Source organism: Schistocerca piceifrons, chromosome 11 (genome assembly GCF_021461385.2).
Source record: "Schistocerca piceifrons isolate TAMUIC-IGC-003096 chromosome 11, iqSchPice1.1, whole genome shotgun sequence".
Taxonomy (NCBI): domain Eukaryota; kingdom Metazoa; phylum Arthropoda; class Insecta; order Orthoptera; family Acrididae; genus Schistocerca; species Schistocerca piceifrons.
This window is the reverse complement of record NC_060148.1, coordinates 63469554-63540549: the sequence shown is the minus strand read 5'-3', so window position 1 is coordinate 63540549 and position 70996 is coordinate 63469554. Positions and strand designations below refer to the sequence as shown.

The window sequence follows — 70996 nt, the reverse complement described above, 5'->3', positions numbered from 1 at the left end:
ACACAAGAGCGGTGTGGTTCCGTGGTTAGCGTGAGCAGCTGCGGAACTAGAGGTCCTTGGTTCAAGTCTTCCCTCGAGTGAAAATTTTAATTTTTTATTTTCAGATAATTATTATCTGTTCGTCTTTTGGGAGTGATTATCACATACACAAGAAAACCTAAATCGGGCAAGGTAGAAGAATCTTTTTACCCACTCGCCAAGTGTACAAGTTAGGTGGGTCGACAACATATTCCTGTCATGTGACACACATACCGTCACCAGTGTCGTATAGAATATATCAGACGTGTTTTCCTGTGGAGGAATCGGTTGACCTATGACCTTGCGATCAAATGTTTTCGGTTCCCATTGGAGAGGCACGTCCTTTCGTCTAATAATCGCAAAGTTTTGCGGTGCGGTGGCAAAACACAGACACTAAACTTATTACAGTGAACAGAGACGTCAATGAACGAACGGACAGATCATAACTTTGCGAAAATAAAAAAGGTAAACTTTTCACTCGAAGGAAGACTTGAGCCAAGGATCTCTCGTTCCGCAGCTGCTCACGCTAACCACGGGATCACGGCGCTCCTGAGCTCACACTATCCGTGATGTTGCCTATCTCGCGTATGGACTACTCAGTTTGTATATTTTACTTATTTTTTTCATAGTTCCACACAACTTCTTCCTGTTTTCTCGATTGATCTGTGTTCAGTTTCTCAAGGCCTATCCACTGTGCCAACTTATAACTAAGTCTGAGGGGGCTGCGATGGGGAGGTTCCCTTGTGAGAGGTGGTTTTTACTGCTCGTACTGTCATGTAAGAGTATAAATCTTCCTCAGCCTGACACTGAAGGACGGCTATGCTTATCAAGAAACAGCACTTAATTTTCGACATTTTAGGTCCATCGTCTTCAGCCTTTTGCGAGTGAGAAGATGTAACAAAGTGCAATTTGGATAGGATGTATGTCAGTCACACATATCTCCTCATTGAGCTCAAAACCATCTCCAGATGTGTGTGATTCGCATAGTTGGTTAGATGTTCCATATATAATTTCATTGATTCTTTTATCGAAATGATATGGAACGAGTCGGTTTGCGGGATATGTGTACATGATTATTATTGATATGAAGCAACGTATAATTTCTGAGTCTTACTCATGCAACTTCACTTAGAAACTATGTGCCTCTCTTACCTTGTTTTGCCGGCCGGTGTGGCCGAGCGGTTCTAGTCCTGCCTCGGGCATGGATGTGTGTGATGTCCTTAGGTTAGTTAGGTTTAAGTAGTTCTAAGTTCTAGGGGACTGATGACTCAGATGTTAAGTCCCATAGTGCTCAGAGCCATTTAGAGCCAATTTGTGCTGTACATTTTTGTAACACGCTGTACATTTTATGTGGTCATTACACTTACAGTCTCTCTGGGTAGTTACTCCCAGATTATTTACTGTAGACAATGTTTCCAGGAGTTTGTTATAAAGAACGTGGGTGTAGAGCAGTGGATTTCTTTTGCTATGTGTGCGCAATATGCTACATTTATTTACGTTCAGGGTGGACTGGCAGAGCCTACAACATTCATCAGTCTCCTGCAGGGACATTCTACAAACCTATTTGTCTTCTGGCGTTATTCCTTTCTTATACACAACCGGTCCATCTGCGAACGGTCGTAATGAGCTTCCGGCGCTTTCTGCTGCATAGGTTTATAACAAGCAGTAAAGGTCATTTCTTTCCTGTAATGTTGTTTGCTATGGGCATCACTATTTTTCTAAAATTGTGATGGATTCTTTATCACGTATTTCATTAGTGAAATTATGTGTTGTGATGGTGCAGTTAAAATGATTATCTGCTTGACGAGGCACCCACAGGACGACCCCAGAGGAACACTGAACACAAATCTCACTGCTCGCCATTCCACAACCACGTGATGTGATTACCCAGAAAATTATCCTATGAGACATTGTACACCGTAAAACTGCAAAATATCTCAGAAGACTGAGTCCTTTGTTCCCAAGACAAGTAATTTTAACGTAGAACAAAAGTAGCTGAACTGGACTGTCTGAACAGTTCACTGACACGCATCTTCCAGTGCAACTTTCCATCAGCATGTGCACCAAAATATTTGTAATATTCAACCCTGTTTACTGACTCCCTGTCTTGTGCTACATCGGTTGCTGATATCGATCTATTTGTGCCACACAACTGAATAGGTTTTTTCTTAAAATTTGGAAAGTGTTTATTTTCATAGAGCCACCTAATATTTATTTGGAAAACGTTATTAACAATCTCTTATGTTCCTTTGTCTCTATAGTATTTATTGTACCTCCACTATCGTCTTCAAAAAGTACTAATACTGCTTGGTGAATGTTAACGGGACATATATAGGAAATAAGAGTGTACACAAAACTGAACGTGTAGTCACTCCTGTTGTGATTGCCTGCAGTCACAAAATTTTCTCTACTCCCAACATCATTTGAATTATTGAGCGCAAATTTTTTGTTCTGTTTGGTAAGTAAGATTCTAACTAATTGTGAGTAAATCCCTCAAATCCATAAAATGTAACTTCTTCGCAGAGAGTTACATGATCTACGCAATTTAATGCCCTGGAAAGGTCACAAATAAAAACCAGCTGGCGATATTTTATTACTCAAGGCTTGTAATACTTCATGAGTGAATGTATAAATAGCATGCTCAGTTGAGCAGCCCTTCCAGAATCCAAACTGTGATTTCCTAAGCAAGTTGTTTCCACTGGAGTCTGAGGCTACTGTTGAGGACATTACATTCTTGATTATTTTGGAGAAGGATATCAGTAAGCAAATTGAAATATAACAGTCTGTCTTGTCGCCTTTTTTATGAAGAGGTTTATCAGTTGCATATTTTGACCTGTCTGGTGAATATGACTGTGCCAGTGGCATACTGCATGTGTCTCTAAGGAGATGACATATTACACTGGAAATTCGTGAATTATCTGTCACAACTTGGCATTTAGTTTTACTGTGGTAATGTCTCGTACACTGACCGGTTGCCCTTTCTCCCATTACACAATACCCCATATAATTTTAGTCTTATCACCCTCAGCATTAATGTGTATTAGAATAGGCATACGAGGTGTGGCTAGAAAAAAACCGGACTAGTACTGGTGAAACAATAAAACGAATGCAATAAGGCTGAAAGTCGCGTGGCCTGTCACGTGACTCTCGCTCCGCCTACTGCTCGAGTTTCATCTGCCTCCTGCACTCAGTCTGCCCGTGGCGTCTGTTTTAAGTAGTTGACCTTTTGTCTGTGCGTCGGAAAATGTTGAGTGTACAGAAAGAACAGCGTGTTAACATCAAATTTTGTTTCAAACTAGGAAAATCTGCAAGTGAAACGTTTGTAATGTTAAAACAAGTGTACGGCGATAATTGTTTATCGCGAACACAAGTGTTTGAGTGGTTTAAACGATTTAAAGATGGCCGCGAAGACACCAGTGATGACACTCGCACTGGCAGACCATTGTCAGCAAAAACTGATGCAAACATTGAAAAAATCGGTAAACTTGTTCGACAAGATCGCCGTTTAACAATCAGAGCAGTGTCTGAGTTAACAGGAGTTGACAAGGAAAGTGTTAGGCAGATTCTTCATGAAAGTTTCAACATGAACAAAGTGTGTTCAAAAATGGTTCCAAAGTGTCTCACAATTGAACAGAAGGAACGCCGAAGGATGATTTGTTCTGACATCCTGGAAAACATTGAAAGTGATCCCACCTTCTTACAAAATGTTATTACTTGCGATGAATCGTGGTTTTTTTACTTACGATCCCGAAACTAAACGCCAATCGATGCATTGGAAAACTCCTGGTTCTCCACGACAAAAAAAAGCACGAATGTCAAAATCGAAATTAAAGGCAATGATGATAGTTTTTTTTTTTGGCATCAAAGGGATTGTGCACATTGATTGGGTACCAGAGGGACAAACAGTGAATCAGCATTACTACATTAACGTCCTGGCTACCCTAGGTGAGCGAGTACGGAGAAAACGGAACGATTTGTGGAGAAAAAAGTCATGGATCCTTCACCAAGACAATGCCCCAGCTCACAGTGCGTTGTCAGTGAAGACGTTTTTGCAAAACACAACATTCCCATCTTAGATCATCCACCCTACTCACCTGATTTGGCCCCCTGTGACTTTTTTCTTTTCCCTAAAGTCAAGTCAGCTTTGAAAGGAACTAGATTTCAGACTGTTGAAGCAGTAAAAGAAAAAGCGACGGAAGTAATGTATGGACTTACCGAAAATGATCTGCAGCATTGCTATGAACAGTGGAAAATTCGTATGGAGCGGTGTAGAGACCGAGGAGGAGAGTACATTGAAGGAGATAACATGAAATTGTAAATAATTGTAAATAAATCTTTTTTCCAGCATCAGTCCGGTTTTTTTCTAGCCGCACCTCGTATGTCTGGACATCTTCTACATCTACATGCACATACTGCAAATCACTGTGCAGTACATGGGAGAGGGTACGGTCCATTGTAAAAGTTATTAAGTCTTCTTTCCGTTCCATTCACGAATGGGGCGCAGGAAGTTTCAAACAAAGGCAGTTATTTTAATAGTATCTACATTAGTTTCGTCATCCATCTCAAATAACGTAGCCTCCAATCCCGTCTCTGATGCATCAGTCGCAATGAAAAAATCCTCTTCCATTCGCGGATGATGCAGCAGCGGAGCATTAACTAGAGCGCTACGTATTTCATCAAAAGCTTGACTACAAGCATCAGTCCAATGCCATGGTATATTTTTCCTCAACAATTGTAACAAGCACTCTTTATTTAACAACTGATGCGAGATAAACTTCCTGAAAAAGGACGCTAATCCTAAGAATGATTTTAGTTGCTTCCTATTGTTAGGATACGGACAATTTTTAATTGCGTCTAACTTCAAAGGGTTTGGTACTATTCCCTCTGGTGTAACTATATGACCAAGAAATTTAATTTGATTTCTACCGAATTTTGATTTAGCCAAATTAATTGTCACTCCATATTCCAAGAATTTTGCAAATACACGATTTAATAATTCAAGGTGTTCTTCCAAGGTTTCTGTGGCAATTAATAAATCGTCTACATACACCGTAACTCGTTCCTACAGATCTGGACCGAGCACCTTGTCTAGAGCTGATATAAATACACCACCGCTGGTGTTTAACCCAAACGGCATTACCTTAAATTGATAGCTTCTACCTAAATAGATAAAAGCTGTATATTTTCTTGATTCTTTAGAGATCTTTGTTTGCCAATATGAACTTTTGAGGTCAAGAGAGGTCAAAAACTTCACTCCATGGAATTTTTGTATGAGTTCTTCAAGGTTTTCGGGACAAGTCCTTACTGGTTTAATTATTTTATTAATATCTCTCGCATCTAAAACTAAACGTATTTCTCCATTTGGTTTAGTTACAAGTAAAACAGGGCTGGAGTACTCGGAATTTGAAGTTTCTATAATACCCCAGTCTAACATCATCTTGATTTCCTTCGTCACTGCTTCTCTTTTTGACCAAGGGACCGAGTATGTCGTCTTACAAAACGTATTATGAGGATAGATCTCAATGTGATATTCGAAGTTCTTAATTATGCCTGGCTTCTTATTAAATACAGGCAAATATGATGTTAACACTTCACTTAACGCTATCTGCTGTTGAATTGACTAGTATTCCGATTCCCTAACCTTTTCGTCAATGCTTAACATCTCAGTGTCAACATCGGTTAATTTGTCTCGGTCGTCACCTACGTAATGCACAGTATTCCTTGGAACATAATTTACAACCAAATTTTGACAATATTTTCCTAAAATTATTCTCATCTTTCTTAACATTATTCTTAATGGCTTGTCGTTAACAGTTAAGGTACAAACACCTTCCTTAATGTCTAGGATTGCACCATATTCACATAAAAAATCCATTCCCCAGATGCACGGTGTAGTCATTTTAGACACTATCAAGAAATTACATTCCAAAGTTGCTTCTTGTAGTTCTACTGCTACCCGTACTTGTTTAATTATCTTTTGCGCTTTAGCGCTAAAAGCCCCCGAAACGGTACATCCCGACACTGGTAAAGTGAGTAGCTTCTGTTGCCTACCAACCCTACTTAAACAATTACCCGTCATTACGCTGACCGTTGCACCTATGTCAATCAGAATACTTATAGGAATACTATTAATCTTAGCATCTACTATCGCCTGTAACGTAAAATCCTCTTTGGTGACTTCAGCCCTTGGTTCCTTCATTAATCCGTCTCTGATGTCAGAGCCGTTATTCTAATTAATGACATTGATTAACCCGTTAAGTTTGCCTCCCTCCTCATAACCAGCCATCCGACGAAGACCTAAAATGACTACCTTTCGTTTGACCGCCCGTCAGCTAGGTTCCTCGGTGGTTCGTGTAGCTCAACTAAATGCACTTCATTCCCATTTTGTTGGTACACGTTATCTCCTCTTACATTCCTATTATCAGGTAATGGTATAGGTCGATTAGCATTACGTGGACTACTGGCAGTATTGGGATTATTCCAATCTACATTAGTCATTTGACTCGTTCCCCATCTAGATTTACTCGAAGGCGCCATCGGAGCACAGTTGTTTTGTTGACCATCGCCACAACATTGGTGGTTTGGCGATTGCCGTCCTCCATACTTTCTTTTCCTATTCATGGTTACTAAATTTACTCGTTGAAAACTATTTTGTCCCTGCCCTTGGTTATTGTTTGGTGTAAAAGCACCTTTAGTACGATTATAATTTCCATTCCAATCTTGATTTTCTTTTTGCCTACGATCGTTTCGTGCATTACCGTTTTTGAAGTTGTGGTCACTGTTATTAAAACTCTTATTATTATTAGACTTATTTTGGTTCCAGTGGTTGTTATTACCATTATTTCCACTATTATAATTACTATGGTTGTTGTGCGATTGTCTGGCGTCTTCCATTAACATATCTGTCGAGTCAATTACTGCTGAGAACTGTTCTACGTCATAATCCGGTGCATGAATAAGTTTTTCCCTTATATTGAAAGACAGCCTGCCCTTCTATATACGGATTACCTCTCTACCTGAAATAGGTTCTGTCCAGTACCTAGTTTTATTTACGTAGCGTTCAAAATATTGCCTTAATATTTCTTTTCTAGGGTTAAAAAATTCGGGTTGGTAAACTTCTTTCCGTAAACGTTCTTGACGACTCAAGGACCAATACTTCGCCAAGAAAACCCTTTCAAATTCTTAACACGTATTACACGTTTCGCTAATTTTCGCGGCCCATAATGCAGCTTCTCCTGTTATCTTAGACATGATAAATTGGATCTTATCATAATAAATGTAAAGCACCAGTTTGCTTTTGTTCTACAATATTATTTTTATTGCTAACCGGTTTTCGGCTTACGAGGCCATCTTCAGACATTTACTGAGTATTACTTGTATTACTGTCCATGTTTAACTCCCCTTGTAGTTGTCTCATCAAATACTGTTCATATTTTACTTTGCTCATTTATTTAATGTAAACTGGTATACAGCCACTGCTTTGATTATAATGTTAATGTAAAAATGCAGTACCATCACACTCTCAAACTGTAGGTTCCCTCAAACACCTCAATTTTCCTGCATTTAGTAATTTCTGTTTATCGTATTGATATGGCTTAAGTCCCTCGTGTATTCTGTATTTACATTGACAACTGTCTCTTCTTTTTTAATTGGTTGTGTATCACTCTCCATGTTTCATACTTCTTGATGCAGTCTTGTCTAGTACTAATTTTATCTTATTTCAATAGTTATGTTTATCAATAGAAACTGTTATGTAGGCATGCTATTCTTATTTTGTGCTAAGGGTTTTCCTGTCAACTCCATTGTTATTTATGTACTGTTCAGTTTTTACTATTTCATTGCAAAGATGTTACTCACCGTATGTTTCTACTTTACTCTAGATGTGTTACTTCTCTTCCAATGTTGTCTGCTAACATTTAACTTCTTTGGTGATAATACTCAGTAAATGCCTGAAGATGGCCTTGTAAGCCGAAAACCGGTCAGCAATAAAAATAATATTGAAGAACAAAAGCAAACTGGTGCTTTTCATTTATTATTATAATGTTGTTCTACCAAGAACCGACGGAAGATTCTGTTAATATGGATCTTATCACATTCTGACCAACTGCGCGGAAATATTCTCTTAAATGAATTTATGAACACTTTGGGATTAATGTTGTTTTTCTCACTAGAGAATGTAGGAAATTGCCTACTCTTAAATATGCTGTGTTCCACCTTTAAAGAAGAAACACAACTACGTGGGACATGCGGGTCATCCTCTACTTCCCAATGTGAGCTAATTCCCACGGATCACTAGTAAAGGTGTTAGACTGCATATACGGACGCTTTGTCTCGCAGTTGGATTTCCTTGGACTACCTATATGTTCATTTTCTGGTTTTGCGTCATTCTTAAATTGTCACTCTGATACTTGAGCGAGCTGTATATAACAATCACGAACAACTTGAGTTTTAATTTGATTGCATTCTTCCATAAACTTACATGTTAATTCTTCAAATAGTTTACCTTGACTGTTTAAATAATTATCGATCCTTTTAACAGTCTGTTGTTTAATTTCATTCAGATGGTCCGTGATATTACTATAATTATCTGTTAATGAATTAACCCTTATGGATACCACATCGCATTGTTCCGATAAATTACTCAGATTTTCTCGCAATTTATCGATACAATCGATAATTTTGACATCCTGTTTTTCTTGTTTGGTTAACCTGGATTCAACATCTTCAGATTTGTTATCTACTTTAACTTTTGATCCTCAAATCTAGCTTCAACATCCTCTACCCGACTCTCTACTTCAGAAATTTTACTATTTACGGTTGCCTGTAATATTGCCTGTTGTTCGGCTATTTCGGAAAATTTACTATTAAACGATGCTTGCTGTTCTGAGAATTTAATAGCTTGCTGTTCGAGTACTTCAGAAAATTTATTATTGCCTGCTGTTCTGAAATTTGCTCACTCATCATATTTAATTTTGATAACATAGTACTAAGTACGTCTACACCTCCAGAGATGTTCGGTGCGGCATTAATTCTACATTCTCGATCGGTAACTTCGCTAACATCAGAATTATTGTCTGGTATTTCTACGACTTTATCCCTTGTTCTACTCCCCGATACACTTGGTATCGCTTCCTTCTCTTGTTCAGTAAACGTGTCACCCCTACACTGACAATATTCCTGTTACTTTCATCCTGTTCTGGCAAACCACTAATCTCCTCTTCTAATCCAGGAATTCTCTTTTCTACATCACTACGCGGTTTTAAACTTCTTTTAGGCATCATGATAACTACTGAACACAACCACAATGAAATCTCAATTAGCACTACAGCAGAAAATCTATTCTAACATACTCAAATGATCACTTATTTTGTGGACTGCTTACTTATACTGTCGTGGTGGATTGTCGTGGCGTGGGGTGTGGTCACTGTTGACTGTTGTTGGACGCGCGGCGTCGTTCTGCTTGTAGCTCACTTGACGTCGTGGAGCGTTGTCTGCCTTGTAGAGGAGTCAGCCCCCCATATCGTCTCTGCAGCTGTCGTTGAGAAGAAACGTCGGACGGTGTGATGTCCGGCGTCGTCAAGTCCAGTTAAGTCCTGTAAACAAACACTGTGTAGTTGTTGCTCATAACTAGCACTTCGTCCTTGCAATGTTCCGTCTAGCTTCGTCTTCTCGTCGAGGCGTCGACTGGTGACGTTAGGCGCTGTGATGTCTCCCAGATGAGACGACAGCTGGCGTCTTCGAGCCCCGCGTTGTAGGCGCCAAAATGGTGTGTGTGGAGCGTGCCCCCCGGACTCAAACCGTGGTTTGATGTAGTCGACGCCGTGGAGCTGCTACTGCCACAGCTCGCGCGCCAGACTAGAGACACGATGCGATATAACGCCAGTCCCCGTAGATTAACGGGAGAAAAAAAAAAAAAAAAGAAAAAACCTGAAAAACTTCCGAAAAGGCGTTCCCTGCGTAGTCGTCGTATCTCAATTACAAGTCCGCAGCGTTTCCACTTATAGGAACTCGGATAATCGATGCTTTTTATTATTAATATTGTATTGTTAATTGCCCGGATTTGCAGTAGTTATTAATTCTTCTCTCGTTCGCATAGCACACACCACTGATTGCGAGGAAATATTTTAGTTAACAGTTCTTTCTTACGCTGTTGTCCCGGGTTCGATTCCCGGGGAGGGAGGGGGGGTCAGGGATTTTCTCTGCCTCGTGATGACTGGGTGTTGTGTGATGTCCTTAGGTTGGTCAGATTTCAGTAGTTCTAAGTTCTAGGGGACTGATGACCATAGATGTTGAGTCCCATAGTGCTCAGAGCCATTTTTTTTTACGCTGTTGTCTCGTTGCTATGGAATTGTTGTGCTGGTATGCAGCGAGATCCAGAGATACCCTTTGATTCAGTCTTTGTAAGATTGCGTCGTAATACGAAAATATTTTAAAGTTCACTCCTCAACTAATGACGTGAATATTTGCACTTCAATGAAATAGTTTTTCATGAGTAGTCGTTGATTTAGTCATTTATCAAGCTATTTAATGATGTAGTCCACACCGGGTATTTAACTGGTACCGAACAGTTTATTGTTATTTTGTCACTAAATACGTATAACTCCGGCACCACATGCACACGGAATAGTTTAGTTAAGTCAGTCCGATTTAGTTATAGTGTCTTGGCAATTACCACAACCCAACACTTTAGCGTAAATGTTTTATCTTCATGATGTCGTGTACTTGGGTCTTACTCAAGACTAATTGCGTGTTTTCTTTCATAGAATGTTCACTTCTCCTTAAGGTCCAACTGATTTCAAGTCAAGTCCAGTGTTCACTAATTCCAGAATGAGATTTTCACTCTGCAGCGGAGTGTGCGCTGATATGAAACTTCCTGGCAGATTAAAACTGTGTGCCAGGCCGAGATTCGAACTCGGGACCTTTGCCTTTCGCGGGCAAGTGCTCTACCAACTGAGCTACCCAAGCACGACTTACGCTCTGTCCTCACAGCTTAATTCTGCCAGTACCTCGTCTCCTACCTTCCAAACTTTACAGAAGCTCTCCTACGAGTCCCGAGTCCCGAGTTCGAGTCTCGGCCTGGCATACAGTTTTAATCTGCCAGGAAGTTTCGTTCACTAATTCCGTTATTAGATTTCAATTAACCCGCAGTGCACGTTTAATGAGTCTATCTGTTCCTGCCTCAGTTCATAAAATCAGTTTCTTAAGCCGTGAATCCCGTCACTCAACAAACACTTCTAAACTCGAAAACAATCTCGTCACGATTCGCAATCTCAATAATTCAGATCAGAACTGCCCTCGTACGTCTGCACTGGATGAGTTCTAGCAAGCGACTTCTTCTGTGGAAGAGCATTGTAGGCGCACTTAATTTCTTCGTTGCGCTTACAACTCTCTTCCACATAAAAGTTATCTCTGATGACATTACTTTGGACTTAACTTTTGAGATGTTAATTTCACATTTGTCACATGGATATTTCTCCATTGATGAAATACGATGTTTCTTCTTTCTCTTTCGCTAGCAAATATGCTCAGTGGTGTACAGTGTAGTTGTTGACAAAACTCTTTCGTGTTAGCTCATCGGCAAAGATGTTGTAACTGCCAAGATAACTTTCCCTACTTCATGTTCTTTCTTAATTGACTTTAAGGTGGTCATTGGGGCATTTGATTGTTTGAAAGCCTCTCTGCGTGCTGTAATTAGTATAATCTTGTCCTCACGGTCTCTATGTGAGCCATACATAGGGACTGGAAATAAATCCCTAGAGTCATCACTTACAGCCGGTTCTTGAAATTTTGTTAGCAGCTCTTCTCGGTACAGTTTACATCTAGCTTTGTGTACGAGTTCAGTTTTCCTCAGCATCTCTGCGATACTCTCCCATGCTTCAAACAAACTTGCGACCATTCGTGCTGCCCTTAGTTGTATGCTTTCGATATCCTCTGTTATTACAATGTTGTGTACATCCCACACATGTGAGCAGTATTCTAGAATGCGACACACGAGTGATCAGTAACCAATCTCCTTTGTAGGCTGACTGTGTTTCCCCAGTATTCTACCAATGAACAGAAGTCTACCACCTGTGCCGGCCGGTGTGATCGTGCGGTTGTAAGCGCTTCAGTCTGGAACTGCGAGACCACTACGGTCGCAGGTTCGAATCCTGCCTCGGGCATGGATGTGTGTGATGTTCTTAGGTTAGTTAAGTTTAAGTAGTTCTAATAGTGCTCAGAGCCATTTGAACCATTTGAAGTCTACCACCTGCTTTACCCACTGCTGAGCGTATGTGATGATTCCACATCATATATCTACAAAGTGTTAGATCCACGTTTCTGCATGATTTGACCGATACCATCTGTGACTCATTTATCTTACATTCATAGGATACTATGTCTTTTAAGTTTTGTGAAGTGCACAATTTTACATTTCTGAATATAAAACGCAAGTGGCCAGTGTTTGCACCACTTTGGCTTCTTATCAAAATCTGACGGGAAAATTCACGCACCTTCTTTCAGACAGTATTTCATTTCATAGAACTGCGTCTTCTGCAAAAATTCTAAGGATACTCTTAATACTGTTCACAAGGTCATTAAGGCACAGCATGAACAACAACCATCCCAACAATCTTCCTTGGTGCACACCCGAAATTACTTCTAGATCTGATGACAACTCATCATCAAACATAACATGCTCCGTCGTCCATACCAAAAAAATCCTCGGTCCGGTCCCAAATTTCCTTTGATGCCCCACGTGATCGTACTATTGACAATAAGCGTAGGACCGGTTCTCAGTCAAATGCTTTTCAAAAATCAAGGAATACTGCATCTACCTTACTGACAGTACAGTAGGTGATGTGATAAAAATGCGAGTCAGATTTCTCATGATCGATGTTTTCGAAAACCATCCTGATTGGCAGGGAGGACGTCATTTTGCTCGAGATGTCTGAGGTCAGAATATGTTCTAAGATTCTACAACAAATCGATGTCAAGGATACTGGACATTAGTTTTATGGATCAATTCTACTACCCTTCCAGTAAAAGGGTGTGACGGGTGCTTACTTCCAAATACTGGGAACGGTTTTCTGATCGAGGGATCAACGATGGGTTATGGAGACAACTCAACCGCAAATTCAGTATAGGATCTGATAGGGACTCCATTGCGTCCAGGAGCTTTGTTCATCTTTAACGATTTCACCTGTTTCTCAGCACCACTATCCCTAATATTTATTTCACTCATCTTTTCAGTGGTACAAGGATTAAATTTTGGGCAGTTGTCCTGGGTCTATAATTGTTTTCCTTAAAACAGTACAGTATTTTTTGTAGAATGCAAGTAACGTCAGTTTTTTTATAAATTTCCCATTTATTCCTAAATGAGATGTTAATCTATTTGGTTATCCATGGCTCAGTTATTTTTATGATCGATTTGGTTCTTTTTTTATTGGATATCCTGGATAATTTTTTAGGAAAGATACTCTCAAATACTGACACAAGTTTAGTATGGAGTACACTGAATTTTACATTAACATCTCTTTCTGTATATAGCTCATCCCATTCCATCTCTTTTAACTTACTGTGAAGATACTCAAACCTTTTCTTCATTTATAAGCCTCACTACTCTGCAGCACGTGCCTCAGATCTGCAAGCTGCCATATGGTTTATTTCCATTAACTGTTTAACACGATCGGATAACCCATTAACAATTTGGTATGGGTTACTTGTTTCATACTGTTCAGGGTCTATGAAAACGTTATCTGTTAGGGTCCTGATACGTTACCGAAGGTGAATTGGGAAATTCAGTACTGAAGCCAGATCGAAACAGCCAAATAATAATTCCAGTTCATTTTCTTCTCAGAATCGTTTAAAAATTCTAGTTTGAAATCTCCACAGACTTCTAAATGTTTCTTCTCAAAATTGTATCTAGATTTCTGATGAATAGTTCAGAGTTTTCCAGAGAGGTTTGTGGACTGTTAGAGTTTCAAGAGAAGTATAATGCAGTAGCAACTTAAACGCACACGCTTCTAGATTCTGACCCACACAAAAAGTACTTCTATCAACATCTTTCACTTTGTGTTCAACTTTTACGTATGTTGCAACTCTTCCTTTCTCCTTGTTAATTGTAGTCAAAAATGATGTTAGTCTACAATACCAAATTTTGAGCTTCTGTATCCATGTAGTTGCAAGGCGTTCAAAGAGGTACAGGAAATTTATTACTTCAGAGCTATCCACATGTTGTAGGCCTACAGGAAGAAGCATCTACCTTCTTTTTAAGTCCTTAATGTTCTGACGAAACAATTAGTTTTATCTTTCTGGGAACTTTTCTGTTGTAATTCTTTCAAGATTGTCAGCATCTAAGCTGTCAACAACCTAAAAGAATTTGTTCGTCTGGCGCCAGTAACTATAGGGATTCAACCTCGTATACATGTAGCCCCGTCACACTTCCCGCAATATACTCAACTGTCATGACCCCTCCAAGTAACGTACTGGCTATCATTTGCTTATCGTGATTTCATCCTTGCAGCCTCAGGTACATCACAAATATGAGACTTTGATGCAGCAAAAGCAAGCCACTCAGCTCTTTCTCAGGTACATCACAAATATGAAACTTTGATGCAGCAAAAGCAAGCCACTCAGCTCTTTGTTTACACAGCCGACAGCTGTTTCAAATCAGGACTGGTCATGCCGCTTCAAAACCTCTACAAACCCCACATAACTGTGTGCTCTTGCTTCTCCTATCTCTTCCCTCTCACTTCCAGTGAAATATCCTAAGTTCCTTGCCAGGCTGTTTACTGTTCTTCCTAATGTAAGCACCTGAAGTCATTCATCAAAATCTCTGCAAAAAAATCTTGTGTGTTTCTTGCACCTGTCTAAGCTTGATACTAAGTTTCACGTTGCCTGTGACATGGTATTCTACATATAGTTTTCCCTGTAGCATTAATCGAAACCCTTCCCGTGAATGCGACATAGCAGCAGGAATCAATTACATTCTGTCTTTTCTCGACGTAGCCTTAAAATAGTTCCTAGGTGTCTGCTGTGCAGTACTATGCCCATAAACTTCTTGAGGCTCTTCCTATTTCAGATGACAAGTCAGGCTGATTGGTAAACGAAATTTGGGATGTGATTTATGAGGTTTTCTCCTTTTGCATGTCACTTGTAACTCAAAATACGCCGTTTGTAATTCTGCCAGAGGATCGCAAATCTTCCTTCCCTGTTCTACGATTCTCTTTTCGCGACTGCACAATCTACAAGTTCACAGGAGGGCCTCATCTGCTACTGTACTGGCCTCGCCGCTACAATCGCCCCAATGAAACACCAACCCATACTTCTGAGATGTTTCTCCCATACTCACTAGCCTATGGCACTGTAATGTCTCTTGCAGCGGTCTCTCCGCGATATTTTCAGAAAATTTTATAAATTATATAACTCAGTACATATCTCGAAATATCTCTTTTTATCTTACCGATTATCAATGCAAAGTAGTTTCAAGCCCAATTATTCCTTGGAGCGTCCATTTACTCCATGGAATAGCTTCTCTGCTATCTATGTTTCTCTTATGAAAAGAATGGAGGAATTCTTGCCGATTAGTCGTGAAAGTAGGAGGATGTATATCTCTGTATTGTTGAGCTAGTCGCCATCTTGATGAGATTCTGTATGAGAAGGAATTTAATACATGAACTAAACTGAAGTAAGTGTGTTCGCGTATTATTTAACTGATTATTTTGACAGTGTCTGCTTACTACGCTGTGTTGCACGGGATCAGTGGGGAACGTCTGATTTACACTGGACGAACCTGCCGTTTTGTATGCTCAAGATGTCCAGTTTATTACTTTCAATAAATGGGCTAACACGGTCTTACCAGCAGATCTCCGGTGTTCCCCATGTGGTCACCGAAAGTTAATAATTATTACAAATGTTTCCAGGAGATCGAGTGACAATTTTCGTCGCACCGAGACTTTGAAATTGCTTCACTGCCTTATGGAATTTAAGTTAAGCTCAATTTAATCAGGATAGAACAGTATTGAACTGTGTGACTGTGATAAGCCTGCTTTGTGATTGAAAATTCCCTTAACATACGCATGTTTTTACTATCCTGATCAGTGAAGCTAAATCAGGCCGGTGTGAGAGAGGTTTTTTAAATTTTAGATCCCACAAAAAAAAATATTAAAGCACGTACACCTTTATCCTACATGATGCTACTTCTTGCAGTAAATCGAAAAAAAGCTAACACGTAGTTAAACTACAATAAAGTAAGAGACGTGCAGCTAAATTCTAGACGACAGACGTTGGTAAACACGAGAATGTAAGCACCACACAGATATGCACGGAACGTAATTTTTGGATCGAAACGATTTAGGTCCAATGACTTCCGTATCGCAGATAGGGGTGGAATCTACTCATCGAAAATAATATTGTTGCACAATTGCATTTACCCAAAACGAAACTACCCCGGAATATTATTCCGTTTTTGACTTGGATATACTGCCAGCATGCCCCTCCACTCACGAGGGTTTTTACCCTCCACTAGGAAACAAACATGGTATCTGTGAAGAAGTCCATTCGAGAGAAGGCAAGGCGTCTCTACGACAAAGTGGTTGTCCTGCGTGACGCAGTCACTGGCTTGTACCACATCAGTACAACAACACCGCGGTACTGGCACTGCCACCCTGTCCCTCTTACCACCCACGAGGTGTCAGATTCGCACCACGGCTAAAGATAGCCCAATTATGGCCACTCATAAAATGTCTGTCTTGATATGATCACACGATATTTGACTACCATAACACGACCGTCAATATCAGTACCTATGTAGTTGCGTTACCTCTTGCCCGCTACCTTGAACTTCCACTGTCAGAGGGTGGTATGGGACTTCAAGTCCAGCTGGCACACATTCAAGATCCACTCCAATGATCTCATTGGAATGATGAAATGAAATGAAATGATCGTGTGGCATTGTTGGCCGGGAGGCCCCATCTGCGGAAGTTCGGCCACCGAGTGCAAGACTTATTTCAGTCGATGCCACAGTGGTCGACTTCCGTGCCGGATGATGAGGACAACACAATGCCCAGTCCACGAGTGGAGAAAATCTCAAATCCGGCCGGGAATCGATCCCGGGGCCTGCGGCGTGGGAGGCAAGCTCGCTGAAACCTAGCTAAGCAGGCGGTCACTGCAATGATGTCATTGTAGGATACAAAAATTTTACCCTTACACCAAGACAGTAAGACCGCCATCCACCGGTGACACAGGACCTTATAAGCCCGCTACAGATTTTACCGATTCTTTCCCTATTTTTATCGTACGATTATCATTGAAGAATATGTGTATGCCTACAATAACTTATATTTGTGTGACGTTGCTGTCGCTGGTTTCGTATTTAGCGTTTGACGATGCGACTTTGGCTCCAGTAAGGTGCACAATTTTCGCATGTATGCCAGAAATACTTTCCGTCATGCCCTATTTTATAGTTTTACGCTGTAGACAATCCATATTTTGCTGCAGATCTGAAGACGGTCACAGTTGACTGAAACCAGTAGTCCGTGGACTTGCAAGTTTGTGACCACAGACGTGAAATAAGAGAAATTTATTCTACATTTTTGGGTCACTGTTCCTTTCACGACCATGTCGCAGCTTATGTAATAGACCATACTTATAGTAACCTAAGACATTTTTAGGGTGATGCGCTTATGTAAGGAGAAGTGCTATCTGAAAAAGGTGCTCATATACCTAGGCAGTCCTCGACGCGATTTTCAAGTGGTGGAAAGACTGGTAACTTGCTTTAAACGTTCAGAAATGTGAAATCAGTCCACATCTTGACCCCAGTAAACTCGTACAAAGACCAGAGTGAAACGATTTGGGGAGGTATGAGATGGAACGACCGCACAGCCTCAATCGTAACTGAAGTAGGAGGCCCAGTAAAGTTCGTCGCTGGCATACTGAGGAAATGCAGCTAGTCTATATATGATCTTGCTTACAAAAGGCTCGTGCGAGCCAACCTGGAATATCATTCGGTTCTATGAGAATCACACAAAACGGGACAACCAGGGAATTTTGAAATTATACAAAGAGAGTAGGCAAATGTTCACAGGCTTGTTTCAGTTTCGCGAGAGCGTCAAGTGAATGCAGTAAATTCAAAGGTCATTCATCCCATAAGAGCAGACAAGGTAGCAAGAACCAGCACTCCGTTAAGAATCCGCAACTGTACTACAGTCCCTTAGGGATCTTGAAGACGAGATTGAACTAATTAGCACAGGGTAAGTTGAGAAATCACTCCTCCAGTGCACACTGGGGGTATGAAAGTGCAAGCAGCCCTGCCACGTAGCACAGTGGATTGGTTGGTTGGTTGGTTTGGGGAAGGAGACCACACAGCGTGGTCATCGGTCTCATCGGATTAGGGAAGGATGGGGAAGGAAGTCGGCCGTGCCCTTTCAGAGGAACCATCCCGGCATTTGCCTGGAGTGATTTAGGGAAATCACGGAAAACCTAAATCAGGATGGGCGGACGCGGGATTGAACCGTCGTCCTCCCGAATGCGAGTCCAGTGTCTAACCACTCCGCCACCTCGCTCGGTAGCACAGTGGAGAGTACCCTTTGCCAGACATTTCAAAGTGTCTCTAAATTAGGGACGTGCGAATAAACTTGTTGCCATTGAAACTGTGACGCCAGAATGGATAGCAAATGACGGCGTTTCACTTATTGAGCATGTGCAGTACAGTAGGAAAATAAATGATTACATTCACATGTGATTAGGGAGGGGGGAGTATACAAGGTGCAAAATTTAGTATGCAGTGCTGGTACCCATGACGTGGAGAGTGACTGCAACGCGGTTCGGCATGGAATCGAACTGAATTGGGATGAGAGATACGGGCCTGTCATCCCGTGTTGCCCCATCTCTGTGCCAGAGCTCCGAGGCTGGTGAGTGGCAGAATGTTGGTCGCTCGGAAACCCCGTGACCGGACGTTTTCAGTGGGTGAGAGATGGGAAGAATTTGTTGATCAGGGCAACCGTTAAACAGTCTCTGTATAAGGTTGGTTGGGACAGTACAGGCAGGATGCCTACATATGTATAATGTCACGGAGATCTTGAAAACAGAATACAGCTAACAGTATATACGAAGACAGTAACTTGTTCTCGAAAGAACAGTTACTGTTGATGACCGTGCAGCTTTTCCCTGGAATAAATGATGACTAACTGAAAACCTCAGCTGCCGACAGGTGTTGTTGATATACCTCGATGTGGACAGCTGAAAATGTGTGCCCCGACCGGGACCCGAACCCGGGATCTCCTGCTAACATGGCAGACGCTCCATCCATCTGAGCCACCGAGGACACACGTGAATAGCGCGACCGCTGGGACTTATCCCTTGCACGCTTCCCGTGAGACTCACATTCCCAACTGTCCACAATTCTACGTATGTATTGTACCTTATAGACATTTGCCCAACCACTCATTACTCGCGCACGCTTTGGCGATTCCCGTAGGAGTTTGGGCAACCTGTGCGCATTCGCACAGACGAAGGTCAATGGCCGGGCTCAGATGGATGGAGCGTCTGCCATGTAAGCAGGGGATCCCGGGTTCGGGTCCCGGTCGGGGCACACATTTTCAGCTGCCCACATCGAGGTATATCAACAACACCTGTCGGCAGCTGAGGTTTTCAGTTAGTCATCATTTATTACAGCTAACAGTCTTAAAGAGTCAGAAATCTACTGGCTGCTCTTGAACTTACCGACCATGTACTGTGTACAAAATGGCACCCCACACAATTAGACTATGTTCTGGCCATTTGTGAGATTGATTAATGCTACCTGGCCAACTTTGCCATCCTTGGAGCCTCCATGCACGGATATGCCCTTCGTGGTGCTGTGGTTCAGAATGGGGACTCGTCTGAAAAGAGGACGCGGTGCCACTCCTGTGTCCAGTGTTTCTGTTAGCTGCACCCCTGCAGTGCGCCTCTCTCTGCTCCCGCCTCAAGGGAAGCCGCTGCAGAGGTCTCTGTGCTGACAGTCAGCTGAAGTGCTGATCATCTGCCTGTGGGAGTGTGGAGTGCAGTTTTTGACATACTGATATTTGTTGTTTGCCACGTTTATGGTGTTCCAAATTCAATGGCAGGTAGTGTTGGTAGCAGCTGTCATTATAACCTGTCTGAGTAGTCAGCTTCCAAATCTCAACTATGTTTCACAGACAGTTATCCTCTGTACGAAACGTGCGAGACTTTGGAGCCAGCGTCCACTGCGGTGCCGGCTGTGGCACGGCTGGTACCGCGCAGCTGGAGCCGTGGACAGCCGCCACCTGCAGAGGGTGACCCACCACCTGCTGACAGGGAGGGGAAGGGGGAGGGGTGCGACGGCGCCCTGGCGGCGGTTCGCCGCCTCAGGAACACCACGGCCAGCGAACTCACCAGGTTTCTCGAGAGCCGCATCGCTGCCGACTGCATTCGCGCCTGCTCTCTTCAGGGGTACGTACGCCACTGAAGGCCCCAAACACTGATCCTACACTCAGTCTTCTCCTCGTCTTCTTAAACTTTTTCTGTATGCTGTCATCTACTTTTTCTTATTTCCGAGACTAATATACATTACTAAGAACACTTGACCAAACATTGGTCTCTTTCTGGTGGACGTGACGCTAATACCTTTGTACTGGTAGATGGGACAGCTTGGCTGTGGAAGTGGAAGGGTAGCCCACAACACAGACAGACAACAGTATTCACAATTACAAGCACTCAAGCTTTAATGATCTTCCAGCAATAAAGACTCTTAATGGGAGCCGGAGGTGCCTATGCTGCCCATGTTAAAATCACTAAGTTTGAGGAACATTTATGAATAAACTACCAAATATAAAAATCTGAATTTTTTTTACATATAGAGTGGTTTAGTATTGCAGTTATGACAGAGGGATTTTTGAGTATCTTTTCTAGTTTCCTTCCAATTATTATTTTTTTATTAATGACCCAAATTTTTTTACGAATAATTGCTTTATAATTAAACTGAAATGAAACTACTGTACATATTGCCAAATGGCTGTGTTACAATGTAAGCTGGACCACTAGGAGTGCTGTATAAAAATTTCATCTCTCTAGCTTGAGTGGATTTTGAGAAAATGTTCCTCATATTCGAAAAATTCTAATTTACGGGAAATGGCTATCAAAGTTTCTCAATACATTCCTGCACTATAGGATGGATTATCAGGGTCTTCTTCTTCATCCTCCAAAAGCTTCCTCTTCTGTCTTCTTTTCTGGCCTGTTGTTCCATCATACTTAATATGCCTTTCTCTTCTTTCTGCTCCTCTTATCCTTTCTCTGTCAATCGTACAGTGTTCACCCCAGCTGTAAATCCTAATGCCTTCAGAAGTTCACACTTCACACTGTTCCCTTGGTTGTAGGTTGATATTGCATCATAAATGCCAAAGTGCAGTGTTTTTATGCTTACAAACACCCTTTTAGGAATCACTTTCCAAATCAAATTGTTTACGCTCTCATTAGGATTCTGCGTCTTTCCGTGTAGACATTTGTGTAACAATTCTGGCTGTGCTAAGTCATGAAAAATTGGTTTTATTCTTCCCTCCTGATTCTTGTACATACTGCATATTACCCGCTTTACACAAGAAATATAATACTACCAACAACAGGCGCAGCACTGAACTAATTCGAAACGGTAAACAGCAAAGAGACGATGTTCCGCGCTCTTATTCATTGTAGTATCGCAACTTGGTATTAGTGTTAATTTTCTTTTCCCTACGTTCTTCCTCTTCTTATATACACGGTTACTAAAACGTGGCACCGTAACCAGAACAGAAGTGTACGACAATATGAAATGGAGCAAGATGTTCGAAATTCTGAGGAAAATAGGAGTAAGCTGTAAGGAAATACGGGTAATATTTGTCACAGAAAACAATGTAGCCAACCCTTGCACACTCGCTGTATGCGTAACATAAGGCGCTGTATGCGTAACAGGCCGAGAAAATCCCAAGCAGTTCGCCAGGAAGTCACGAGAGGGTGTTAGATGCATTCAGCGGCCGCCCATTTCCTCTGCAGGCGTGGGGGAAAATGGTAATAACTCCACTTCTAGGGCGAGTAGAACAATAATTCAAAGTTTACATTAAAGAGGAATGTTCCAATTAATTTTCGGTAGCAAAAAAAAAAAATCGTAATTTTTTTGGATTTGACCACCTCCGGGTCCCCTTAACAAATCTCAATTAAGCAAGGACATAAACTGGGTTACAAATATACGTTCACCTTCAACCAGTGAATCCGGCCGTACGTGGGGTCTGGAGCCCTCCACCATCCTCCACACCTATAAATCCCTCATCTGCCCTATCCTTTGTTATGCCCATCCGGCTTGGATCTCTGCCCCCCTGCCTTTTATAAATCCCTCCAAATCCTTGAACGTCATGCTCTCCGCCTCGCCTATCGCATCCGTCTCCCCTCCTCCACGCGGATCCTGTACGATCTCATCCCCTTCCCCCACCTCCTCCTTTTCCTTGAAAGGATACAGATCCTGTACACCTCCCGTAAACTCGATGCTCCTCACGCACTCGTCTCCCTGATCCTCTCCCACCCCCGCCCGCTGCCGCGCCTGTATTCTCACGTCCCACCCGGTCTCCATCTCTCAACCCTCCTTACCCTCTCCCAAGGTGGCTTCCACCAGCTCCCCCTCCCTGATGATGTCCTCCTCCCCTCCATCTACCCCTCCTATCAACTTTGACCCTGCCCCCCCACTTCCGGTGTCCTTTCCTTTAGGCACCCTCCCTCCCTTCTCTTCCCTTCCCTTCTCTTTCCTTTTCCCCTGTCCCGTCCCTCCACCCCTCTTGCCCCGGGCTTCCCCTCCCCCTTCCTCCCTCCCCCTACCTCCCCTGCCCGTGTCATCTCTGCTCCCCCCTCTCGCTCTCCCACTCCCCTTCCTCCTCCTCCTCTCTTGGCAGGTCCCCGGACTCGCACACGCCCAGTGAACATTCGCGCGCCGGAGGGCATCGCCTTTAGTGTCTCGTGTGTGTGCCTTCGTTTGTGTTTAGTGTTTGTTCGCCGGAACGCCGCCACTGTTCACGTGTACCATCGCCATCATCCCTGGTTTGTGCGCCGTGTCAACTAGTGTCAGTAGTGATGTTTTCTCGCCAGGCGTGAACGGCTCCGTGTTTTTTGGTGTCTACATTGTTTTGCCCGCCATTTTTGATTGTATTCTCTGTGTCCCCTCTATTTATTACTTATTGTAAATCTCAAGGCTGAAGAGCGGCGTACCCAGCTGCTGACAGCCCGCCTTGTGTAAGGTGATAAAAATTACAATAAAGAAAAAAAAAATCAACCAGTGAGTAACCCCAATAAAGAATTACCAATCAATAAAACGTAGAGAAAGGACTGCTTTACAAGAATGCTTAAATTAAGAAAAATCATGAAAGCTAAGTTACAAATTTTATGTTAAGCTTCAACAGGTGAATAAGCCCAATAAAGAATTCTCATTTAAATAAAAAACAGATAGGAAAATGCCTTACCAAAATGCTTGAATTGTGTAAAATCATGAAAAGCTGAGTTACAACTTTTCTCACAAACTACTTACAGCAAATAAACAAGTTTGATCTGCTTAACCAGAAGGTAACTGCCAAGTGCAAGCGACCGAAGCCACTCGGAGCGGACGACCGCCCCACCGCTGGTCATCAACCGACATCGTCACGGCCCAGTGGCCACCGTGCCAAAACAGACTGACGTTTCGGTAAGCGACCGACAGCAATACAGGAGTAACAGTGACTGACGGTCGGCGTACGCCTTACGAAACACGGCACCCCCTGAAGCGGGAGCAGGCACAGCTGACTAGCGGCCGTACAACCGCGAACAAACAAATCTCACGCCGCCCGTACAAACGCGGGAAATGATAGCGAGCGACAAGACGCCACGCGAAAAGCAGCAACCGTGCCTACCCCTCGACCACAGAATGTGCCCTGTCTCCTTGTCTATGGTGAAACAATTTATAGCACACAAGAAACGATTTAATAATGGCATTCGTTCAACGCAAGATCAGTTAACAGTCAGGTTCAAAATGGTGCAAATGGCTCTGAGCACTATGGGACTTAACTTCTGTGGTCATCAGTCCCCTAGAACTTAGAACCACTTAAACCTAACTAACCTAAGGACATCACACACATCCATGCCCGAGGCAGGATTCGAACCTGCGACCGTAGCAGTCCCGCGGTTCCGGACTGCGCGCCTAGAACCACGAGACCACCGCGGCCGGCTAACAGTTAGATCCAGTAAAGATTTACCAATGGATTTACCTTCAAACCAACTTCCGGGCCACAGGCGGAAATTAGTAAACTTGGCATAAGTTTTCACCAGACCGATAAACAAGAAATCAAATTAAACAGTTGCCAAAAATACAGTCACGATACGCAAGCCCTTCAAGACCTTGCTATCTTACAGTTATTAACGGAGAAACATACACAAATGAATGACGAGAAATTCACCATTTAGAGCAAAAACAGACCACAAAGGTTAAATTAATTAATTTCCAGGCGAGCCAGTCACTGAAAGCTCAGTTCCACAAGATTAGGACTAACGTCACTCGGCAGCAATATATTTGTGTGCTTGATAACTAGGTTGCCCCAACAGGATTCCAAAACCCAAAACAGGTCACACGTTAGCTGTCTTGTTCTCGGATACTAAAGCACCACCGGGCTAAGACAATCGCGACGAAAAAAGAAAAATCTCTGAAATTACAGCTGTCTGCAGGAAAACAAATGAGTCATGGTGGACGAACGTAAAGCACAAGCAACTGTTCCAGCCGGAGCGTAACCTTTTCAATGCACATTTTAGGTGGCTACACTGAGCCACAGCGCCAGAGAGTTTTGTTTCGCCGCCTCCACTGGTAGTGATTATTGAGAAGTAGCGGAGGGCAGTGCTTGTTGAGAACTCGTAGTAGTCAGTGCTTGCTGAGATGTCGTAGTGAAGAGTTCTTGTCGAGAGGTCGTAGTAGGGAGTTCTTGTTGAGATGTGGTAGTAGCGAGTCGGTGTGGAGATATTGTAACGATTAGAGTGCTTTTCATCAATATAATTGAAGGTAACAAACTCCTTTTCTTTTTTTTCTCATTATTTCAATGTCCTGAATAATGCGTCATTACAGGTTCAGTCAACAAAACATCTGGCTTGTGTTCTTGTATTAGAGTGTAATTCTGGTTTTCTTGCGCAATTATAGTATTTCTATTTTTTAATTACTTCAGTATAAATGATATTTAAAATTTCTTGTCTTATTGAAGAAAAACCGTGCCAGATGCGTACGTTGAATCACACTTCCACACACAGAACAGTTATACTTGTGCTTTGTTGGGTTCGTAGGTTTTATAGTTGCTGGGGACTTAATTAATTGATTGTATTAACGGAAATTTTCATTTCATTCTTTGTTGTTGTTCTATGCAGTCAGATTGCGTACTAAAACTAGTCAGGGCCAACCGTTTACGAGACTACGTAATCGGACAGACAGCTACTAAATCAAAAAATTAAAAAGTATTTGCATAATATATAATTAAGCCCCCATGCAAGATACGGACAGAACAACACACGTGGGCATAGAGGGAGCAGCAGATGCGTACCAAGCAAACTATACTGCGCCAAAATACGACCCACGTCACGTCCAAAAACCGGAGCACTGCTCCCGGAGCTGGTGTCTGCTCGCTGGACTGCCGCACCTCTCTGTCCCCCGGAAAGCGGTGCTGACTGCCGCCTCGCTCGACGCTCCCTTCTCGGCCGTGCACGACAACTCTTCTCTCGTGGCCTCAGAGTGCGGCCGCCATGTCCGTTCTCCCCTGCTGTCCGCCCCAGACTCCCTTTACTCGCACTCTCTCCCCCGTCAGGACCCAATCCTACAAGAGGCGCTCGCGATCGCACACAGTGCCAACCTCAACCAGAGGAGTAATCGACAGCGTCTTGCGCCCGAGAGCCGCGACACGGTTCAACCTTGTTAGACGGCTTCTAGGATCCTTAATGACCTGTATTAGACAAAGGAGAGAGTTTATAAGTTTTTCCAGGTATGACGAATACAGCTGAAGACATTGATGATTTGATCCCAGAGAGCTACCAATCTGTGTTTATGGCTACTGCTATCCTACAGCTGCTTTTCCAAATGGCACCACACACTAATTACAACATTAGATGATGTAAAGAGCCTGCTGGTAGGCGGTGGGGTGTGTGAGTGTTTTTCAATTCCTCAACATGTGGGTGACGTCCTAAGGAAAAGGGTGTTGTCATCTTGTAAGATGTGAGCAATGACGGCATACTCATCATGAATACGTCGGAGGTAGTGCAGCACTTGGTCGCTGAAGATGTGGAGATAATCATCCTGGTTCAGGTTGACACTCCAGGTGGGATGCCTCACGTGGCTATCAGTGCAGCCGACACCCCACATCATTTGAGCAGGTGAAAAATCACGTCTCGTCGAATCACGTTCCATGCCTCCACTCAGCTGCTGTCCAATTCCTGTCTATGGTCACTCGCCCAACTCGAACAACTTCAGTTGGAAAGACCACATAGGTAATATTGTAGGGAAGGCGAGCCAAAGGTTGCGTTTCATTGGCAGGACACTTAGAAGATGCAACAAGTCCACTAAAGAGACAGCTTACACTGCACTCGTTCGTCCTCTGTTAGAATATTGCTGCGCGGTGTGGGATGCTTACCAGGTGGGATTGACGGAGGACATCTAAAGGGTGCCAAAAAAGGGCACCTCGTTTTGTATTATTACGTAATAGGGGAGAGAGTGTGGCAGATATGATACGCGAGTTGGGATGGAAGTCATTAAAGCAAAGGCGTTTTTCGTCGCGGCGAGAGCTATTTACGAAATTTCAGTAACCAACTTTCTCTTCCGAATGCGAAAATATTTTATTGAGCCCAACCTACATAGGTAGGAATGATCATCAAAATAAAATAAGAGAAATCAGAGCTCGAACAGAAAGGTGTAGGTGTTCGTTTTTCCCGCGCGCTGTTCGGGAGTGGAATGGTAGAGAGATGGTACGATTGTGGTTCGATGAACCCCCTGCCAAGCACTTAAATGTGAATTGCAGAGTAGTCATGTAGATGTAGATGTAGATTTAGATGTCGTGTCTCATTGTGTACCGCTGTTAGCAACTACCTTCAGCGAGGCATCCTACTCGAAATGCCCAGACTCCACAATTCCCTTCGTGATGAATGCTCTGTAACATGTCGAGATGAGCTTTCATTCACTGACAGCACCAATTTGTGTCAGCTTTGAAACACACAGTCATTGACTTAAGGCGACATTCTTTCCGGTCCCTGTCAGCAAGAATATTTTTATTGCCCCTGTTATTATGCTGTGTTACGTCATTACCTGCGGGCACTTCAGCAGTTCCCATTGATACATCAATAAATCCATTAACTCCATTTGCAGTATGGTCACGGTCACATCCAAACACAACAGATGATTTCTGCCATTATTTAACCTCTCTACCTCAACGCGTCTCACTGTGCTGATTACGTAGAAGCGACTGGCACACACACACACACACACACACACACACACACACACACACACACACCACGACCACCACCTGACTGCCACGACTGACGTCAGTTCTGGCTTACACTCCCAGCTTCTACTCTGACATTGTCTCTCTCTTCTGGCACCTGATCCTGGATATGCGAAGACGTCAGCTTCGGCGTTTTGATAGGAATGTTCCCAGCAACTCCTTGGACGTAGACGTGAAGCTCTCAGGTATCACATGTACTGCTCACCATTCCGTTCACTTGAGTGAACTATGTTCGTATTATACAAGTGGACATAAAGCACTTCCCCAAGATAGGGGACACTGACTACAGAAAAAAATTGCTTCAGTTTGCAAAACTGTCCACAGCTCCTTCTTTTGTCTTGCCTACTGTGACCGGCTGCTACTTTTGTTATCAAAGATGTTCATATTGGCAACCGACAATCTCATAAGGGATCTGAGCTTCTGTGACGTTGGTACGTGAACGCCCAGCTCATTAAACGAAAGCATGCCCGATATCTGGGAATTGATACCACACGTGGCATAGGTAACTCACTTTCTGTTAAAATACTATATTTTTACAGAAATGAACTGCTTTGAAATGTTGCATAATGGCACGTTAAACCGTGTTGAGTGAAGCTCTGGCGCTTTATGTTTTAATTGTAAATGTAGTTTGATTCAGTCTCTAGGTGGTCCCTTTCGTGACAGATAATAATCCACACTGGGTCACAAAAGTACAATCTGTTGTCACATGTAAATCAACTACCACTGTATGAGTTGTTCGCCAGCAAGGACGTTATTTGTTCATAAGAAACTCTATGTATCCTGTTTCATTCTACATCTTAGCTCATAAACTGTAAAGCAAACGCCATGATTTACTACGTTATTCAGTTCATAACTGGAATCTCTAACTATAGTCATTAACATGAGAAACGACTACAAAGCTGTCTGCTACATTTGTTAGGATGTCCTTAACTTATATCATCAGAAAAAGAAAAGTCTGTAACATCTCAAGTTCCATAGATCATACTGACTATAAACATTTTGATACATAACATCTCATTTTAATATGTATACAACACCTTTGTTTTTAATTAAAAGAAACTATTCATAAGGGTAAATGGTTTTCGTTTGCAGGGCTTTTCTGTATAAATGTTTAACATTTTTGCTGTTCAAGGTTTTATCTATGGGAAAGAAGGAATTAAGGAGAAACACCTTGAGTATTCATTTAAAAACACTCCGATTGCCTTACATTTTACTTCAAGGGGTTGGTTGTGAAAAACTTATACAGATGCATGTTGTACCCCTCTCTGTGTCAAGGTTTGATTCATTGAAGTGTAAAACACTTTTCCTTCTCGTGTATTACTGGTGAAGATCTCTGTTACCCTCAAATTCAGGTGGATTGTTTATAACAAATTTCATAAGTGAATAAGTCTACTATGGGGATCTGGTTAACATTCCCAGCTGCTGAATGAGATGAGTGCATGATGTACATGTGTGAAGCCCTCACATAAATCTAAGTACTTTGTTTTGTGCAATGAGTATTTTTGTCTAAGTGAGGAGTTACCCAACAATATCATCTTGTAAGCCACCTGTGAATGCAAAGATACAAAATATGTTAACTTACTAACTTCATGTCCAAACATTTCGCAGTTATGCTCATGGCAAATCAGCTAATTGTTTTAGCTTCTCTACTACATGGTTTTTTAAGTTTAAATTTTTATCAGTATGCATACTCAAGAACTCAACACTTTCTACATTTACTATTACCTCTTGCTGGTATACGAGGTAAACAGGTGGTGGGATATTTTTACAGTTTAGAGCTGAATGAGTTGTGTTTTTTTCTTTTAAATTTTAAAGTCAGCCTATTTGTCCAAAACAAGTCAATAACTTTCACAAAAACTTAAATTAATAATTTTTCTGTTGATGCTTCGTTGCTTGACTTCGCAATAGTACTTGTATCATCTGCAAACAGAGCTAACTCTGTCTCCTGATGCAAATAAAATGGTATATCGTTAACATAAAGCAAGAACAGTGGGGAGTACGTTTATCAATTAACTATACCCATAAAAACTTGATAATTACTGCACAAACAGCCCTGTCTGTGAAAATGGAACAATACCTATCCAAGGAATAAAACTGGACAATAAACTGCCTCAGGAGATTAAAGATTGTTTAAAAAGCGGTGAATAACTGTGTGTTAACCAATATGCTTTATCGCTTAAGTATCTCAGGGTGGAAGTTTAGTAAGCTATGCAAAGCAACTAAATAATAGATTAAGCTTATCTTTGACGGACGTTTAAGAACCAATGACTGTTTATTCAGTACATATTCAGAAAACTGCAACCAGTCACGTTTTTGAAGTATTTGTCCAGCAGCTTCCACTGTGGTTGCCGATCGCCTACAGATCTCACACTTCTCACTGGACACGACTCCACATACCGACTGTCGTGATACATCGCCAGCATCCTGCATTCACTGTACAACTGGTGATTGTTACAAAGATTTTCATGCACAGATGTAATATCACTCACTCATAGGTATTACTTGTTTTTGTTTATATATAATACAGTCGATGTGTGAGCAAACATGAGATCAGATCTGGCATCAATATGAACACGCAAAAATAAAAGTGAACTGCTGACTCAGCTCTACTCCTAAATTAATATCGTCTGGAATTACTGCAAAACCATTCCCAATTTATTGTAGCTAACATGATAATACGAGTATTATTTTAACGATAGAAGGTTTGGATGTTTAGTTACGTAGATTGAATGTATTTTGCATCTAAAAGGGGGAGGGGTATGGGGAGGGTGATTGATTGATTACATGTTTCGACCTAGTTTGGCTTCGAAATTCTGAAGGACAAATTTATTTGTTGACTCATTCTGATAATTGAATAGGTGGTCTGATACTGTATGGGTCTGATAAAGAGTTCAGTTTCATGTATCATGTCACTGTTAGCAAACCTGGAGCTTCTGCTATATACTGCTGGCACAGTCAGTTTGTTGGGCAAGGTGTGGCGAAGCTGGATTTGTTCAGGTGTGCAGACGGAGTGCATCCAGATGCTCATTCAATCTTGTTGTAAGGATTCTACCAGTTTGTGCAGTGCAGAAACGTGGCCGTGAGTTTCAAATGAGTTGGTACAGACCTGACTTTTGATATTGGTGCATAGTGGTTTTGGTGCTGTGGATGATTTTATTTTGATTTGATGAAGAAGCTTGTTTTTGTGTTGTATGTCTTTTTATTTACAAGTAAATAATAACCCACCTTCACACTATGTTACGTTTTTATGAGAAACGTTATACGAAAGCTGTGCAATGGGTAATACTAACATCTTTCTGAGGTAAGCATCTCGCTCATTATGAAGGGATGCTGTCTCAGGTTTGCAGGGAAGATGATGTTCATTATGTCAGTATATGGTGAGTAGGTAGAGCGTGCAGTTACTGCTGCTAAGAAATCAATCAACGAACAGTGCAGCACAAGTTCTTTACGTAATGAAATAACTTTTACTCCACCAGTGCCATTCTCTTATTTTTCCGCGGAACATGTAGAATGTAGGATGAGAAAACGAAGAGTTTTGGAATTGTGGTATTTGTATTCAAAACGCTGTAACGAACATAATTCATTAATAGCACATCGCTGTCTGGCATTTGCAGTTCAGCTGTTATCTCAGTACTGAAGATGGCCGGCAGTGACATCATGGTTGTCACAACGTTTTTGATACAAACGTAACAATTTCAAAAATATACTCATCCTCATGTGACATTTTACTCTTTGTTCGGCAGAAAAACAGGGGTAATGATGGCGAAACATCGCCGAATGTATTATAACCCTGACCTAATCTCTGTCCACAGTCGAGTTTATGCCACTGCTGAACATTCAGGAGCTGAATGAATCATTCTGTTCCAACTGGGCAGTGGCTATAAATGCTCCTCCCTTTTTTCCCTACAGATGCCAAGATCAGAACCCGTACTGTTAACTAATTAGGAACCGTTTAGTTCATAATGAATCTGACTTGAAAGTACAATCTACTGAAGAATTTTCTTTTATGGATGTCTGGTCGTTGACAGAAGCTATTCGGTGCCTAACGCTTCGTCTTATAATCTGGAAATGACGTCAGAGACTGTAAGCTCAGATAACGGCCACGTAAAAAGACGTGAGAAGAAAACTCACCGAGATATAAATTCTGATAATATAAGCACTCCGTCTTCAGGCCACGAGTGGCCTACCGGGACCATCCGACCGCCGTGTCATCATCAGTGGAGGATGCGGATAGGAGGGGCGTGGGGTCAGCACACCGCTCTCCCGGTCATAAGATGGTATTCTTGACCGAAGCCGCTACTCTTCGGTAGAGTAGCTCCTCAATTGGCATCACGAGGCTGAGTGCACCCCGAAAAATGGCAACAGCGCGTGGCGGCCTGGACGGTCACCCATCCAAGTGCCGGCCACACCCGACAACGCTTAACTTCGGTGGTCTCACGGGAACCAGTAAATTCTGATAATATATATTATAAAATTAAGTGTACAACATGCGCGGCGGCAAAACTCAGAAATGAGTCCCAGTACGATGAAATGGGTTATAAGGTGCCATAGCCCTCTATCCCCCATCCATGAAGAAGGTTCCTGTTTTTACCTGAAGAGTGTGCTTTTGAAGATATAAAGGCTGGGGAGTTTCACACAGTTGAAATTTTTAGAACATTCCGGAACATTCGAGAGTATTAGAGAACATTCCAGAACATTATATAGTATTCGAGTGCGTTCCAAAACATTCCAGAATGTTCCAAAATGATGTGGGATGTTCTGGAATATTTGGGAATAGTCTGGAGCCTTCGAGAATATTCCAGAATGAGTCATACGATAATGATGATCCTCCCGAGCTGGAGCATGTCCTTTGCTATGTCATAGTTTCGGGCGAATGTGTGGACAGGCACTCGTGTATTCCAACAGACACTGCTTGGTTCACCAAAATTACTCAGCAAACTCGCATACAGGAATAGCACAGTCAAATACGCTGAGTCATCTCTAACGACCTGTACACCTCTATCAAAGGAAAATGTGACAACTGGGGACTGGGCTAGTTATGCTTTCACTATTCTGTTCTAGAAAATAACATCAAGTTTTAGAGTAACATTAGTTACATCAGGTGACTCCATTTTGTTCTGAAAGGTTGAACCACACGGCATGGAATGTGGGGAATTGGGGAACTGGGGACTGGGGACTGGGCTAGTTATGCTTTCACTATTCTGTTCTAGAAAATAACATCAAGTTTTAGAGGAACATTTGTTACATCAGGTGACTCCATTTTGTTCTGAAAGGTTGAACCACACGGCATGGATGTGGGGAATTGGGGAACTGGGGACTGGGGACCGGGCTAGTTATGCTTTCACTATTCTGTTCTAGAAAATAACATCAAGTTTTAGAGTAACATTTGTTACATCAGGTGACTCCATTTTGTTCTGAAAGGTTGAACCACACGGCATGGATGTGGGGAATTGGGGAACTGGGGACTGGGGACCGGGCTAGTTATGCTTTCACTATTCTGTTCTAGAAAATAACATCAAGTTTTAGAGTAACATTTGCTACATCAGGTGACTCCATTTTGTTTTGAAAGGTTGAACCACATGACATGGAATGTGACGAATTGGGGAACTGGGGACTGGGGACCGGGCTAGTTATGCTTTCACTATTCTGTTCTAGAAAATAACATCAAGTTTTAGAGTAACATTTGTTACATCAGGTGACTCCATTTTGTTTTGAAAGGTTGAACCACATGGCATACAATGTGGGGAACTGGGGACTGGGCTAGTTATGCTTTCACTATTCTGTTCTAGAAAATAACATCAAGTTTTAGAGTAACATTTGTTACATCAGGTGTCTCCATTTTGTTTTGAAAGGTTGAACCACATGGCATGGATGTGGGGAATTGCAGATCTGGGGACTGGGGACCGGGCTAGTTATGCTTTCACTAGTCTGTTCTAGAAAATAACATCAAGTTTTAGAGTAACATTTGTTACATCAGGTGACTCCATTTTGTTTTGAAACGTTGAATCACATGGCATGGAATGTGGGGAATTGGGGAACGGGGAACTGGGGATTGGGCTAGTTATGCTTTCACTATTCTGTTCTAGAAAATAACATCAAGTTTTAGAGTAACATTTGCTACATCAGGTGACTCCATTTTGTTTTGAAAGGTTGAACCACATGGCATGGATGTGGGGAATTGGGGAACTGGGGACTGGGGACCAGGCTAGTTATGCTTTCACTATTCTGTTCTAGAAAATAACATCAAGTTTTAGAGTAACATTTGCTACATCAGGTGACTCCATTTTGTTTTGAAAGGTTGAACCACATAGCATGGAATGTGGGGAATTGGGGAACGGGAAACTGGGGATTGGGCTAGTTATGCCTTCACTATTCTGTTCTAGAAAATAACATCAAGTTTTAGAGTAACATTTGCTACATCAGGTGACTCCATTTTGTTTTGAAAGGTTGAACCATACGGCATGGAATGTGAGGAACTGGGAACTGGGGACTGGGCTAGTTATGCTTTCACTATTCTGTTCTAGAAAATAACATCAATTTTTAGAGTAACATTTGTTACATCAGGTGAATCCATTTTGTTTTGAAAGGTTGAACCACACGGCATGGAATGTGGGGAATTGGGGAACTGGGGACTGGGGACCAGGCTAGTTATGCTTTCACTATTCTGTTCTAGAAAATAACATCAATTTTTAGAGTAACATTTGTTACATCAGGTGACTCCATTTTGTTTTGAGAGGTCGAACCACATGGCATGGAATGTGAGGAATTGGGGAACTGGGGACTGGGGACTGGTCTAGTTATGCTTTCACTATTCTGTTCTAGAAAATAACATCAAGTTTTAGAGTAACATTTGCTACATCAGGTGAGTCCATTTTGTTTTGAAAGGTTGAACCACATGGAATCGAATGTGGGGAATTGGGGAACTGGGGATTGGGGACTGGGCTAGTTATGCTTTCACTATTCTGTTCTAGAGAATAACATCTAGTTTTAGAGTAACATTTGTTACATCAGGTGAATCCATTTTGTTTTGAAAGGTTGAACCATATGGCATGGAATGTGGGGATTGGGGAACGGGGAACTGGGGATTGGGCTAGTTATGTTTTCACTATTCTGTTCTAGAAAATAACATCAAGTTTTAGAGTAACATTTGCTACATCAGGTGACTCCATTTTGTTTTGAAAGGTTGAATCACATGGCATGGAATGTGGGGAATTGGGGAACGGGGAACTGGGGATTGGGCTAGTTATGCTTTCACTATTCTGTTCTAGAAAATAACATCAAGTTTTAGAGTAACATTTGCTACATCAGGTGACTCCATTTTGTTTTGAAAGGTTGAACCACATGGCATGGAATGTGGGGAATTGGGGAACTGGGGACTGGGCTAGTTATGCTTTCACTATTCTGTTCTAGAAAATAACATTAAGTTTTAGAGTAACATTTGTTACATCAGGTGCCTCCATTTTGTTTTGAAAGGTTGAACCACATGGCATGGACGTGGGGAATTGGGGAACTGGGGACTGGGGACTGGGCTAGTTATGCTTTCACTATTCTGTTCTAGAAAATAACATCAAGTTTTAGAGTAACATTTGCTACATCAGGTGACTCCATTTTGTTTTGAAAGGTTGAATCACATGGCATGGAATGTGGGGAATTGGGGAACGGGGAACTGGGGATTGGGCTAGTTATGCTTTCACTATTCTGTTCTAGAAAATAACATCAAGTTTTAGAGTAACATTTGCTACATCAGGTGACTCCATTTTGTTTTGAAAGGTTGAACCACATGGTATGGAATGTGGGGAATTGGGGAACTGGGGACTGGGCTAGTTATGCTTTCACTATTCTGTTCTAGAAAATAACATTAAGTTTTAGAGTAACATTTGTTACATCAGGTGCCTCCATTTTGTTTTGAAAGGTTGAACCACATGGCATGGACGTGGGGAATTGGGGAACTGGGGACTGGGGACTGGGCTAGTTATGCTTTCACTATTCTGTTCTAGAAAATAACATCAAGTTTTAGAGTAACATTTGTTACATCAGGTGACTCCATTTTGTTCTGAAAGGTTGAACCACACGGCATGGATGTGGGGAATTGGGGAACTTAGGACTGGGGACCGGGCTAGTTATGCTTTCACTATTCTGTTCTAGAAAATAACATCAAGTTTTAGAGTAACATTTGTTACATCAGGTGTCTCCATTTTGTTTTGAAAGGTTGAACCACATGGCATGGATGTGGGGAATTGGTGAACTGGAGACTGGGGACGGGGCTAGTTATGCTTTCACTATTCTGTTCTAGAAAATAACATCAAGTTTTAGAGTAACATTTGTTACATCAGGTGACCCCGTTTTGTTCTGAAAGGTCGAACCACACAGCATGGATGAGGGAAATTGGGGAACTTGGGACTGGGGACTGGGCTAGTTATGCTTTCACTATTCTGTTCTAGAAAATAACATCAAGTTTTAGAGTAACATTTGCTACATCAGGTGACTCCATTTTGTTTTGAAAGGTTGAACCACATGGCATGGAATGTGGGGAATTGGGGAACGGGGAACTGGGGATTGGGCTAGTTATGCTTTCACTATTCTGTTCTAGAAAATAACATCAAGTTTTAGACTAACATTTGCTACATCAGGTGACTCCATTTTGTTTTGAATGGTTGAACCACACGGCATAGAATGTGGGGAACTGGGGACTGGGGACTGGGCTAGTTATGCTTTCACTATTCTGTTCTAGAAAATAACATCAATATTTAGAGTAACATTTGTTACATCAGGTGACTCCATTTTGTTTTGAAAGGTTGAACCACACGGCATGGAATGTGGGGAATTGGGGAACTGGGGACTGGGGACCGGGCTAGTTATGCTTTCACTATTCTGTTCTAGAAAATAACATCAACTTTTAGAGTAACATTTGCTACATCAGGTGACTCCATTTTGTTTTGAAAAGTTGAATCACATGGCATGGAATGTGGGGAATTGGGGAACGGGGAACTGGGGATTGGGCTAGTTATGCTTTCACTATTCTGTTCTAGAAAATAACATCAAGTTTTAGAGTAACATTTGCTACATCAGGTGACTCCATTTTGTTTTGAAAGGTTGAACCACATGGCATGGAATGTGGGGAATTGGGGAACGGGGAACTGGGGATTGGGCTAGTTGTGCTTTCACTATTCTGTTCTAGAAAATAACATCAAGTTTTAGACTAACATTTGCTACATCAGGTGACTCCATTTTGTATTGAATGGTTGAACCACACGGCATAGAATGTGGGGAACTGGGGACTGGGGACTGGGCTAGTTATGCTTTCACTATTCTGTTCTAGAAAATAACATCAATTTTTAGAGTAACATTTGTTACATCAGGTGACTCCATTTTGATTTGAGAGGTCGAACCACATGGCATGGAATGTGAGGAATTGGGGAACTGGGGACTGGGCTAGTTATGCTTTCACTATTCTGTTCTAGAAAATAACATCAAGTTTTAGAGTAACATTTGTTACATTAGGTGACTCCATTTTGTTTTGAAAGGTTGAACCACACGGCATGGAATGTGGGGAATTGGGGAACTGGGGACTGGGGACCGGGCTAGTTATGCTTTCACTTTTCTGTTCTAGAAAATAACATCAATTTTTAGAGTAACATTTGTTACATCAGGTGACTCCATTTTGTTCTGAAAGGTTGAACCACACGGCATGGATGTGGGGAATTGGGGAACTTGGGACTGGGGACCGGGCTAGTTATGCTTTCACTATTCTGTTCTAGAAAATAACATCAAGTTTTAGAGTAACATTTGCTACATCAGGTGAGTCCATTTTGTTTTGAAAGGTTGAACCACATGGCATGGAATGTGGGGAATTGGGGAACTGGGGATTGGGCTAGTTATGCTTTCACTATTTTGTTCTAGAAAATAACATCAATTTTTAGAGTAACATTTGTTACATCAGGTGACTCCATTTTGTTTTGAAAGGTTGAACCACACGGCATGGAATGTGGGGAACTGGGGACTGGGGACCGGGCTAGTTATGCTTTCACTATTCTGTTCTAGAAAATAACATCAACTTTTAGAGTAACATTTGTTACATCAGGTGACTCCATTTTGTTTTGAAATGTTGAACCACATGGCATGGAATGTGGGGAATTGGGGAACTGGCGACTGGGGACTGGGCAAGTATGCTTTCACTATTCTGTTCTAGAAAATAACAGCAAGTTTTAGAGTAACATTTGTTACATCAGGTGACTCCATTTTGTTTTGAAAGGTTGAACCACACGGCATGGATGTGGGGAATTGGGGAACGGGGAACTGTTGATTGGGCTAGTTATGCTTTCACTATTCTGTTCTAGAAAATAACATCAAGTTTTAGAGTAACATTTGTTACATCAGGTGACTCCATTTTGTTTTGAAAGGTTGAACCACACGGCATGGAATGTGGGGAATTGGGGAACTGTGGACTGGGGACTGGGCTAGTTATGCTTTCACTATTCTGTTCTAGAAAATAACATCAAGTTTTAGAGTAACATTCGCTACATCAGGTGATTCCATTTTGTTCTGAAAGGTTGAACCACACGGCATGGAACGTGGACACGCTCACGACGGATCATCTTAGGCATACAGTCCTCTCCCAATTGCTGTATGCTGTTCGACGCATCACAAAAGTCATGATCATCAGTGACGTCTTAACTCGGAGACTTCCATGGAAATTAAGGGACGCTAACAAAACTGGTGAGTATATTTCTTGAACGTATATTAAATAAAACGTAGTGTGTTCATTAAGGTATGCTATGAAGATCATCTCGCCTACAATAATGAGGACGTACATGATGAGCCTGCATTCGATGTGATGCCTGCGTGCTAATAAAAGTACACAGAAAACATTAATAATAATAACGGCACTGGAGGAAAAACGCCAAATCTACTGATCATGAGGTTGCACCTCTGGTATCTGTTACACTTAATAGTCAGGATGAATGTTGAAAACGAACTTCATTGCATGTCAGATAAGCTCATTTCACCAAGAGTTGGTCCACCTCCGCGAGGTTTATTCTGACACCGCAGTACATCACACCGCCTCCGGCCTTGATAACGACTCGAGTCTGGCGCGGTGCAGAGTCCACAGCTGTCTTGAGGTGCGCCACATGAAAAGGAGGTCACTCACTGGACCCCACAGAGCCGACGGACTGCGGGGATGTTGACTACTACGTTCCTCGCGCTGGTACCAGACATTTTCTGTGAGGCTCTTCTAATGGTTCAAACGGCTCTAAGCACTATGGGACTTACCATCTGAAGTCATCAGTCCCCGAAACTTAGAACTACTCAAACCTAACTAACCTAAGGACACCACACACATCCATGCCCGAGGCAGGATTCGAACCTGCGACCATAGCAGCAGCGCGGTTCTGGACTGAAGCGCCTAGAACCGTTCGGCCACAGCGGCCCGCTGTGATGCTCTCATGGCCAGCTACTGCAGTATTTCAGACACTCGAACCAACAGAACACCAGTTTAACATCAGCCAAATCCAATTCATATATTATCATAAACAGGTCTTTTACATGCTCACTTGTTTATTTCTGCTTATTTATTCCTCCTGCTACTACACTTTCACTAACTGTTTTTGCTAGACAACTTGCGGAACTTTACCAGCAGTTTTTGCCTTACAGCCTATTGAGCACAGTTTGAATCATAACTCGACGTCCTGTGGCTGCACGAAAAGCATTATTCAACATGGTGGCGTTGCTGTCGGGGTTCCTTCGAACCATAATCCGTAGGTAGCGGTCATCCACTGCAGTAGTAGCCCTCAGGCGGCCTGACTGAGGCATGTCATCGACAGTTCCTGTCTCTCTGTATCTCCTCCACATCCGAACAACATCGCTTTGGTTCACTCTGAGACACCTGGGCAATTCCCTTGTTGAGAGCATCTCCTGGCACAAAGTAACAATGCGGAAGCGATCGAACCGCGGTATTGACCGTCTAGGCACGGATAAACTACAGACAACATGAGCCGTGTACCTCCTTCCTGGTGGAATGACTGGAACTGATCGGCTGTCGGACCCCCTCCGTCTAATAGGCGCTGCTCATGCATGGTTGTTCACATCTTTGGGCAGATTTAGTGATATCTCTGATCAGTCAGAGGAACTGTGTCTGTGATACAATATCCACAGGCAATGTCTATCTTGAGCAGTTCTGGGAACAGGGGTGATCCAAAACTTTTTTTGATGTGTGGACATACAGAAGAGAACAGATAGCTGGAAAGAGTACATTCACAGCCTCTGCAAGAGGGAAGACTTGTTTGATGACTTGATTGAACAAGAAATGGGAATCGCAAAGGAAGACATGCGGGTTCCAGCATAAGAGTAAGAGTTGAACAGGGCTCTGGAAGGCATTCGATGAAGGACAGATAGGATGCCTTCTGTATTTTGGATATCATTGGAGAAAGTGATAATGAACGAAAACTTAAGTTGGTGTATAGAATTTTTGAGACTATAGATATACTGTCAAACTTCCGTTAAAACAGTATGCGCACTATCGTGAAGGCAGAAAGTTCAAGTAAGTGCTCGAATTATCGCACAGTCACCTTAACATCTCACGCATGCACGCTGCTGATAAGAATAATGAAAAAGAGAACGGAAAATAAAATTGACAATGTGCTATATGACAAGCCGTTTGGCTTTTGGAAAGATGGAAGCACCAGAGAGGCAGTTCTGACGTTTGAGTTGATAATGCGGGCAAGAATTAAGAGAAGCAAAATCTATTTATAGGATTTGTTGACGGAGAAAACCGGGTCGACAATGTAAAATGGTGCTAGTTGTCCTAAATTCTGAGAAAAATTGGAGTAAGCTATAAGTAAATACGAGTAATGTACAATATGCACAAGAACAAAGGGGGGACAGTAAGAATACAAGACCAAGAACAAATTATTGTCTCTTCTGATTGTCGGTGTTGTCCATATGCTCCTTTGTTTCCCTAATCCTGTGCAGATCGTTTCCATTTTTTGTCTTATCTGTCTTCCAAATTTTCAACATTCTTCTGTAACACCATTTTTTAAACGCTTAGATTCTCATATTTTCTGGATATCCCGCATTCTATGATTCACCTTCATAAAATCCTGTGCTCCAAATGTATTTGTACATTCTCAGAGACATCTTACCCAAATAAGGCCAATGTTTGTTACTAGTAGACATCTTTTGTCCGGAAATGCCCTCTTTACCTTTTCTAGGTTGCTTTTTATGTCTTCCTTAATTCGTCCATCATGTGCTATTTTGCTTACAAGGTTGCACAATTCGTTTACTTCATCTCTTTTGTGCTCCCCAGTTTAGATGTTAAGTTTATCGCTAATTTCATGTCTGCAGCTTTCGCCTGTCTTTGGTTTCCTTCAGATTTATAATGTATTCTCCTTAGACCATTCAATTCAACAGACCCTGCGTTTCATTGTTTATGGTAATGTCATCAGCCAATCTTATCCACGTCATCCTTTCAGTATTATATTATTCGTAAAACAAAACTGATCGTCATCTAGCATTTTCTTCGTTTTCTTCTCCTTCTTCTGTGTATGTTATTCTTGTTAACAACTTAGATGCATGAGTTGCTGTCTTCAGAATTATATGACTGGTTTCTGCGAAAGTCTGATGGTATACCTCTAGATCCACGGATTCTGCAAACCAGGTTTAATAGTATTTTGGTTTTCACTTCCTCCAATGATTTTCAAAATTTCGAAGGAATGTCCCCAATGCCTTTTTCCGAATTTGGTTGCAAGTCGTCCAAAGCTCTGTGTTGACTTTCATACTGGGTCCCTTATGGTTCCCTTTCTCATAGAGCTTTTCACTGTACTCTACACCTATCCGCTCTCTTTCTTCGTTTCAATGGTGGAACTCCTCTAGCACTCTTAATATCGCAAATTTGCTTTGAATTTCGTCGTAGTTGTTTTGGCTTTTCTATACATGCTTTCCATCCTTCCGATGACCATTTCTGTTTCAATTTTTCACATTTTTCGAGGTCGCTTTTCACTTTGAAATCCCTGCACTTCGCATTTATTTCGTAATCCTTTCCTGAGCATTTGTATACTTCTATATTTTATCGACGAATTTAAGTGTATCTTCTGTTACTCAAGCTTTATTCAGAGCTACCTTCCTTGTACCTACATTTTTCTGTTCCATTTCTATGATTTCCCTTTTTAGAGATTCTATTCCTCTTCGAATGAACTGCCTATTGTGGAATTCATTATGACAGTATCTGCAACATTAGAGAACTCCAAACGCAGCTCATAATTCCTCAATATCTTGGTATCGCGTTTTGTCTACAAAGATTCAACCTGATGATGTTTTAAAATGAAAGTATATGGGAGCGGGGGGGGGGGGGGGGGGGGGGACTTGGACCACACATAGCCAAATGCCTGTTGCCATGGGTAGGAAAAGTAAGTCTTTTATAGGACAAATCCATACAACAGGTTCCCCTGCCTAAAGAATATCTCTAGCACTTTAAAAAATACTGAAAAAGTCTCTCACAAGACAGATTTTAACACTCCAAATATCACACATACCAGATGTCACAAAGAAAAACAAGCAATTGGAAAGAGTAACATGGGGCATTTCACAGACTTAACAATCCTCCATCAAAACATGCAATCGATAAAAAATAAAATACTACTATTAGAAGTTGAGCTCCAATCTTTGAACTGCACAGTAATTTGTGTTTCTGGGCAATGGTGAGACAGAAATCCAACATGTAGTCTTATCATCATATGAAAGAGCAATCTCTCATTGCAGAGCTACTTCAAGGGGTGGAGGATCATGCATTTATATCAGAAAAGGAACACAGTTCAAATCATGACATGACCTCAGTACAGCAAATGAAGACAAACACTTTCAAATACCAGCTATTGAATTAACAGGGCTTGACATCACCAAGAAATTAATCAATTTAGGTATGCATAGATCTATCAGTGGTAGTGTGAACACTTTTTTCAATAAATTAACAGAAGTTCTAGATAAAGTCTGAAGTACAAAGGTCAACATAGTTCTGTGCAGGGACATTAACATTAACACTAATATCATAAATGAATCCAGTAGCACCCTCATAAATATCCTTCAAAGTTTTGCCATGTCCCTATTGGTAAATAGTGTAACAAGAGTTACTACAATTACTGCATCAGTAATTGACCCTGAGGCCACAAATTAGGACAGGGAAAAATGTGATGAAGCTTTAAAAGATCTCAGACTATCAGACCATCTCTGTCAAATAACAACAATAAAATCAGGCATCGAATCATTCCCTAAACTTAAAGCCTACAAACGACATCTATCAGAAATGAAAATAAACTTTGAAAAGGCATATCCAAAAGTATGCATGTCTGTATCAACACCTCGCAACAACAGATGGATAACAACAGGTATTAAGAACTCCTACCAAACACTTAAATACCTCAGTTCAATGAAACAGAGTCGCAATGATTCAGAATGCTTAAATTTCTATCATAGATACAAAAAGATCTATAGGAAGGTGCTGACTGCTGCAAAAAATCATTTAATGACAAAATACTATATAATGCAGAGAATAAAAGCAAAGCAGTCTGGGATGTTATAGAAAAGGAAATGGGGAGAGGCAAATAAATGCATAATAACTTACTGCTAAGGGATGGGGATAAGGTAATAAATGATCCACAGCACTTAGCAAACTATGTACATGAGCATTTTCCAAGTATTGCAGAGAAGTTACAGCAAAAAATTCCCCAAAACAAATATAACACCTGTAAATAATGTTGCACTAAATACAATGATGTTACTTCCAACCACAGAGAATGAAGTCAATAAAAATGTTCAAAAATTAAGAAATAAAAGTCAGTAGGCTTAGGTGAAGTACCAATGTGTGTACTGAAACAATGCATAGAGATTATACAAAGGCCCCTTAACAAATATAATAAATGACTCCTTCACATCAGGGACATTTCCAGAGCAGTTAATTCGGGCAAGAGTTGTACCTTTGCTTACGAAAGGTAACAGAGAAGACAAAGAAAATTACTGGCCCATTTCCCTGCTGTCACCATTCTCAAAAATAATAGAAGCAATTATGAAAGACAGATTAATGAATTACTTGAACAGATACAATCTTTTAAGTGAATCACAGTTTGGTTCCCAAAGTGGCAAACTTACAGAGTCAGCCAGAGCAGAATTCACAAAAGTTGTACTTGATGTTCTTGACAAAGATGAGTATGTCACAGGCATATGATTGGATCTTTCTAAGGCCTTTGCTACAGTTGACCACAAGATTCTATTAAATAAATTAGAAACATTAGGAATAAGAGGGTATCTAATGACTGGTTTCGATCATACCAAGCAGGTAGGGTACAAAGAGTAGAGATAATACATACTTCAAATAGATCTAAACATTTAGTAAAACACTTATCAAAACCAAAATACATTAATATAGGGGTTCCGCAAGGTAGCATATTAGGAGCAATACTATTCCTGATATACATCAATGACTTTCTCAGTAGCGTTACTCATGGTGAAAAAATTATCGTTGCTGATGACAGCAAAATTACAGTCACTGAGAAAACAAGGGAACTTGCAGAGAAATCAAATGAAGCTCACGAGGAAGTTTATGATTGGTCAATAAGCAATTAAGTGACATTGAACATAAAGAAAACTAATACCATGAATTTTGAAGAGGGAGAATGACAATGTTAAATTAAATGTAGATGGCACCTCTATAGACTGCATAACAAATGCAAAATTTCTAGGAATGAATATTGATTCTCAGTTGAAGTGGTGTGAACACACAAAGGTACTTGCAAACAAAATGTCATCAGTGTGTTATGCCCTTAGAATCCCATCATCAGTATGTAACATGCAGTGTCTTTTCGTTACATGCTATTCATATGTACACTCAGTTCTTAGCTATGGTATTCTTCTTTGAGGAACAAATGCGCAAAACATAAACACAATTTTCATACTCCAGAAAAGAGCCATAAGAATCATAACAAAAATGGTAGTCGAGCTCATTGCAAAGATCTGTTCAAAACACTGGGGATTTTAACTGCTCCATGTGAATACATTTACCATTCAGTTGTACACATCAAAGATAACATTGGTAATAACTGCACAAACTGTTCTGTATATGACCGTAGAACAAGAGCTGGAGTCATATTACATTTGCCAAGAAAAATAAACATAAAACTCAAAACAGCATTTTCTACCAGGAATAAAACTGTACAATAAATTACCAAAACAGATAAAAGAAATTGCAAAAATACACTTTTTAAAAAGGTAACTAAAAAGTACCTGTTATGCAATACATTTTATACATTGAAAGATTACTTAGATGGAACAGAGAAGGGATCTGGTAAAAAAAACTCTTATGCAGATAAATAATAATAGTGTTTATAAAACATCCAACATTCCACATAACACCTTCACATTATGTTTTTTCCTTCTTTTTTCTTTTTCTAGAAAACTTACCCCCAAGCTATGCATTGCACAATGCTAGCACCTCTTCCTCTTTCCGAGATCAACATCTCACTTATTACAAAGGGGTGCTGACTCAGTTTGTCAGGATAGCAAATGGGAAGTTGTGATACAGAAAATGCTTGTACTTGAGCTCTTCTGGTAGAACAACTAAACAAAAAATTGAGATAAAAGTTTGTCGTATGATACTTCACATTAATTACAGATCATTATGTGTAGCTTCATGTAATATGTATAAGGTACTGTAAATATGTAAGGCATATGTATAAATGCAGTAATACAATTCCACGGTCTGTACAATGTTTATTGAGGAAGGCATATTTGATTTGCACTTGTAACATTAGTTGTATAACACCTATAATGAATTAGTGAAATATGTTACTGATGTTACAATACAATCATTCTAAATATAGTAAATATAAAAATGTGTGTGTGTGTGTGTGTGTGTGTGTGTGTGTGTGTGTGTGAGCGTGTGTATACATGATTCTCTCTCGTTTTCATATTTAACAGTACAACACATTGAAACTGTTATAAGACCCACTCACATAAAAAACTGAGCTACTCATTATTCTGTACAAATTGCTGTATCTCATGCATGTCAGTAACTCTACGTCAAATAGACAAATTATACATCCTCATGGCTGTTACTGTTATTGGCGAAAAACAAACTAAATATATGACATTTTATTACAGCTGACAAATTCGTCACCAAGATGACACCATCGGCATTAATATTTAAAACAGTTCTGATGTATAGTTTGTTTCTGGTCCCAGTTGAATACATACAGTCTATTATTCTTCAGAAAAACAAAGTATTGTCCATAAATGTAGAATTTACTTATGTAGCTTAGTTACCAACTGCTATCAGAACCACACATCAAAATATTGTGATATGCAACTCTGGTCCATGTTTTCGAACTGGTATTTCATGGAGGGAGGGAAGCTCAGGGAAAGAGGGCAAAGTGGTTGAGAAGAGAGGGGGACTTGATGAGTTGGAAGAAGGCAGAGAGAGATGTTGTGAACATAACAGATTTACCTTTGCTGAAGGATTCGGGTAACTTGCATAAAAAGAGAGAGTTTTATGCTGAAGTTACAAAAATTGAGGTTATGTAAAACATTACTGTGAAAAGAGTTTCGAAGAATAAGCAACTGACGCCATGACCTTATGTTATGTATTAAATCTGTCTGATTGTCGATAAGGTTGTGACAGTGATGTTTGAGGTATCTGTGTATTTCAATTTCTTCAACTTACCTCTACATCTAGGCAATGTATGAAGAACTTTTAGGGCTGGAACGATACTATTAAAATCATGTTCGTTGTCGGGATGACTCAATACGGGTTCGCTGTGGAAGAATTAACACCTAGGTAGACTGTGAGTAAAAGAATTATTGATGAAAACACAAAAGCCTCTCTTCTCCTTGTTTGGAGCCTAGTTACAAAAACACAAAAATAGCTGTCAATCAAACCACTGTATGTAATTCCCGAGGCCCGGTAAGTCCAGTGTACTGTAAGCCACGTAGGGCTGAATCACAACCACTGGGTACTGTCTCACGAGGAGCACTAACTGTATCTGGTTACTAGAACACTACGACACAATAGAATACCAAATTCCTGCTGGTCTGCTGTGATAGGTGCCAGGCCTCGGTGTGGAATGGTGAAGGCTACTGCCGGGTCAACGTAGCATCGTAGACGAAGATCCGAGGTCGGCAGACAGGGTGACGTCTGAGATCAGGCCGCTAGAGGTCCCAGGATAGTCTCTGACTAATGAGCCGCAGTAGTGGTCAGCGTAAAGCCCAGACGACTTGTCAGCGATCCGTAGACAGGTCGGTGTGGACTGCCAATCCGAGGCTGTGCAGCGCCATAAATAAGGTCGCAGCGCACGACCTACATGCAGGCACGTGACACGTGGAGGTGAAATAGTGGGCACAGTAAAAGAGCTGTGGTCGTAGATGTGCACACCTGACACCTGTCGTGGCGGCTGCCGAATATTCTGCCGACAACAATTCAGGCCGTTTGGTTACTGTCTGGGATATTCAGTAACATGTGAGCCACACGTCACTTGGTTGATGGGCTTGCTGCCATCTAAGCTGGCTGCAGTGGGTGATGCTGGTGCTGGGCCACGACTGTTTGCTTGCTGTCTGGTAGGCATGTAACTGCAGACACGTCGGTCCTCACTTAAATGTTCACCAACATGACCTCTTCATGCCTTATCTGCTCTATCCCAGCTGTACGAGTCTGGTAACTTTGGGTCAAGTTATCCCTGCTGCAACTCTTACTATTTCAGAAGTTGAGTGCTGATCTAGTTTCAAAACGTGAATATCATTTCCATACAAATTTTAAGCTGGTGTAGTCACAAAGTGAAAGCTGTGCTTCTACAGAAACCTGATGCATGTGACTGTTCTCTACTATTTCGTCTCTCTCCTTGCCCAGAGTTGCTGACCGAGATGAAGGTTTACCAAGAACACGCCTCCAACTACTGGCGAGAGAAGGCGCAGCTGTTCTCACTTGGTGTGAAGCACATCTCTCGACTCTTCGTTCCCCTCGCATTCGAACACCTGGTAAGTGATATTTTTTTATGTCCTTTTTTAGCTGTGTCTTATGTACGAGCTGCAAGAGAATGGCACACACAGCCTCGCATAAGTGGTCAGTTCTTGGAGTCCACTTTCTGATTTATATGCCTTACACTGTCCTGGTCATTGTCTGTCCGACTGTAATGTTACCTCTCTGCAAGAGCTCTGAGCCACCCTTACGCTTGTGATCCACATGGGCTTATTACACAAAGAGGGCAACCTCTGAACTGATCAGGATAGGTCGTCAGCATAGTTTTCTCGTATTTCCCCAAAACTGTCCCTACAGAGCTTGGAAATTCCTATTAGGTACTACTTTGCAATCCCAAGTCTCTTGGTTACATATCGAGTGGAAATGGGTCTAGATTCTCCAGTCACGTATTTTATCTCGCCAACTGCGAATCTGCTTAATTGGAATGTGTTACTTCTAACGAGTAGGTGGCAGTCAGGGATTAAGCAACCAGCCTAGCTACAGTACTCAAATAATGAACCGCAAGAATATCTCCCTGTGCACTGATACTGATGCTGCCATATAAGACACAGTAAGGAAATTCGCCAAGGGTCGACGGTAGATAATATGAAAACTATAGCATATGCAGTCGATGGGATCATATGGGAGGATAGTGAGCAAATATTGCAAAATAAATAAATACTTGCCAGGTGACGACTGGAGAAGCAGGCGTGGAAATAAGACTAGCAAAAAGTCAGGTGACGAAAATCTAACGCGCGGCACCACATGGCTGCCGGATTGATAAAGTAGCTAGACCTGAATCTTATAGGATACCTGCATCGACACCTCACCTCAGTGCAGCACTCTGTGAAGAATGGGCTGCCATTCCCAAGAAACCTTCCAGCACCTGAGTGAACGTATACCTGCGAGAGTGGAAGCTGTCATCAAGGCTAAGCGTGGGCCAACATCATTTTGAATTCCAGCATTACCGATGGAAGGCTCCACGAACTTGTAAGTCATTTTCAGCCAACATCCGAACTGGCTGCTCTTTATGAAGTGATGAAAGCTGTTTTAACTGTTTTCTTCGTGTCTCAGGATACACACCCGAATGATCAGCGACTCCACAGATGGATTGAGAACATGGGACGGCTGGCAGACATGCTGCACACGCGGCTGAGGGGTTGGGCACAGGACGTGCAGTCCATCAGCGAACAGATAGCGAACTACAAGGTGGAAGAAGACCAGAAGAGCCCTGGGAGTTACATAGTCAGGTATGAGCCAGTGTACGTGCAAACATTTCTTGGACTGATACTCGTTGGTGAAAGTTTATTTCGTTTTAGCCATTGGGACGTACATTGACGGAAAAAAATCGCAACACCAAGAAGGAGTTGCGCGGCATAAACGAAAGTTGGTAGACCTGTTTCTACGTCTGAAAGCTGATCTCTATTCACATTTCGCGTCAGGCGCTATCAGCGCGGGGCTGAAGATCCAAATCAGGTTTGCTTTGAATACACACTATAACGGCTGTGACCGTTAGTTACCTTTGAGATTCGACTGGGTGAACTGACGTTAGTCAGGAATGCCTTTAAGGCGACAAAGATGCCAGTGTCAACACCTGAGTGAGTTTGAACTTAAAATCGTTCTCCTTAAAATTTTCTGGTTTACTTACTGAAGTAAAATTCTTCAGTATTGCAGTTGTTCTTCAACTGTTGACACTACTTCATTTGCAATGTGCCTGGCATACAGAGAATTTACACCATCTAAATATTTAAAATACATCCTTCATTATTGTACAACACAGTCGATGTTTTGCTGCTGTCTGGTTGAGCAGTGGCTAAGCGCTTGGCAAAAGAATGCGCTGGAGTGAGTTCCCTTATTTTATTTCGAAGTCAGCAGCCTCTTTCAGAGAGACGTATTCCATGTCGGACGTTGTACGAACCTTCCTTGGGTCCATACAGTAGTGTAACGTGCCGCCCGTTCAGCTTTTCCGACTGTTCCTTGTGTGCGATTGGCTACATTCGGGAAACGGGAAGATCTCCCACCATACAGGAACACCACTGGACGCTCCAGTGAACCACCGCTGTCCGGCAGTACCAACACTCTTGCTGCTGTCACTCGCATGTAAGTACCACTGTTTCTTGGAACGTGGGCTAAGATAATCTCGTACGCTTTTTGTGAAGCTTAAATGCTACATTTATTTCCGGAATAACTTTGTTTGTTTCAGTTACATGTTAGGAAGTATTTTGGCTTAAATTTCGTAAGATCGAGGCGTGAATTGTGAATTTGTAATTGCACTTTGTTTCTGGTCTTGGGGTGATTATGTCTTCAACACGACCGTTATATAGCTAGATACCTAATGCATTTTATTCTGCAAAGTGTTAAACCAGCGGAGTAATTGATCTTTTGATCTCAGTGTGATTTACCCTGATCCATGAGTGATTTACATCTATGCTTTTGTTCAGAACAGGTAAAGTCATTAAAGATCTTGGGTACTCAGTAAATTAGTCAACTTCAGCGACTTTCTTGCAACATTTGCACATGTTTTATGTTGAATTTACTGCAGTTTTACACTTATTTCTTTTGTGTCCTGTACTTGCCCTTTATTTTACTAATTGTAACTGCTTATTTAATACGATGAATAACTTCGAGTAAAACAAACCACTGCATGCATGAAGAAATTTTCGTGAGTCAGGATTTGTCGAATTTAAGGTAACTTTTTGGTGGCGGTTTGAATTCAACTTTCATTCTCTGAAGCCCCCCCCCCTCCCCCTCCCTTCCACTGGCATAATACTGTAGTTCTGTGCTGAAACTCCTGTAGCTTCCCTTGTGTGAATGATTGAACGAAACATGATGCACAACCATTCACTACTTGGAGTCTCCTTAAGTCTGCTCCCCAGCCTTCTAGTGAAGTGATGATAGACTAAAGAACTTTTTTTACAACAGACATGTATGTCATGGAACTGATTTCCATTCATGATTCACTTTGTGCACTGTTTGGACGGTTTTGTGGAGTGTTCAACGTATGATTGTAATAAGTGGCCACTTTTTTCTGCAGTAATCTTCTGTTTGATCTCTGTGTATGCACTTGCCACCTTTCCTTATTCTCGCCATCAGATCATCTCTGAGACAATAAAAAGTGCTCAGAACTGATTCTCAGGAAGAAATATAAGACTGCATAAGTTAAATTATAATTTCTTGTATTGTGAATCATCACTAGATGATCGCAGCAAAGCCTTAGCATTATCAGTTGCATGATTCAAAAGAATGTATCAATTTTGTTGCTCTTAACAGAAGAATTTAATTAAGGTTTCGTCCAACATTGCGCACGTAGTACATCAGCATAGAAAAATAGAGATCTGAACAATCCTTTCTCTTGAAATATTAACATGGCCAAAGTAAGTCTCCATCATATAACAAACATCTCTTAATAAAATATCACGTAGCGCTTTACCTGACAGTGTTATAACACTGTCATGAGAAGAGCAAAGTACGACACTACTGGTTCTTACCAAATTAACAAGACTACAAGAATATTACTCCTCTGAATGGATTGGGAAATCATAGTGACTGTGCTTAGTGGATAAGGTATAAGACTGAGTTTCGTTGCTTGAGAAGTTTACTATTGAAAAAAGGCAATAACAGAACAAACGGAATTCGAACCAAGGTTCTGTTAATTGTAAGTAAATTGCAGTTATGTAAAGAGAACAGTCGCCAGATATTTCGCTACAACTGGCTCTCATTAATACATACTGCCTTAATGTTAAAGCAGAAAGCTAATGATGAGTACAAGTAAAAGTTTATTAATAGTGGAGCACTACTAACTTTGAAATGAGGATCCCATGTCCGTTTCATTATTGGAAAATACTGTCAATGGAATTGTATTCAGATAATTGGATTCTCTATTCTAATAGCTGTTTGTATCATCAAGGAGCATTCAATTCGTTGTACTATACAGCTCCAATGAAACATGTGATGCATAGATCTGTCACAGCTTGTACCATAGTACTGAGTCAGTTATTATAGAACACACAAGTTATAAGGATGACAGCTGCACTTCTTTAGTACTTTTATTGCAATGTATACAACAAAACTTCCACAAAAACTGGCGTGGGGACCCAGAAACTATTCTATAAACTGACTCAGACAAAAGCTAAACGTTTCAGTTAATCCACAATATGAGAAACACTTTTAACTGTATGGATGAAAAGGTAAACACTCTTATATACAAACCTGTACAGTAATTAAACCTGGTGCTGGCGTTTTGATTTAATTAGCTAGTAAACTATTGTTTTATTCATGTAACTTTAATACGGTACTGGGATTTCTATAAGAACATCATTTAAGAAAAACACTTTACATCATCACTTTGCAATTTAACTATCCTTACATGAAAAATATCTGGCGTACTTCAAACATAAGGCCCACAGAATAGTTATGAAATTTACTACTCCACAAAGTATATTAATTGTAAGGAATGAAAACAACTACTTTTCAGTTCATTAAAATCGGAATTCGGAAATGTCATAGCACTTGGGGTAGAAACCTGTCTAGGTAAACGATTAAGGAAAACGTATGGTTGCTCAAAACAAATTCTGCACAACCCCAACTTATCATTGAATAATAAAACACATAACTGGTTCATGTGGTTATATAGCAGTCAACTTATAATTTGAGATGAAGGCAGTGGCAGTGTCGGTTTCCTGTGACAAATTAACAAAGTGGTGGCATACACATCCATGGCTCTTGTTGTACAACAGGCTCTGAAAATTTTTCTGTTAGTGTTGCATTTTCGTATTTCAGAGTCCACCAATAAACAGTGAATATCGATTTTGGTCTTACAACCTCCCCCCCCCCCCCACTTTTATCTAGCCAGGATTCTTGGTATAACGCGTCCCATTAACTTTTACATACCAGCCATAATTCAAAATAAAACAGCACCCATTTATTTAACGACACTTGCCCCAATTCATAATAACGTGCCACACTTTTAAGGGCAGTACGTACGTTCTGTACCTACAGTGTTAAATTTGATTTGCAATACTGATGACCCATTATCTAAGAACCTTTGACAGATAGAGATCTGAAATATTTGGGAAGTATAGTTTCACTCCTTTGCTGATTACAGGGCCAGAATCATACTATACAGACAAATAATTGGTTACTTATGACTTGTGTTCATTTCTTGAAGTCCACGTTTGCTTCTGTGAGTAAAAATCCATCAGAGGTAGAAATGTTTTGGTGGTTCAGCAGCAGCAGTATACTAAGAGGTAACATAGTTTACAATTAGACGTACTTATCTGTAACAGTTCCTGAGATAATGAGTTAAATATTTAGAAAAAAAAATCATTTTCAGGAAATCAGGTTGTAACGTTTCCTTTGATGTTAAGTCACACTTGGGGGCCTGCTAGCTCCTAGAAACGCCAGGCCCATAAGCGTTATTTGGATCCTGTTCTTCATCATGCTGCAGATCTAAAAGCTTCTTTCCTTTCGTGCCTCTTGCTTCTTTAGTCATTTCCTCTGCTCCACACTGGGCTTTCATAATCTGAAGTTGATCCATTAGCTGGAACGCTTACTTTATGTGTGCTCCTGGAGTGATACCATGTTGCTCTAGTCTCTGTCCCAGTCAAGTATACTATTTCCACATGGTAGGAAGTTTCATTTATGCACACAATAACAGACCCATTCGCTTTCCATGTTAATGTCTAAGTCACATTCTGGATAATTTTACGTCAATGCATATACATTTCATGATTTGGTATGCTGATTTTATTAGCTTTCTTTATTTGCTTTTAAGCTTTGAGCTTGTTTGTTACAGGAAACCACTGCTAAATCATGGGCTGCTGTTCCACCATGAAGTTTTCCTCTCATTTCTCGACGACTTTAGTGCACAGTGTGCGGAGCAACAGCCAAAAGCATCACAGATGTTTGGTCTAGCTGACGCAGTTTACTCCTTCTATTATGAGCATTGGTTCAAGCAAGGAGTGTACTACAGCCGGCGTATTCCAGCTCATATCAGCATTGTAGGTAGGTTCAGCACTGGGACGCACCCACTCCATGTTTGTACACTCATGGCTGTTGAGACCTTACTAATTTGAGAAGTGATCTTCAAAATGCTATCGACATGTTCAGCTTTAGATCTTTCGTGAGATCCTTCGTCACACAACATATTTTTACCAAATCCATGCCTAGAATATGCAATCCTAACATTAACCAAGTGTTGATAATCTGTCATTGCCATTGTGTAGAACCATCTAAATCCTAGCTACAAGAATATAGATGTAAAAATTCATCCAGTGTAATGACTGTCAGACCCGAAATTATAGAAACCGTCCAACCTATCTCCATTACAAACAAATCCACCCCCATAAATTGTGTGGAAATGTACAATGATTATTCACTTGCATCATCTACAGTCATCCATGATCCCATATAACACCATACATGCAAAGTGAGGATATCATCCACTAAATCCATCTTACCTTCTTCTCATCTCAACAACTCCTTGTGTCCCATCCCCACTATCAACGACACATGTTTTAAAAACACTGTTTTCTGCAACATCCAGTCACTTAAACCTACATATAGTGTCCACCAGCTAACGATAACAGACCTATTCCTTTCCCATGTTAATGTGTAAGTCACTTACTTCCAAAACCACTCCTCCTTTGTTTCTCCCTACTCCAAGACACACTCCTGTACCTAAACGTGCATCGTCAGCTAACCCATCATGGTATGCCACCAGCATAACATCCTGTCCATAATGTCTGTTCTCTTAGCTCCAACAAAATACTCTTCAGCCACATCTTCTTTCAACATGACATCCATGCATTAATAAAACATTCTTACAATCATAGTGCACAATCCAACTGTCATCCATCACTCTACAAATGACACATAATCCCCACCACAATCCCTGAGGAGGGGTTGCCATTGGATGCATGTCATGTATCCCCATTGTAGCACCTCATCCTTAACATTAATCTGAAGAATCTAACATTAATCTGCATCTGACCCTATGACTTCTTCATTCACATTAATCACATAATTTTCATGTATATTACTACCATAGACCTGAAAATCAATAGATGCTCTCCTGCCAAAGTCGTGTGATGGAGTCAGTTCAATGGCAGCCTGCAAGATTAGCAGATTACCTTTTGTCAGCACACACAGTCTAGAAGTAACACAATCGTGCATATCATACTTGCCTAACCCAACCTCTTTGGGTGCATCGCTGCACCTATCCTCAATCCAACTGAAAGTGATGACCAAACATTTCCACAATACTCCTCCCACAACAGTTGGATGACCAACTACGTCTCCATCCATAACCACTTTGAAATGCATCCAATCACCACACCTTTAGCCAAGCTTACTCACACTCCTCTTACTGAAATGCCCTCAGCTCTACCAATCCTTCCTCCACAGCAGAGTCAGAGACATTCTCACATGGCACTATAGCGATACGTCTGTAACCTTGTAGAGGCCAAGAAACTCTGGGATTGGTGTACTTGTATGAAACTAACACCACATTTCCTATAAACTAAACACAGTATTGGAAAGTATTCCTACTCCACACTATTCTCTCCTCCATAGCAATTAACTATTACCAAACAACCTCAGCAAAGCTAAAATTAACACCTATTACATGAGTTTTTAATACTGCTGGTTATTCATGGTTTACTTGGTTTTTAATGGATCTTCTCGATACGTTTTTAGGAGAGTAACTTTAATATATTGACTCAAATTTCCTATGGAATAGACTGAATCTCACATTAGCATTTTTTTTCTACATATATGTCATACCATACCCCCTTTTAACTTCCTCTTAAAGAACTGCCTCAAAGCTTAATATGAATCTGCCTCAATGTTGTAAGGCGCCATATTATTTCCATTAACTATTTTGCATCATGATCAGGCAGTACATTAGCAAGTGGTTACATATTAATTGTTCCTGCCTGAAAACTGTCTATAAAAATAATGTGAATCAGTGTCCCATTATATTGGTGCACATCAGTTTAAAAATTGATACTGGATTAAATCATCTAAATAATAACTCTAGCTCCTTCTTATGTGCAAATCTTTTAAGAAATCTATATTTAAATCTCCACAAACCACTGTTTCTTCTTGTCTGATGGGTAGCTCAATAATGCTTCTAGATATCTCATAAGTAGCATAAAGTTTCCTAGATGAGATCTGCAGAGAAGTATTCTGCACTAATAACTTAAAAGCACATGCTTCTAGGTTCTGATCAATGCAAATACTATTTGTTTCAATATTTTTTACTTTTGTGTTCAACTTTTACACGTGTAGTATTTGCTTCCTCGTACTAAGTTAGTGTGGGTCCTCTGAGACCGATCTCTGAACTTTTATACTGTGCCATATTTCAGGGGTGATTGTGTCAGTGCAGTCTAGGTGGCGTGTAGCTGGTCTTAATACTTCTACTTCTTCAAAAATTTGTCGCGTATGCTTTTTTTTATTAAGTCCTGGAATGTATCCATTTCAAGTTCTTGATGGAAATCTGTTATTGGCACCGACCTGAGAGGTTTTAAAATTAATCTGAAACATCTTCTTTGATGAATCTGAAGGGCTCTGGTGTTGGTCTTAGCTGTGGAACCCCACATCGTGCACCCGTATAGTATAACTAGGACAGTCCTAACTCTGTAGGACATTCACTTAAGTACTTGTTATTTGTGAAATATCTTATATATCAGTCTCATAAGTTTTGCGCTTTTTCTCTGACTGTGTGATTTCAGTAATAGTTTTTTGTCTAATATTGTTTAGAGGTATCTTACTTGGTTTGTCAAATTAACGTGTGTGTTACTGACGATCGTTAGGTTTCTTAGGTCTTGTCTGTGCCTGGTAATCAAAATTGCTTTTGTTTTGCCTTGTATTCACAGCTCAAAGAATGAACACTGAATCGAAACAATACAGTACTGACAGCAATCATTGTTTCAGCTTCAAAGCAGGGATATCAACAAAACTTGATAATTTCCGCTACTTTGCAAGGTCAGGAGGGACAGGGAGACTTCCTGTATACCCTATGGATGAAGTTAATTTGCGTGCTAGTCATTCAATGAATATCTGATGTCTGTCATCCTGAATTCCCAAATTTATGTTGACATTAGACCTTAAATCATCTAAGGTAAATATCCTGCATATTTGTTGGTTGTGACGTATTTTAACTACAGCCCATCGATTGTTTAGTTAAACAAGGACACAATATTATCGCGCGAAGGAGAGTCTGAGTTGAGCTACGGTAAGTCCATGAGCACCACCTGCTTGCTGCAATTGTTTTGCAGATGAGGAGTGGCGGCTGGAGGACAAAAGCAGCGCCACGCTCTCAGTGGACACTGGCTGCATGCAGCTGTTGGCGGACGCCCTGGACCACCCCAGGTGTCCACTGGAAGACCTGCCACCGGAAACCATCCAGCAGCGCCAGCAGTGCCGCGAGCAGCTGTGGGACGATATGGTGCAGAGGTCGCCCCACATACCCGTCACCAGCTACCTGGCCTACACGCAGAGGGCGAACGTCAACCTCTGCCTCTTAGCCTGGATGGCTGTCAACTCACTGGGCATTTGCCAGGACGTCCCATTCAGTGTGGTACAGTCCGTCCATGATGCTCGCTGCTATTTCGACAGCCCTGACGATCAGTCCTGCCTGCAGTCGAACGCCACAGACGCCATCTGCTCTGTCTCCAGAGCTATTCTGCTGCTGAAGTGTCGCGATTTTTCTTCCTCTACGCCGCCAGAGTTGTGTGTCGTCAAATTTTACACAAATGGATCGTACACGACGACGGCCAATGCAACGTGGGGTGACACGAACTACAAATGGTACGGAAAGCCAACGGAGAGAACGCTGCGGTACAAAGACACTTTAAACAGTGCCACTTTGAAATACAAAGATTTTAAAATCGACGGCTTAAAACCTCTAGAAATGTCATTTATAGGACTGAACATCATTTTCCGCATTTTGACTGCTGGAGTGTATGTGTACCTTCCCCAGTTACGTAATTTGCCCGGTATGATATTCTTGTCCTTTCAGATCACGGGTATAGTCCAGATCCTGTGTTCTGAGATCGTGTATCGTGTGGCAGGTGTCCCCGACTTATCTACGATGGTACTAATCGATAGCGCCCTCACACTTCTCAGCTGTATCTGGCTAAACTCGTTCTGCTACCAAATGTACGCATGCATTCGCCATCTCAGGTTACCTAACGACCTGCTACCTGCTGAAGCGAGAAAGATATTCTGTCGTCAGGTGCTGTGTGTGCTAATAACCTGGACTATAGTGTGCACAACAAGTATAGTTATGGAAAGTATCAGCAAATATTTTCTTTTACACAGCCGGATAGTATGCCTCACGGGGATTTCACTGTCGATCATTTTCAATTTGGTTTGTCTCGGACTGATTGGATACATGCACCTGCGTACCAACAAATCCATGCGTAAACTCAGTATTTCCAGTAACACGAAACTCGGCTCGAAGAAACAACTCATTTACCTGTCAGTTAAGACCGTTTTCTTAAGTGGGATTGGTATAATCATTAGAATTGCTTTCCACCAGGTACAAGACATAGCACAGATTGTGTACTATGTACATATTGCCACAATGATGCAAGGACCACTGCTGTTTGTGCTTTTCATTTGTAACGAAACAACGCTCCCTGTTCTCAAGTACAGAGTACTAATATGTTGGCATCCAGAAATCGTCAGTTTAGGGCAGGAGTTGTGTTCTTCAGCTGAGAGAAATCTGGCAAAAAGGAGGAATGAAGAGCCCCTGGCTGCAGAATCGTCGTTGTAATCGCCGTGAGAGCTCTCCTCAAAGGACTGTCTTTATTGTAGAGTGTATAAAGGTAGAATCTAGCCGATACCGCAACATTAACTGTGACCAATATGTACAACCAGTGCCTCAGATTACTAATTTGTTCTTTAAGTAATTAATTTAATCTTTATTTGTACATGCCAGAGCTTCTCTGCGTATTTTAATGCACTGGGATTAAGTACTTACTGACTATAATTGATTCTGTATTAAATTAAGAGGAAAATTCTTGCTCCGCTTCTTCTGACCAGTTATATGGCGAAACTCTAGAATTTAAATAAAGACATTTTATGACATCTAACGTTTGTCAAAGACGAAAATGATACAAGAACTTCCTGTTTACTGTAAATTATTGTAACCACTATTAGATAAAGTGAAGGCAACCCAATGTGCATGATTCATATTAAGCTGTTAACAGACCTGAGCATTCGCCTAATTTTTTCGAACTACGTAATCACTTAGTACATTATTAATTGCAGATTCATGGCTTGTCTGTTGCCCCACTGCAAATGGAACAGCCTGAGATTCGATCTTCGATTGCTCCTCGGAATTACCTTTTGCTGGCAGTTTTTCATAACTTTCACCTCATACGATACTGTACAGCATTACACTCCAGTTTGAGACGGAATTTTTCATTGACAGTATATTTATGTGCATATCCGATTAATTATTAACACCACTTATCTTATGAGAAACATGCAAATTTTATACAAGTGTGTAAAAGTTGTGCGTGTATATGATTTGTATTTCAAGAACTATGCCAAGGAAAATTAATGTCAATGTGAAATCAGAGGAAAAGCGACATTGAGACTCTTGAATGGAAGTAATGTGTCAATAAGTGTCTAAAAGCATTAGTTGAACTGACTGGAAGTTCTAATCGAGAAACTGGCAGAAGACGTTATAGTAAAGGACACTGATAATTAATTGTATGTGTAAAATGCGTTTTGATATGAATGCAAACCATTAAAAGAAGCTGTGTTGCATGGGATTGGACTCTGGTGTTTGAGAGACGGATTGGTGACTTGTTGAGCGAGAGATAAATGAAGGTACTGCAGAAGACGTCAGAAGTTAATGTGCACCCTGTGTGGTAGTCTTAAACAAGAAAGAATGTTGTTTAAAATGTCATTTGTGCTAATAGAATTGTGGATGGAAAAACATGTGCCAGTAGTTAAACTAAAAGTGCATACGTTTTCCACCAATTTCGTTTAATTTGTCATCAATAAAAAATCGCCCATTAGTAGTAAGTGGGTACGTTGAGTGCAGTTGCAGATGATTTAATGATGTTTGTCCTTTTCTTATGAGCAGTTATATCTTATGAACAGCTAGGCTGCACACACAAGTCACTTACTTACTAAAATTTTGTTTTAAACGGATGCAACACATAAAAAATAAAAATTTTCTACTAAAATTCTGCAGCTACACAAAAAACTCCAGATCATGAAATTCGTTATCATTACCTTTAGTTCTTTTCATTCGTTTATATTTTAGTTTAATTTCTCCATCTTTAATAAATTGGAAGTCCCAGTTATCTATTATTTTATTGAACCTTTCAGGCAAACTAATTTTAAATTTATTATCGAGCTCAAGAGCAATTTTATCACCATATACAGCTTTTAAACATTCAGAATCAGTAATATAATAACACTCATTTACATCAAGCTCACTAATCTTTTTAAACAGATTAGAATTGCTTGCATTATTGAGCTTCTTCAGTAGAGTGTCCATTTATATAGAACAAAAGTTTAATAATCTTTTAAATTTCTAATATTTATAAATATGACTGATGTATGGGATGAATTTCAATTTGACATCTTTGTCAAAAGAAGTAATAATCGGAGAGAGAAACAAGTTGAGTGTAATACTTGCAAAGCATATTTTAACCCATCATTAATTATAGAACACTTGAGAAGTCAGGATCAGAGCAAACATGTTAGAGCATTAAAGAGAATTTAAGGAGAAGAATAGGAAAAGTACTTTGATAGCTAGAGGAAATAGATATAGAAATATGGGAGAAAATAAAAAATTCTGATTCTCTCTTTTCTACGATGCTGAAGCAGATAGTGAATTCAAATTTGCCAATTAATAATTTACCTACAAAATTACATTAAAGCCTATTTGTTATTTTTAAAAGTTTATCATTCTATAGCCAAAAAGTTAGACAATGTAGAATACAACAAAATGCAACTAACTAATTTATTCTATTTCTATTAGGAATGTGGTATGAATTTTTTTCTTTACATTACAAGATATATTTAATTTTTAATATCCATAAGGCACTGTATAACAAGTTTCTAGAACAACTCTTTTATCATACTGAAATGTAAATTTTTTCTTAACCTGTTTGTTAACCAGATTTTTAGTATCAACATCTCTGGTTATCTGATTGTATTCTAACTGTATATTTTCGTTTACTTTACTTTCTATTAGAATTATCATAGATTCACCATTCAACTTTTGAATATCCTTGTAATTTAATGTGAATCCTTTTACCTTCATTTCTGTCTTTTTATCATTTTTCTTGTAATAGTAACTTTTGGGACCTGTGGAAGCCCAATCTGTAATCCAATTATTTCCTAGTTCATTAGTCCATTCACCTAACATACAACCTGTTTCCACAGTATTTTTACCATTAACAATATATAGTACAGTAACAGCATCAAAATATGCAACAGATTCTCCTAGTTTATCTAACATATCATACAATCTGAGCCTTGCATTTGATGTAGTGAATGCAGCTATGAAAATATTAGTAGGTGCATTGTCTTCCATGTAGTAATCCTTGAAATTGTACCTCATCTGAACCATGTGCTCTGCAATAAAATTTACATTTAAGTTATCTAATTGGTCATCCAGTGGTATCTCATAAAATCTGTGCAAATCTGTCACATATTCTGTTTGACTCATATTTTGCCTTTGTCCAAATTTGCCCCATAATGATTTAAGACATATCTTAGCAACAGCTCGTTTTCCAGGATTTTCCTTTATTCTATCACAATCTAAGTCAATGTCCAATTTCTCTTTAACTATTTTGATGTATTCTTGATCACTTTCAAAATTATGTGAAATAGTTTCTAATTTTATTTTCATAAAGTCTTTAACATAATTTTTAAACAACATATTGCTCTTATTTTTAAAATCCCATACTTCATACACATCTAAAACATTATATCCTTCTTCTACAGCTTTCTTCACTTCATCAGTCGACCAAGTTCCAATAAAACTTCTTTCTTCATCACTGTGATTGCTTTTACTTATTTGTTCTTCTGCACATTGACACACAAAGCAAACAATATCGATTTGCACGCGTACAGGTAAAACGGTATGATACAAACCCCTAGGTGCCAATACTTTACATTTTATTAAGCCATACCAATTTTTAGAATAATATGTTGTTCTATATATTTTTCTTGGATGTTGTTCAGGATAATAATCATAATATTGCACAGTAGGATACATACATCAATATATTTTATATTTTAGCTAATACCATCTGCTTTAGCTCTTAATTTTATTGCATTTGTTCGTCCACCATTAAATGCATCTCTTGGATTCAATGGTTCAACAATTTCAGAAAGCTGCTTTAATTTTTTAAGCGTTTTATACTCTGTTGAGTTCAGCCAATCACATTCCCACATTTTCACTAAATTGTATCCAGCGTTTCTTATTTCTGCACTTCTTCTTAAAGTCTTTTGATAAAGATCATCCATTGTGTCCTTGTTTTCATTGATAATAGTTTAACTTTTGAAACATCTTTTACATCCATGCCAATAACAACCATGGTATTGATAAACAGTATTAGTATCTTTATCAAATCCATCTAGTTTTGTTCCTGCAGTTCTTACTTTTCCACTATAAAGAGCATTTTGAATGTTGCTATTATTTAAACTATCCAACCAAGCTAGGGATTCTTTACTATAATTCACTTTCTGTTCCTTATCCAATACTACAATTGTATTTTTTGGTAATTATTTAGATGTGTAAATTGCCATACAAACGCCAACAGTAGTTAAATAACAGAATGGATTAATGTTAACAATTTCCAGAAATTCTTTTCTTATTTCCAAACAACCTCTTCTTAATATGTCTACATCAGAATTACAGTATTCATTAATTTCTTTCTTCATATTGAACACATAATTTTCGTTAACTCTGGAGCTGTGCCACTTAAGAAATGCTTCTCTATCTTGTGGCTTCATAGTGTCAATACAGTAATATTCAGTATCAGGAACTGGTCCTATGTAGTTTTCATTTTCTGGAGTATTGAATAAATGTGGGAAGTAACCTTTCTTCAGTTCTTTCAAATCAAAAGTTTTTGGAAAACTACTAAGTGGTCCTTGTACAAAATTACTGCTATCTATAATTTTTATACCCAATTGCTTGATTTCCAACAACATCAGTTTAGTTCCTGTGTATATGGTATATGGTCTTATTGTATTTTCAACACAGTACTTGAAAATAAATTGTGAATCATAACCTTTTGTATAGTGAGCTATGAATGTGTGATAACTGTTCTTTTCAGATATCATCCACTTACAGAATTCATCATTTGTCTTAAATATATAAACAGTATCACCTTTAAAATTGTGGACAATTATTAGATTTGGAATGTGTGTTCCAGTTTATTTGAGTTGTTTCATAATCAAACCACATGTATCTTTCAGTGTAGGTACAATTCACTTTCTTAGGAAAGCCTTTTTTACAACATTTAAACTCTTTACAACCAACTATTTTGTTACATTCGAAACACTGGTAAATACAAAAATCTTTGAATTCTCCATTAACATAACAACCTTCTTTATTACAATTTATTACAATACAACCTTGCACTATAACCTCTTCATCAAATTTCCTTTCGCAGATACCACCTTTTTGCAATACACTTTGCATATAACATTTATGATTTCCAATTTCCACTACATGTTTACAATTTCTACAAAGTTCAAAGCCACGTTTATGTTCTTTAGATTTTAAACAAATCTTTTTACATCCTGCACACTTGTAAGCTGTATCACAAACTTCTTGGTGATTGTTGAAGTATTCTGCATTATAATAGTACCTATTGCATTTCTCACAATAAATCTTACTTTCTTCAGTTTCATGTTCTGGACTTTTACATAATATGCACACTTTTCTGTCTATTTTACATCTGTGAGCATCCTTGTCGTTATATGGCTTGTTGCATTTATCACAGAAGTATACTGATCCCAAGAAAGCAGTCATACTGTTAATTACAGCGATATGGTTCTATTCTTTGTACACATAAATCTTCATATCTTTCTTAGCACCACTATAGATAACCACATTGAAATTTTCGGCACATACAACATTTATTTGCATATCCAATAATTCTTCAACACTTTTAATGTCATGTAAAGTAAATACTTCTTCGTTGTATTCACCCAACTGATTACATAACATATCAGTTAACTCTTCCCGTAATTTGTATTTATCTCCTTCTCTAATTTTCTTAATCTCGTTTGTAGTTAGTTCTCTTCCCAAAATATTATTTGTTTGGTATGTCAGAGCCACAACTACAGCCCTAGGACAGCACAGATTATCATCATTTTTAATTCTTGTAATGCATCTCTTTGTCTTTTGGTCTTCAGTTAGATTTATTATTTTTTTACCTTTTCCACCTCCAGGAATTGCTAACATCTGAATATTAAACAATGTTTCTACTATATCAACACTTTCCTCTGATGTTAAGATGGCCCTCATTTTATTGCACAAAACTTTAAGAACACTCGAGTATTATTCAATGCATTATAACCTGTAGAAATTGGATAAAATATTTTTGGGTTATTGACTGTTATATTCAACTTATCTCCTTTTCTGAAATTAGTCCTCTTTTTAGCTACATTTACCATGGAATTGAGTGATTTCGTTATGTAATCTGTTTTCTCATTAACAGTATCGATTTTAGCAATGTTGGATCTAATTTCTTTAAACTCAAAGGCTCAGCTTCATTTCTTTATCAAATATTTTACTTCAAATGGGTAGATTTGATCTAACCTTACTATTTTTTCCTCTCTTGCTGGATGAGGCTTTTCAATAAGATCATCATCAAACCTGTAAAAGTAATTTATATTCAGTACACTTTTTGGTCTGAATCTAGTTTTTTTCAAATACATTTGGATGAAATCCAAACGATTGTAATACAATGGTATTAATTAACTTTGATTTCTTCAATGTACTGTGTCTTTTAATACCAAGATTTTGAGATCTAGCTTTAAGTTCACTTGCTTTTAATTTTTCGAGAGCTCTTGTGGGAAGAGTCAAATTATTTGAAATAATTAAGTTGATCATCCTTTCTAAGTGTATTATATCCTCATAAATTATTCCTTCTACAGTAATCATGAAGTTCAGCAACTGTAAAGTTTCTCAGCGAGACTTCCATTTTACTATCTTTTATTATAGAAAAAATTTCATTAGCTTTGAAGAAATGGGCAGTGGTAAATTATTTGAAACAACTGAATTAATTAAATCATCTATTCTAAATCTGTTGTGTACTGGTAAATTATTCCTTCTGCAATAATCATGAAGTTAAGCGCCTGTAAAATATTCCAGAGAGGCTTCCATTTATTAAGGAATCAAAAAAAACATTGGCTTGAAAAAAATGAGAATTTTCATCTTTAATGTGTGTATTTGTCTGTAAATGTTTTTTAAGTTCGCTTTTAACTATTTTTTTCCACACTCACACACTACTTTTCTTTTTTGTCTATATCCTAGTTGACAAGTCTGTAATCTACTTGCAAATTTATCCCTAGAAGTAAAAACAGCCAAGATCTTTAATTTCTTGACAGCCAATACCTTTTTTAAAATGTTTTAACTGATGTTGTTGTTGTTTGTAAAAAGAAAGAAAAATCTTTCATATCCTTGAACATTGCCAAAGGACTCTTATAATTTAATATAAACTGTTCAAAACATTCTTTTTTGTTATTATATGCATTTTTTGTAATGATTTTATTACATTCTTTACACATATATTAAAGCTTATCCTTTGCGTATTTGTGTGAATAAAAGTTATCAATTGACTTCTCTACTTCACATTTTTTACACATCTCGTGTGCTTCCATTTATTGAAATAAAATTTTCATTAATAATTAAAATTATTCCTTAATAAACGATTCCCCTGTAATGTTGCTGTGGGCTTGATAGCTGTATAGATAAACTATTTACATTCTTAATTTTCCTGCTATCACTAGTATTTCTACTGTGTGTTTTTTATTTCATTTATGCACATAATACACATTCCATGAAAAGGAAATTATTATCTTTAATGACACACTTTTATAGAAATTGCAGATGTCTGAATAATTAACATACCATGACGCTTACTGATAGTAAAATTTAAAGGTGAACAATTCGTTCACCTTAATAGGTAATGAAAAATTTTAATTTACTAATGTATTTTCATTCTATATAAATGGCAGTTGTCACTAGTTCAGAATCATCTATGCTGAACATTTTCAAATTCATTCAAGAAGTGATGTATCAATTAAATTTAGGAAGTTGGTTCAATGACATTTAGATTCCCTTGATTAATAAAAAAGATGTTTTGATAACAAATGACATTTTGTACTTTGTTCATTATGGTATTGCAGGGTTGCCAAGCATCTACCCTGAAAATACTAAATGGATAAAAGGAGATTTTCTTAAATCCTTGAAAAATTATAATCTGGAATATAAAGAATTAAAACATAATCCATTAACGCTAGAGTATGAATACATTCAAAGTGAATCAAAAACACTTGCTCCTCATAATTTACTCCAAAAAACATGAATTTTAGTGTCAGTTAGAAACTTTAAGAACCTTGCAATGGGTTTGAGAACTAAAGTAGCTACTGAAATTAAACGTTACTATATTACTCTTGAAGAAATATTTCGCGATTATGCTGACTATGTAAAAGAATATAAAGCCATTCAATCTCAAAAAATTGTCGAATGGAAAGCAATAGAATTAAAAGAAACTGAAAAAGGATGTCTACAATTAAGAGAAGTAATATCTGTTGTAGTGGAGATGAAGAAAGAACAAATTATATACATTGCCACATCTGAGCAGTATGCCAAGAAAGATTATTTTAAAGTTGGTGGCAAATTATCTGAAAATCATCTTTCAAAAAGCTTTTCAAGCTATAATAGTAGAAGACGTAAAGAAAATAAAATATTTTATGTTAGAAAATATAAATATACTGATTATAAATTAATAGAGCAAATGCTTAATATTTCTTTTGGTGTACGCAGAGTAGATAAAAGAAAAGAAATAACCAATATACACTTCAACACATTATCTTACTTCGTTGAGAAATTATGTGACCGATCCAACAATATTGCTGATGAAGTAAATGAAGAGAGAAAAAGTATTTAAGATGAAATTTTAACTGTCCCTGCCATAGAATTTTGATTTACTAATGTATTTTAATTCTATATAAATGGAGGCCCTTATTGGTCTAGAGAATAAGAAGCTCACTTATAACAACCAAAATACTTAAGTAATTATTGATGGAAATAATGAACTATAGTTTAAAGCTATAGATTTTGCTGAAGTATTAGACTATAAAAAAATCTAGGGATACTATTAAAAACGTGTATGATGTAGATAAACAAAGATTTAAAGATTTTACGGACGCTATAAAACAAGGCATTCAAAATATTCATACAAAAACTATATTTACTAATGAATCAGGATTATATTGCTTAATATTACAATCAAAAAAAGAAGAGGCAAAAGCATTCAGAAAATGGGTTACACATGAAGTTTTACCAGCAATTCGTGAACATGGTGAATATAAGATGATTGATGCTTATAACTACCAAAAAAAATATTTACATGAAATACGTGAATTGGATAAAAAAGAAATCGAAAATTTGAGGCAAACAGTTAATATGACTTTTGGTGTAATAAACAAAAGAAACAGGGAAATAGATACACTATTACCACATGTTGTTCCTCAAACCAACAATAAAAATGTAAGACCAGCTTTTGTTGTCTTAAGATTATATAATTTTAATTATGAATACTATGTCGTCTGAGCACAATTAAAAAATGTACAAAGGCAAATGAAGATAACCACAAATATGTACCAAAACTGAGAACTAATTTTAAAAATTGATTATAGACCAAATTCAATAAATTTACATCAATGAATGAAAGAAAATTTGAGAATTGTTTGCCATCGAAATTATTTCAGTACTTTGGATAACTATACACAAGAAGAATTAATTAAAGATATAATGAATCTTCTTCATCAAATTGAATTAATGTAAGTCAGTGCTGTTTTTTAAAGTATTCATTAACACTTTCATTAGTTGATTGATTTATGAATGTAGAATTGTATCTTCTTCATCATCATCACAATAGAAAGAGTGAAAGTGTCAGTTTCCTCATTCGTACTACTTGATACATTTATATAGAAAATTTTTTTAATAGATTTGTGGTCGACCGACTATTACTCTATCTTTATTTACCCAACTATTGTGTGAATTATCAAAACCTAACCATTTAACATACACTTTAGCTCCTTTATTTATCAGAACTTTTTCAACCAAATACACATCTGGATGTTTCTTTTTTGTAGTTCTTGCTCATAAAAAATACTTTCGATATCTTTCAATTTCTACGTGATATGGATTAGAATGAATGATGGATTCAATTTCAAAAATTTCTGTTGACCAATTAGCTGTACAACCTTTCTCAAAAAGAACTTTTAGTTTACTAATTCTAACTTTATCACCTTTATTAAATTTAGTTTTTTGTTATGTACAATGTTACTTGTTTTTAAACTTTTTCAGTAACTTCTATTGGTTTCCTTTTTATAGTTCAATGAACTGTGTTATTGTATTCGTCAGCTACTTTCGATACTAGATCGATCTATTAATAATTTCCTTGTAAAGCAAATTTCTTCAACATCTTTTCTTTAAGTGTTCTGTTAAAACATACAACAGATACTTTTAAGTCTGAAAAAGTTGAATAATGATTGATGCTGTATTTCTTCATCAATTCTTGAAAATCGTTGTTATAGAATTCTTTACCATTATCTGTTTGAAAATTTTTTGGTTTTCTAACATAAAAACATTTTCGAATGCATCAGCCACACACTTACCTGTTTTGTCTTTAACTGCAACGGCCCACGAAAATTTCGAAAAGACATCAATAACAATCAATAAATATTTATATCCTTTGTTTATTTTTGAAATTCCTTTTAACTTGCCAGAATCCATTTTGACTAGATCAGCTTGCCATAAATCATCTATACCGAGAGAAACTACATGTCCTCTTTCATAATTTTTTCTCATTGGCTTATGTAATTAATTAATAATTACTTCACGAATAAAAAGGTCGCCAAACACTACAAATTTTTTTGACAAATTTACTATTATTCTTTTTACAAATTGTACAAAGATCTTCAATTCTTTGTCTTCCATTTTTTGTTGTTACTCTGTGTGGATTATGTGTATCAGCAAATTTTTTACACTTAAAGCAATAAATGTGATAATCATGTGACGTGTGGTTCTCCATTTATATGCAGATATAATTGATTAAACTTTTAAATTATTTCACCAAGTACAATTATATTCACATCAGCTGGAACTGTTTTAACAGAATCTTTCAATCTTACAGTTAGAAAGTTTGATTTGTGTATGTTTATGGATTGATTATTATTATTTATTTGGAATAGCTTATCAGGAACACTTACTGTAATATCAAAATCATCAAAATTCAAGTTTCTATTAATATCCTTAATGACAACAATAATTCTTTTAAGCATGAAATTGTCCTAGAAACTGTACATTTGTTGCTCACCCCCTGTCATAAAAGTAAATTCAATTAATTGTTTATCATATACTTTATTCAGGTAGTGAAGGGAGACGAAAATTTAATAGTTATGGGTGACTGGAATTCGTCAGTAGGAAAAGGGAGAGAAGGAAACATAGTAGGTGAATATGGATTGGGGGGAAGAAATGAAAGAGGAAGCCGCCTTGTAGAATTTTGCACAGAGCATAACTTAATCATAGCTAACACTTGGTTCAAGAATCATGAAAGAAGGTTGTATACCTGGAAGAATCCTGGAGATACTAAAAGGTATCAGATAGATTACATAATGGTAAGACAGAGATTTAGGAACCAGGTTTTAAATTGTAAGACATTTGCAGGGGCAGATGTGGATTCTGACCACAATATATTGGTTATGAACTGCAGATTGAAACTGAAGAAACCGCAAAAAGGCGGGAATTTAAGGAGATGGGACCTGGATAAACTGAAAGAACCAGAGGTTGTACAGAGTTTCAGGGAAAGCATAAGGGAACAATTGACAGGAATGGGGGAAAGAAATACAGTAGAAGAAGAATGGGTAGCTCTGAGGGATGAAGTAGTGAAGGCAGCAGAGGATCAAGTAGGTAAAAAGACGAGGGCTAATAGAAATCCTTGGGTAACAGAAGAAATATTGAATTTAATTGATGAAAGGAGAAAATATAAAAATGCAGTAAATGAAGCAGGCAAAAAGGAATACAAAAGTCTCAAAAATGAGATCGACAGGAAGTGCAAAATGGCTAAGCAGGGATGGCTAGAGGACAAATGTAAGGATGTAGAGGCTTGTCTCACTAGGGGTAAGATAGATACTGCCTACAGGAAAATTAAAGAGACCTTTGGAGAGAAGAGAACCACTTGTATGAATATCAAGAGCTCAGATGGCAACCCAGTTCTAAGCAAAGAAGGGAAGGCAGAAAGGTGGAAGGAGTATATAGAGGGTTTATACAAGGGCGATGTACTTGAGGACAATATTATGGGAATGGAAGAGGATGTAGATGAAGATGAAATGGGAGATAAGATACTGCGTGAAGAGTTTGACAGAGCACTGAAAGACCTGAGTCGAAACAAGGCCCCGGGAGTAGACAACTTTCCATTAGAACTACTGATGGCCTTGGGAGAGCCAGTCATGACAAAACTCTACCATCTGGGGAGCAAGATGTATGAGACAGGCGAAATACCCACAGACTTCAAGAAGAATATAATAATTCCAATCCCAAAGAAAGCAGGTGTTGACAGATGTGAAAATTACCGAACTATCAGTTTAATAAGTCACAGCTGCAAAATACTAACGCGAATTCTTTACAGACGAATGGAAAAACTGGTAGAAGTGGACCTCGGGGAAGATCAGTTTGGATTCCGTAGAAATGTTGGAACACGTGAGGCAATACTAACGTTACGACTTATCTTAGAAGAAAGATTAAGAAAAGGCAAACCTACGTTTCTAGCATTTGTAGACTTAGAGAAAGCTTTCGACAACGTTAACTGGAATACTCTCTTTCAAATTCTGAAGGTGGCAGGGGTAAAATACAGGGAGCGAAACGCTATTTACAATTTGTACAGAAACCAGATGGCAGTTATAAGAGTCGAGGGGCATGAAAGGGAAGCAGTGGTTGGGAAAGGAGTGAGACAGGGTTGTAGCCTCTCCCCGATGTTATTCAATCTGTATATTGAGCAAGCAGTAAAGGAAACAAAAGAAAAAGTCGGAGTAGGTATTAAGATCCATGGAGAAGAAATAAAAACTTTGAGGTTCGCCGATGACATTGTAATTCTGTCAGAGACAGCAAAGGACTTGGAAGAGCAGTTGAACGGAATGGACAGTGTCTTGAAAGGGGGATATAAGATAAACATCAACAAAAGCAAAACGAGGATAATGGAATGTAGTCAAATTA

At 39.5% G+C, this 70996-nt stretch overlaps 1 protein-coding gene and 1 non-coding gene across 2 annotated transcripts; one reads left to right on the top strand and one right to left on the bottom strand.

Annotated features, from left to right (window-relative positions):
• Positions 1 to 10909: 10909 nt before the first annotated feature.
• Trnas-cga lies at positions 10910 to 10984 on the bottom strand. The gene has a single exon. It is a non-coding gene; the product is annotated as a tRNA-Ser (tRNA).
• A 27168-nt stretch (positions 10985 to 38152) lies between these two features.
• On the top strand, positions 38153 to 57609 carry LOC124719692. Its single transcript, XM_047244900.1, has 6 exons — positions 38153 to 38225; positions 47392 to 47519; positions 48574 to 48749; positions 53294 to 53502; positions 56778 to 57462; positions 57573 to 57609. The coding sequence occupies exons 1-6, from the start codon at positions 38162 to 38164 to the stop codon at positions 57607 to 57609; spliced, it is 1299 nt and encodes a 432-aa protein (XP_047100856.1). The 5' UTR covers positions 38153 to 38161.
• Positions 57610 to 70996: the final 13387 nt, after the last annotated feature.

Bases quoted from the DNA above. Each gene is read 5' to 3' on its own strand.
- LOC124719692 (XM_047244900.1), top strand. From the start codon at position 38,162: ATGATCATCAGTGACGTCTTAACTCGGAGACTTCCATGGAAATTAAGG. The intron at 38,226-47,391 runs GTGAGTATATTT...CTCCTTGCCCAG, and splicing joins AAGGGACGCTAACAAAACTG to AGTTGCTGACCGAGATGAAG. The intron at 48,750-53,293 runs GTATGAGCCAGT...TGTTTGTTACAG, and splicing joins CCTGGGAGTTACATAGTCAG to GAAACCACTGCTAAATCATG.